A 52,565-nucleotide genomic window follows, 5' to 3' on the forward strand; every position below is an offset into this window, starting at 1 on the left:
GTCTAAATTAGGTCATAGGCTCTGTAAGCTGTTGGCGTAACTCATGTATATCTCTACTTACCATTAAATATTTTGCAATTGATTTTTTCATTTTCACAATTTCAACAATTTTCGGTTATTTATTTTTTAGGGGAGCTTGAGAAATAATATTAAAAACAAAGAAGATATGACATAAGAAATGAAGTATAATATAATATTGAAATTTAAGTTCTCGTATTTTTCTTACAAATGGTATTATTTTATTAGTTGAGCTGTATTGAAGAAGATATTATAATAACACTCATCGTGTCTCTTCCACTTTCTTCCTCCCCTCATTTCTCTTTTTCCCTTTTTTTTCTTTTGTCTTCATCTGTCTGCGGTTAACTAAATACGTTTCGTGGTCAGCAAGCACATATTTTGGTACATTGAGGAGAAAACAGTAGTCTTCGGGCGAAAAATAACAGAAGCAATGAACAAAGGAATGGTATAGATAATCTGAATACTTCTAGAAGACATTTTGTTGCATATTGCTCACCCCTCCTTGTTCTTTATAGGTGTTTGTTATTACACTGGAGATTTTCTTTATTGCAAAATTCATGTACTTTCAATTGATGGATTAAAATTGACAACCTCAACAATATCTGAACAATAAATTGGATGGAATTCCACACTAACTAGAAAGCAAGAAGGTACGAAAGGTGCATTTAGCTAATATTATAATTTTATTCTCTGAACAATAAATTTATATCACTAATTGACAACCTCGTCATGTATTTATTTAGCTGGCTGGGTTTACGTCTGTATAGGAGGGACTTTGTGTTTGTTTATGTTATACTCATGCCCAACTTTTGGTTTTTTGTTTTCGTGTAGTTCAGACTAGATTTTTGTTTTATATTTTCCATCTTTCATTTTTGTGTTTGACTTATTGTAGTGTTTGAACATGTTGCAAGTGTTCATTTGCAATTTTTTATTGCCTTTTCCCCTTGTTTTTTAAAGTTCATTATTAATAGTTTTCTTTTGTGAATTTTTAATATAAATAATATATCTATATTTTTTTAATATGTGAATAGTACATCTGGTTGAACCAATGACTCAGTATCCTGACCGAGTTGATGGCCAGAATAAATTTTAAAACATTGATAAAAATTAAAAATGGATATTGAATAAATCTCACTGAAGTGTATAAGAGATTTTTAATTTGAAAATATAATAGTAAATATTTACATCTTATATTTCTTTAAAGAATTGATGGGTATTATAAATTTAGTTTCATTTTTTTGTTAAATTATTGAATATTAAATATAATATACACTATATAAATAAAAAATATTATTTAATATCAAAACATGTGCTAACGTATCGAAATTTAATATTTTTTAAAATTAATAAGAGAAAGTATCATATCGAATGTGTCCGGTATCGCTATCACTATCAATGCAACATAGATGAGGAGCGTCTTCGAAGACTTCAGGATTTATATATACTTATTTTAAGTTGGAACTTGGGTAATATTGATGTGATGATTGTCCTCTTCGATATTATGTTGTTATCTTGACATTGCCGCTAATTGCCGCGCTTGGTAGATGCGCTTTCAAAATATAAAATGAGAATAAAGCTTCGAAACAAAAAAATTTATTAGAAACCATGTGCTTTTGTTCGCTTTGCACATGAGCCTATAAGAAACGGAAAGAAATAGAAACGGGGAAGAACATAATTGCAACGTCTCCCCGCTTCAAGAATTGCAACGTCTCCCCGCTTCAAGAATTACTTACTCCCGGCTGTTTCAAAAATCAGTCACCCATCATAAGATTATTGCAAGTCAGTCACCCATAACAGGATTATTGCAAGTCAAGCACGCTTAACTATGAAGTTCTTCGTTTCAGGCTACCGAAAAGTAGATGCATCTTGTTAGTATAGATAGTATCAATTAATTCTTATAAGCTATCATAAACTGTGCAGTCTCATACTTACACAATCTTTAAAATTCCTCTCTTTCGGAAGTCGATTCGATTCATTCACGTAACTCCCCACTGGAAGCCCGTCAAGAGCATCTCCTTGTCCATACTCTTTCACACCGGCAATCACTCCCCACCCTCATCAGCGCTTGAGATGTTATAATAATAAAAGATAATTAAGATTGTCTAAAATTATCCTTTTGTGAGATAATTAATAATTCCAATCATGACATCCAAAAAAAAAAATTATTTGCTCTTTTTAAAAAAAAAAAAAAAAAACCCTAGTTATTGTACATTGTTAGTTTATTTGGATTCTATGGATCAATCTAAATAATTCATTAATGTGTGGCCTATGCTAATTGTTTATGAACCAAAAGTGTACTCAACAAAACTCCTACAAGTGTTACTTTTTGATGAAAATATATAATTCTTGGTGAAAAGATATTACTTTGTTATATTAATATCTCTAATATTTTATTCCAACATTTACTTCTAATATTATGTTCTTTAATATTTTCTCAAGAACGCAAAAAACATTATATTCATCATAATGTTTGTAGATTATTAAAGATTTGAAGTAAATTAATTGTTAAAAATCAATACTCAACATCTTATCATTTTCACATTGAGATGTCTGAACTTTTTTTTTTTGGATAGAAGAGATGTCTGAACTTTAAATCTATATAATTCATTATATTTATTATTTTATATAAATTTAGGAAGTTATATAATAATCTGATCTTATATTATTAAAGATCTTATTTTCTATCATACATACGTTATATTTGATTGGTGGGGAACTTTGTCTTAGTAGAAAAGTCATAATTTCCTATACAACTATGTTTGTCAAACAAACATAAAATAATAATCATCAAAAGTATCAGCAGACAATGGTTTGGTTGTTGTATCAAATATATATCAACATCATCTTACTTGAATTTCTGGGGGAACGTTATCTAAGACCATAGATCCTAAACAAGTTCATATTCGGCTGGAGAAATGGACAATTTGGCCGGAATTTTATATATGTGATTTCAATGGTCTTTTTTCTTCACTATTAGCAGACAGTGCAATTGGTTGTTGTATCAAATATATATATATCAACATCGTGTTAATTGAATTTCTTGGGAACGTTGTCTAGGACCAGAGAGAAAATGTACAATATTGGCCGATATTTTAATATGATTTCAATTGTCTTTTTTCTCCTTTGTTTCGTCATGATTAATTTGAAGATTTAAAATGCAACTATTTGTGGAATAGATAAAAGAAAAAGTGAGATTTTATTTTTATTTTTGGTGAAATAAAGTGGTTAAATGTCAATATTACCTTTAAAAAACTCTATTAACATTTTTTTTAATGTTGTGATGATTTTTGCAAGAATGTTTTGCCCCGTGATTATCCATGCGTTACCTTCGTACTTGTCATTAGGGGTGTTCACGATCAGGATTGAATTGGTTTTGAAACAAAAATCATATGATACAATTTCTTCAGTTTGATCATTTAATCATCCTTTCGGTTTAGATTTTTTTAAATCCAATCCAATTCAATTTTATTCGGTTTGGATTGGATCTGTTTTTGATTTTTCAAAAAGTCTAAAATTTCAGTCATATAAATCACTAGCTATTTTGAAATAAAATCATTCGAAGTTACAAATCACTGAAAAATTCAAGTCTTAAAACTCGTAAAGAGTTAAAATAGATTATTATTTACAAAAAAAAAATAAAAATAGATTAACAAACAATAAAAAAAAAAACTAAAACAAGATAATTTGCTATCAATAACATTCAAAATTTCAAGTCTGCAAAATAACAAGCTTCCAACTCACCATCTTTCAAAAATAATCAATACATAATACAATGGATCTATTTGGATTGGATCGATTTTCACCAATCAAACCAAAAACCGATCAAATTCAATTAAAATATGCAAGTTTTTTTCGATTTTTAATTTCTGAATTTTGGTTTATTCGGTTATCAATTTTTTGGTTTGGTCATCGCGGTTTGAATAGGTGGATGAACACTCTTACTTGTCGTCATCTTTCTTTTACATATTTTTCCTTTTATACTAAGTGTGTGTTTACTAAACAAGTTTTGACAAAATATAGCATTTGAATTATATCTTGTGGGAGAGGTTATAGTTACTACCTCTTTTTCTTACTATTTCGTATAACCAAATATTAACCGTTGATTTACGTCAATCTAAGGGTTATAATTTATTAGAAATTAATAATTAATTAATAAGTATGACCTAATAAATTACAACCGTTATATTGACGGAAATCAACAGTTAAGATTTAATAGTAAGAGGTAGTAATAAAAATAGGCAGTAACTATAACATCTTCATATTTTATATTCGATATGTTATAAAATAAAATAAAATTAGAGATAGAATTGTAAAAATAATACATCTTAATTTCACTAAAAAAATAGAATTAAGAAAACAAAAATTTACTTTTTATTGACAAAAATAACACCATATCTCTATTTATCAATTAACCGAAGAGAACCAAACTCTTTTTTTTTTTTTTTTTTGGGATTCTCTATCTGGTCGACCACTACTTCTCTGGCCCCGACGACAAGGTTCGGCGAATTTATCATCCACATCTCACCTATATCTCATCTCTTCATTTATTTGTTCACGGTTTTGCGTCTGAATCTCGCATGAATCTGCAATCTTAAGCCTGAAGGAGTGGCACGGGAACAACTCTACCTTGAGTTTTATTGTCACGGCCCACGGGATCATCATCTTGATTCTTGAACCAACAGGACTTCCCACTAGGCCTCAAACACATCAGTGTTGAAGGAACCGAACCATGGAACTATAAAATCTATTCACGTTACCTCATTAATTTATTATTCAATTTTATCAAAAAAAATTTATAAAATATATTCTCTTTTTGTTCGCTGCAGCATCTTAATTTTATCAAATGTTTAATCATTTTGTATGAGCTAAAATATATTATTATTTTAATAATTAAAATTATTACATGATGATCATCAAAAAATGGCACAATAAAAAAATCTTATTTAATTTTTAAATAAATATATCGTTCCATTCTTCTATAATATGTACTAAAAAAAGGGAATAAGGTCCTATTTGATTTTATAGAAATAAAGTATACAATAAATTTGTGTTTTTTTATGTATAAGATGTTATATAAGCATAAAAATAAAAAATCTTATACTCGATTTTAATCGTTAATCGGATTGTAATTTATTGAAAATTAATAATTAATTAATAAATAAAATTCAATAAATTATAGCTGTGATTGCACAAAAATAAATTAAAAAACTCAATTATTGTATTAATTTTGCCAGAGTTCATTTCTCAATTCAATTAGGTTTTTTATAAATTCAATTAAATTCATATTAATTAAAAAACATAGGCCTAGACTAACAGTTATATAGAATTAGAATTCGAAATTGTCACGGCCAGCCCACTACAATTGTTATTGAACTCAATTCTCCAATGTCGAATCGGACTTTAAAGAGCTCCAAAGTCCACCAAATGATACTACACAGTCTTTACAGCAATATGTTAGATATATAATAATTAGTGGAATTTAATAGAATGGGATTAAATTTAAAAAAAAAAACTATTTTATTGTTTAGATATTTTACGGTGAAGAAAAAAACATTTTATTATTTAAGAAGTGAATACAAAAATAAATTAATTCATAAATAATAAGATGAATTTATTTTATATCCTTAAATTAAAAAAATTAAAATATTTAATAAAAATAAAAGAGAATAAATTCTATTATTTTCATTTCGTTTTATTTTATTTTAAATAATTGAAACAGTAATAACTAATATTATTCCATTCTCCTTATTTTTATTATTCAAATCGCCATCAATCATAACATGTCTTGTTGCAATTCTGTTCGCAGCTCTGTTTTTTAGGGGGCCTATGCTCCACCCCTTGCTGTGTGAATGTCATCAACTCCACAAGCAAACTGGCAGCTTGGAGAAAAGCTTTGAAGATAAAAATAACTTGAAAAACTAGTAACAAGATCTCATGTGGAATAAGACTAAATATTGATAGAGTTATATAAAATTATTAATATAATTTCATCCAACAACTTAAGCTTTTATGTTGAATTGGTTCTTTACATAGTATCAGATGGTATTTTTTCCAGTTGTTCAATCTCTGTAATTCTTCACAATCTGTTATCTCCACTACTGATGGGGGTACCTCAAAAATTATTGGTCAAGGATCTGTATCCCTCTTTGATACTTTATCTCTATACTCTGTGTTGGTTATACTCTCTCTTAAATATAACTTACTCTCTATCAGCCAATTAACTTCGAAACTTAACTGTTCAGTAACTTTCTTCCTTCTATCTGTGTTTTTCAAGGCATCCTCACCCAGATAACTCTTGGTTATGGTGTTGAAGTGACCAGCTTTAATTCTTGGAGGTCTCTAATCCTAGCTATCATTCTTTGGCTACTACCTATGCAGCAAATAGTCCAGAACAATCTCGTTCTACCATCTGGCTTTGGCATCGAAGGCTTGGTCAAATTTCTTGTAGTTATCCGAAAAAGTTGTTTTCTCATTTGTTTTCCCATTTTAATAATGCTGACTTAAAATGCAACACTTGTGAATTGGCCAAGAGCCACAAAATTTCTTATTTTCCTAGTATCAATAAAAGTTCTATTTAATTTCAAGTTGTTCATTCCAATGTTTGGGCCCCCGCAAAAGGTGCCTTCTTTCTCAAAAGCTTGCTATTATGTAACTTATTGATGAATGTACCCGGATGACTTGGTTATCACTGTTAAAAAGCAAAAGTAATGTATTTGCTGCCTTCAAAAAAAATCAAAATGGTCCAAATACAATATCAGTCTAAAGTTCAAATTCTACAATCTAATAATGGCATGGAATATTTAGATGTCCGCTTTACTAATTTCTTGAGTACACAAGGGATTCGCCACCAAACCTCTTGCCCTTATACATCCCAACAAAATGGCCTCGCCGAACAAAAAACAAACAACTACTAGAAGTGGTTTGGGCCTTTCTTTTCTGTATGAATATGCCAAAACCTATTCGGGTGAAGCTGTTATTTTTGCTGTCTATCTCATCAATTGTACTCTTTCTAGCGCCATTCACTTTAAAACTCCACAACAGACACTGTAATCTTATTTCTCCATCCCTCATATTCCCAATGTTGAACCCCGTGTTTTTGGGTGCACTATGTATATCTATGTCCTTAAGGTGTTGCGAAACAAATTGGATCCTTGTGCTTTTAAATGTGCATTTGTGGGTTACTCTGATGTACAAAAAAGTTACAAGTGATATGATCCTATTCTCCACAAAATGCATGTCACCATGAAAATGTCTTTTCGGGAATTGGAACCATATTATTCACGGGGAGATTCTATTACTTCTTCTCAGGGGGAGATCCCTACTATTGGAGAAGAAGTGTCCACCTCTGTTTTGTTCAATAATCAAACTCCAACTGATTCTCCTCCTTTTCACCACCCTATAGCTCATCAACACACTCCTGAGATGGATGCCACCCCTCTTATGGATGATTTTGCTACACTTTTAACACCTATAATCGAGGCATCGTCCATGGATGTTCCTGAATCCATACCTGAGGTAAACACTAGTCTTACTCTTATTTCTTCAAATAAACATTCTATACCTGTCACAGATGGTCCCACCTTACCTGTTAGAGTGTCATAAAGACCAAAAAAAGGCGTACCAAAACATCCATATGAACCATATCTAAAAGCTAAAGTCAAATACTCTATAGTAACCATTCCAATCATAGGTTGTCCAACTCATATATTGCATATGTTAATCAATTGTTTAGTGTATCTGTTCCTAAAAATGTGCAGGATGCTTTGGATGATCCAAACTGGAAGGAAGCCATGAATGGAGAAATTGAGGCCTTACAAACAAAAAACTCAACTTGGGACTTGGTTCCTTTACCAACCGAGAAGAAAATCATTGGACGCAAATGGGAGTATATTGTGAAGCTTAAAGCATATGGCAGCCTTGACAGATATAAAGCCAGATTAGTTGCTAAGGATACACATACAAATATGGGGTTGATTACCAAGATACATTTGCACAATAGCAAAACTCAACATAATTCGTATTCTAATTTCTATTGCAGCTAACAAGGACTGACCACTCAAGCAAATTGATGTAAATAACACATTTTTAAACGGAGACTTAGAAGAAGTCTATATGGAAATTCCACTAGGCATCAAACAAACCAACTTCAAGGGAAATGAAGTGTGCAGATTGAAAAAAATACTATACAGCCTCAATCAATCACCTATAGCCTAGTTTGGCAGGTTCTCTCTAGCCATGAAGAAGTTTGGATACAAGCAAAGTAATGCAGACCACACCCTTTTCATAAAACACAAAGGAGGAAAGGTAACGGTTTAATAGTGTATGTTGATGATATGGTTTTGACTGATGATGATTTATGTGAAATGGAGTTATTGGAGAAACATTTAGCAAATGAATTTAAAATGAAAGATCTCGAACCACTAAAGTAATTTCTTGGAATTGAAATTGCTTGATCAAATCAGGGAATTTTTCTGTCACAAAAAAAGTACATCGCAGATCTTCTTGCGGAAATAGGAATGACAATGTGTAAACCAGTAGAAACACCAATCAAAATGAATCATGTGTTGGGCTTATACCCATATCAAGTACATACTGATGTTGGTAGATATCAAAGGCTAATTTATTTATCACACACTAGGCCAGACATTGCTTATGCAATTAGTGTTGTGAGCATATTTATTCACAACCCAAGTGAGGATCACATGGGTCCTGTGAATCGAATCCCGAGGTATTTAAAAGGGTGTCCAAGGAAAGGTATACTTTTTCCAAAAAATAATAATCCTGAATTTAAAGGTTACACAAATTCGAATTGGGTTGGAGATAAAACTACTAGACAGTCAACTTTAGGTTACTTTACTTTTTTTGAAGGTAATCTATTTACTTGGAAGAGTAAAAAGTAAAAAGTTGTGGTTAGACCAAGTGCAGAAGCAGACTTTAGAGGAATGACATATTAGTCTGTGAATTGTTGTGAATTAAGAGCGTCCTACAAGACTTAGGAATTTACTACAATCAGCCTATGGAGTTACATTGTGATAATGACGAGTCTCCAATTTATTATGTATTAAGGGTTAATATGAGCATGAAATTGAATTAAAAATAATTTTCAGCTCAATAAAAAGATAAATTGGTGAGCTCAAGTGGATTTGTTTTGAATTTCTGAATCATATAATTGATTGAAGATCTTATTGAAGATTCTCTTGAATATTCTTAAGAAAATTATTTCCTTTAAATATAAAAGAGAAGATTTTAAAGATTTGATTAAAGATATGATTGGAAATTATAGTGAAAATTCCATTGAAGATATTATAGGAAATTAAAAAGTATGATTTCATCACTATAAAAAGGTGGCACATTCGGAAAGAAGGGGATTTTGAACAATTGAGAAGAGCAAATCCTATTTTGGAGAGAGAAGCGCGTCTTTCGTGCTTTGTAGCATCGAGAGCGGTTTGAATTCAAGAACAAGCTAGGGTTTTTGAAGATTCTTCATGCCATCACACTAATGGAGTTTGGGAAATTTTCTTTACTTTCTCTTGTCTTTGATTTCGCTATGTTAGGCTAAATTTTTATGTAGTAAAGGGTAGATGGAACCCAATTGAATTATTATGTTTATGGATTAAATTGTCTCTGTAATTTTCCTTTTTATAATTGAATGAATTTATCTATGTTTAATGCTTTCTATGAGTTTGCTCCTTGTAGATTGATTTAGGGGAATTGTATGATAATAAGGATGTTGGTGTATGAACCCTGATTTGATAAACTCATCATAATTCTTGTGATCTAGGGATAGATATAGGGTAATTATTTAATCTTTAGATTCTTGTTGTTAATGCATGTTTTCTTGGGGACGTCATTACACTTGGTCGATTGACATTATATAAGGGCAGTTATTTTGATTTTTTAATCCATAACATAAGAAGGATATTGAGAGAAATCGAAACCTAACTACACTCCTTCTTGATTTTTAAAACTTTCATCTTTTTACTTTCTTGTTTTTAATTCTGAAATTGAATGATATTGCTTGTTTTCAATTTCAATTCTTTTCATCTCAAATTCGGTTGTCCAACTAAATCGTTGTTAGCGAACTAGTGCTTAAAAACCAATCTTCGTGGGAATGATTTCGTCAGTACACTTTTATTGCTTTTACGACCGGTGCACTTGCCGAAGTCGCAACAGATAATAAAGCTGCCATTGAAATTGCCTATAATCCAGTTCAACATGATAGAACCAAGCACGTAGAAGTGGATAGACGCTTTATCAAGGAAAAACTAGATTAAAAATTTATTCAGTTTCCCTACATCAAATCTGAAGATCAGTTAGCCGACATCTTGACAAAAGCTGTATCAAGAAAAGTGTTTGAAGAAGCAATTAGCAAGTTGGGCATGATTGATATCTACGCAACAACTTGAGGGGGAGTATTAAAATGAAGTTTGAATTCAAAAGTTTTATCTTGCTTAACAGAATATTTTCAAAGTTGCTGTGAATAGATTTTATAGGAATTAGTTGTTCTATTAATCAGAATATTTTCAAAGTTGTTGTAAGTAAATTGTATAGGAATTAGTTGTTCTGGTTCCTTGATCCTTGTTGATTGTATAACTAATTTAGGAACAAAACTCTGTATATATGATGACCTCAATTAAGGATGAAACTAATGAAGACACACTTCCTAGTATGCGTATTTGAATTTCTGACATAGTATCAGAGCTTCATGTCACGAGTTTGATTCTCACCGTCTTCCATTTAATTAATAATTAATTCAGTATTGTGGAGTTTCTTAGCATAGGTAGGTGGACCTATGCATTTTCCATCCTTTAAGCTCAATGCGCTCTCGTGTGAGGGGGCGTGTTAGAGTTATATAAAACCATTAATGTAGCCTCACCCAACAACTTAAGCTTTTGGGTTAAATTGATTATTTATTGTCCACCCTTCAAGTCCAATAAGCTCTTGTGTGAGAGGGTGTGTTAGAATTATATAAAACTATTAATATAGCCTCACCTAGAGGTGAAAGTGGGTTGGGTTGGGTTGTGCCAAGCTTTGCCCCGAAAAGCCCAAGCCTATGCCAAAAAATTTCAATTTGGCCTGGCTCAAGCCTAGTACAAGTATAATTGTTAGTCTGGCTTGGCCCGTTTATAAAAAAATAAATGGTCTGGCCTAACCTGTTAGCCTGTTAATTTTTAACTTCCAAACAGAACCATGAATCAACTTTACAAAATACTCAAATTCTGTTGTTAAACCAAAAATCATAATTTCAACATCCAAACAGAATCATGAATCACAACAAAACTCATACAATCTGCATTTAAGTCACTTTCAAAAGAAAAATGCTCAAACTGAATAACATATATTTCATTAGGTCTAATAAACAAATCCATACTATGTAAATTAAAATAATTACATGAATCCAACAAACACATCATGATGCTTGTAGTAAGTATAACCTCTCCGAAAAATCTTTTAATATATTCATATACATAATCTAACATGCAGAAATGTTGGTTCCCGCTACATTACAAATAAATTCAGATTTCTATTAAAATATAATCGAATATAATTAAGTTATAAATAATTGTAATTGATTAAATTTATATCTTTTAATTTTTCTTCAAGACATACTTATTCTATTCTATTTTATTTTATTTAAAATAAATAAGACAATATAGACCCGACCCAGTTTAACCCCTAACCCTCACCTAATAACTTAAGCTTTTGAGTTAAATTAATTATTTACATATACTTTTATGTTCTTCATTTTTTTTATGATCACAGGAACACCCAATATTCAGAAACCAAAAAGACATATCACTTATAATGAGTTGATTTCCCTGCAACATTTCTAGCTTTTTGGGTACACCAACCCTGATATCTTCACGTGAACCGGCCACGAGACTATTTCTAAGATGGGGTTTAATCATCTAGCCATATATGATGATATTAGATATTAATAAGTAAGCTAATTCTGGATTCTGGTTCTTTTTTCTTTATTACAATATCTATATCTGTTTGAAAAATATTTTACCTGTTGGGGAGCAAGTATGCATAATTTGTCACGCTAAGTTTGGCATTTTGTTGATTTCAAAAGATACTTCTTTAAATTTATCTTTTTAAAAAAAATTAAAAAAAAATGAATGAACTGGCATGTAATGGTACGAGATAGTTATAACAGAATAATAAGTGCAATTAATTTGCTTACAAAGTATGTTACGAAACAGTGATTATTTTGTCACGTTTGGACAAAAAAATTATCAGACTGTTACGTTAACAGTAAATTTTATCAAAATGTCACGCGGCATAATTCGTTACACAGTGTAGCGAATTATGCATGCAAGTAATTCGCTACATAGTGTAGCGAATTTTTCAAAATTTGACAAGTGGCATTTTTGGTTCTGACATGACATATTTTGCTACACTGTGTAGCGAATTACTTGCATGCATAATTCGCTACACTGTGTAGCGAATTATTCCGCGTAGTATTTTGACAAAATTTACTGTTAACATGACAGTCTAGTAATTTTTTTATCCAAGCGTAATACTTTGGTCACTGTTTCTTATGTTACCAGGCCAAAACTTTTCTGTACTACTTCAATTTATCGTCAATTGCAACGGAACCCATTACTTGTTTCCACCAAGGCAACAACTAATCACATTATTGTTAGGTCAATAGCCGCCAGACGTTGTTCTCGTAAACCAGAAAGCAACACAGATTCACCAAAATAAAAAATAAAAAATCTGAATCCTTGACTCCATGTGCTGAATTGGTGGCCACCTATAAAGGCATCAAATAAAACACTGTGAAAACAAATACCCACCAATCCTTTGAATGAGACAGTTTGATTGAGCTTTGGAATCAATGTTTCATATTATTTATAGAAGTAAACTGTTGAATATCATAGATACGAGAGGAAATGATAGTAATTCTTGTTGTATTAAACTACATAATATTGGTGCTATTATATAGCAAACCAATTGAAGAATACAAAGAGATACACTCAATATGAGACTTCTACACTATTAACACTAACACTCTTAACACTCCCCCTCAAGCTGTAGCATATAGATCATATGCTACAAGCTTGATACATAAATAATACTCTCATTAGGAACCAAAAACAACAATGCTACATCAAAGAAATGAAATGACTAAGTACAACAAATCAACTGGAATGACCATCAGTCTGAAGAGCTGATAAAGAGACAGTGCTGGAATGGACATCAGAGCATGGATGGTGCCAGAATTATCATCGGCAAAGACAACTGAGCTGACCAGGACATCAGCATCAAGATCCCTATCAGACATTTCATTTAACAGTTGGTGAGCAGCCGTGGTTTCCCCTTGACTATGCTACAAGCTTATTACAAGAAAGACCAAGTAACATAACATCAAAATAAATCTCCTAAATGAGAAACCAAAAATCAACAATGTGCTAAAAATGGCGTCGAAATGAACATCAACATGGAACATCGGCAAAGACAATTTTGCTGGAATGACCATCAGCAACATGGACGGTGCTCCCCCTCAAGAGGAACTTCTAAACAGTGCCGGAATTATCATCAGCAAAGACAATTTGTGCTGGAATGACCATCAGCAACATGGACAGGGCTCCCCCTCAAGAGGAACTTCTAAACAGTGCCGGAATTATCATCGGCAAAGACAATTGTGCTGGAATGACCATCAGCAACATGGACAGTGCTCCCCCTCAAGAGGAACTTCTAAACAGTGCCGAAATTATCATCGGCAAAGACAATTGTGCTGGAATGACCATCAGCAACATGGACAGTGCTCCCCCTCAAGATGGATGATGAATAGTATAAATACTCCATCTTGGGAAGAAAGAAGATTAAAGAAAAACAAAGCTTCGCGGAATCGAAAAAGTCGCCGGAGACGGCGGTGGGTCGTCGAAAAAGTCGTCAGAGACGGTGGTGGATCGTCGAAAAAGTCGCCTGGAAAGTCATCGGAAAAGTCACCAGAAAAGTCGCTGGAGACGGCTGTCAACGGTGGACGACGCGGTCAACGGTGGTCGGTCAACGACAACGGTGGTCAACCCAACAACTTCCCAAGGATCATTCTTTTCTGATGTGACAGATCAGTCTAAGCTGCAGTCACAAAGCATACTAAGAAAAATCCGAAAAAGAAATAGCAACGGGAATCCCTCAAGGAGGGTGATATCTCTTTATAACCATATTGAAATTATGGAAAATAGAACTAAGTTAAACAGATTAAGATTCCTCTTGTTAGGCTCTGATACCATGTTGAATATCATAGATACAAGAGGAAATGATAGTAATCCTTGCTGTATTAAACTACACAACATTGGTGCTATTATACAGCAAACCAATTGAAGAATACAAAGAGATACACTCAATATGAGACTTCTACACTATTAACACTAATACTCTTAACATAAACAATCAACAAGAATATGAATTTTTTTTAAAAAAAAGTAAAAGAAGAAGAAGAAAGAAAAGGAACAATTGTTGGAATCAAATATTTTAGAAGTTATTTATTTTATTATATTTTTAGCTCTACATAAATAATAAATGGCTCAAATTAAATTTGATTTTAATTTTGACTGGTAAATTAATTAAAACATCATTTTTTTAATGAGTTTTAAATATGAAAATTGATTTCTATATCAAATTAAAACAATCTAATTAAGATCAAATTGAATTAAATCATTTATAAATCTTTTATATATGATTCTAAACACGATCATACCATCCAATTGATGCAAAATAATGTCTTTTCAGAAGCACCCGTCGAACATGCATCTGTAGCAAAACTGCAACGATTTGCAAATACAAACAAATTAAAATCAGTGCGGAGGCTATAAAAAAAAAATCAGTGCGGAACACAGTATGACATTTTAGTGGGAAAAAAAAGAAAGAAAAGAAAACAATGTCATAAAGATATGAAGTTTCTGTGTACTGTCTAACACATTGGACTAAAAAGTCAACAAATACTTAGTCATTTCGTATTAATGACCAACAACAAATTTGACCTTTCTTAACTTTTTTTAGGGTACATGAACCCCCTTTTTTTTAAAAAAAACTTCATTGAGATATTTACTATGTCAAATTAGAAAGTTACAAAAAGTATGGTATACAATGAATTAATAAAATTGATTTTAATAATTTCAGTTTGTTATACACATATTTGTATTTTACCATAATTATAGTCATTAATTTTTTAATCAATGGCTTATACTTTTGCATTTTAGTTTCTAAAATATATATTTTTTTACAAATTTTTTCTATAAATAATAGTACTGTGATTTAAATTTATAACTTGATGCAAGTTATTTAAATCTCTTGCTACTAAATTAATTTTAATTAAATTTTTAGATACCAACCAGTATTTAAAATCCTAACAAAGATGACTAATCTAATATCGGATTTAAATCTCTTTAACTTTTTTTAGGAGTTACCAAAAAAACTCACAAATCTTTAATCATGTCAAATTATGAAACTTAACTGAAACTTAACCAACAACTCTTCGTTCAATTATTTTTTTTTAGAGTCAAATGAATGTTCTCTAATTGGTTGGTATTCTTAAGAATTAATTAACATCTGTGACTCTGTGAGTGATCGAGATTATTTGGTGGAAGGGAAAAAGCATTTGCGTTGTGAAACGGTTGAGAATCATGCCATAACGTCAGGGTGTGCAAAGAAGAAGCGGGACCAGTAGTGCAGCAAGGTTATATTTATAATTTTTTTTTTATAATTTCTTACAACTATATCTTAATATTGTTGATTTCCGTCAATTAACGGTTATAATTTTCACAAATTAAACTCATTAGCTAATTATTAATTCACAATAAATGATAACCGTTGATTGACGAAAATCAATAATATTAAAATATAGTTGTAAGAAGTTGTAAAAAAAATGTTGTAACTATAACGGACAATAAAGCACTGGTGCCAAAATGAAATTGGAAAATGGAAACAATAAGCCTCGTTTCTGTTCATGTGTTTTGATGGGAATGTTGTGATTGTGGGAGGCGCGAGGTTGCAGAATATGAGGATATGACGAAAGAAAAATGGTTTTAAGAAAATAGTTACACAATCAGAGATTTTTTTTGGCTTCTTAGGCTAAATAGATTCTTATAAAACCTCTTCTAATAAAAACCTATGTGGATTTTTTTTAAACTAAAAACTACTTTTAAGCTAAAGCTAAAAATAAAAACTTGAAAAAAATAGGTAAAAGTTATTTGGTGATTATATAAATTTTTTAGCTTATATGTTATTTAAAAGCTCAAATTTCAAATCTCATTTTAAGAAAAGTTTATAAGAGCTTAAAAAAAGTTCTTACTAGTAGTTTTTGGCTTTTGACTTTTTTTTTCATTATAATATTTTTTTATTATAAGAGCTTTTGTAAAAACTTGTTTGATATAGCTTCTGCTTATAAAAAGAAGAAAAGTTAAACCACACAAAAAAAAAAAACGAAGTTAAAAAAAATCCAAATAGACACTAAAAATAATTTTTTTTTATAACGAAGAAAAAATCCAAAAGTCAAAAGGTCATAAGAAAAAAAAAAATTAAGTTTGATCAAATTTTTTTTGGAAATGTGTGCATTTTTTTGAAATCTTTTAATTAACTTTTAAACTAAATTTTTTATATAATCATTAAACAACTTATAGCTTTATTTTTAAAACTTTATTTTTTAGCTTTAATTTAAAAGCAGCTTTTATCTTAAAAAAAAGGTTACGAAGTTGGGAGGTCTTTTTTTAACTTATTTTCTCCTTATAAGTAGAAAGTAGGCCAAACAGATTTTTATAAAAGTTTTTTTTATAATGAAAAAATGGTCAAAAGCTTTTAGGAGAAGCTTTTTTTAAGTTGTATTAACTTTTTTTGAAATGTTTTTTTTTTTTTTATGAATAGTTTTTAAGTTAAATTTTTTATATAATTATCAAACTTGTAGCTTTATTTTTAAAGCTATTCTTTTAACTTAAAAAAGAGAAGTGTCAAAGAGGCTCAAATGTCTCTTTGGTTTTTTTTTTTTTTTAGATTCTATTCTCCTTAAAAGCATAAATTTAACCAAATACATTTTTATAAAAGCTCTTATTATGAAAAGAGTTTTTTTATATATAATGAAGAAAAAAGCTAAAAAGCATCAAAAGATTTTTTTTTAAGATATACACAACTTTTTCGACTCGTCATATTTATTTTACAGTTTTACCTTTATTCTAAACTTGTGTTTATAAATTTTATCTTTAACCCTAACAATAAATTATTTTATCTTTCCTCCTTCAAAACTATCATAACAACTTTACATAATCATTAAATAATTTTTAGCTTTATTTATTAATCTTCTTTTTTTAACTTTAACTTAAAAATAGCTTTTAGCTTAAAAAAGGTGTGTCTCTAATCGAGAAATGCTTAGCTTAAAAAGAAATACATTATATATTTATTTTACATTTTAGTTATTTATTTCTTAATATAAAAAATTGGAATTATCGTTTATTCCTGTCATAGAAGATAAAATTATTTACTGCAACCTCAAAATAACGTTATTTTTGGGTTGGAGAATATAACTTTGTCTCTCGTAACAAGATAAATATTTTTCAATTAAAAAAATATATAACCTCAAATAGATTGGGTCCCAGTGCTAACATAAACACACACACACACACAAAATATTATTGTCATGTCATGGTAAACTTATTTTATTTATTAATATGTGATCATGCACAAGCGCTATCTTATCTGTTGCCTTTACTTTAATAAAAATAATAATATCAAACACAAGATTGTTTACGTGAATTAAAACAAATTAAAACATCATTTTCTTTGTATTGAGTTTTAAATACAAAACTTGATTTCTATATCAAATTAAAACAATCTAACATGCAGCTGTAGCAAAACTGCAACGATTTGCAAATACAAACAAATTAAAATTAGTGCGGAATGACATTTTAGTGAGAAAAAAAAAATAATGTCATAAAGAAACTTCGTTTCTGTGTACTAAAGTCTAAAATATTGGACTGAAAAGTCAACAAATACTTAGTAATTTCGTATTAATGACCAACCACAAATTTGACATTTCTTTACATTTTTTAGGGTACATGAACCCTTTTTGTTTTAAGAAAAAAAAAAAAAAATATATATATATATAGGAGAAGGAACTGTTTACAAATTTTTTTGGAAATTTTTTACAAATTACACTATGTTCTCCCGGGAGAACATAGTGTAACCAGTGTTCTCACGGGAGAAAATAGTGTCGTTTGTAAGAGTTTGTAAACAAAAAAGTTTATAAATATAACATGCCCCATATATATATATGTGTGTATGTGTGTGTGTAAAATAATAAGAGACGAGAGGAGCATTGTAATAAATCTGTATATTAAATTGATTCAGGAGAGTACAATATATAAAGAAATGCTAATGGGCTTAGCCCATACCTAACCTAAATCATAATGAAATAAGAAAATATATCTTTATAAGTAATGAAGATATTCTAAAGATATTATTTCCAAATATATTCTAAAGATATTCTTTCCAACACTTCCCCTCAAGCTGGAGGGTATAGATCATAAGCAACAAGCTTTAACAAAAAAGACTAAGAAACATAACATGAAAATAAACGAGTGGGGGTTGTAACAATTCCAGAACTCACCCTAAAGAAAAATAACAAATATTATAAACTAAAATAAAATATTATGTATATCTCAAATACTCCACCTCAAAGATGGAGGGACACTGCATCTTGGGAAAAAATAAAACTAAAAGGATGCTTCACGGAATATAAGTCGAAGAAATCGACAGCAAATCAACTGGCCGAAATGACCATAAGTTTGAAGAGCTGGTAAAGACATCAGCCTAAAGGGCTGGGAAAGACATTATTACAACTGAGATACGAGTCGACAGAGCCACTTTAATTGGAAAAATTTGCGGACCAGGCAACAACGAAGAAAGACATCAGCCAAAAGGGCTGGAAAAGACATTGCTGCAACTGGGATACAAACCAACAGAGCCCGTGTAACTGGAATAATCCGTGGACCAGGCAATGAAGGAGATAAATGAAAGACATTGCTGCAACTGGGATACAAGCCGATGGAGCCAGTGTAACTGGAATAAACTGCGGACCAGGCAACAACGTAGATAAATGCTCCCCCTAAATGGGAGGCCAAAGTAAAGCCAAACAATGGCAAAAATAATACAAGCCAAATCAGACCAAAGAAGAAGAAAACACAGCCGGAAGAAACAAGATTCGGCCGGAGAAGAAAAGATTATGCGGCCGGAGGAAAGAGACGCGACTTGAAAGACGGTGAGCGGATGGGGAAAACGTTCCGAATGGTGGTGGTTGGTGGCCATAAAGTCGTTAGACAAAATTCCGGCGGTGGACCGTTGGTGACCGGATGAACAGGGACGACAAGAATTGCTGTTGTGCAGAGGCAGAGATGGTTGTGGCCGGTGCTAGTTGTTTATGGTGGTTGGGTCTTTGATGGAAGACGGGAACGAGAAGAGGAAACTAAGAGAAGCAAAGAGAAAAAGGGAACAAACAGGAAAATCAATCCCTCATGGAGGGTGATATCTCTTTACTACCATATTAAACTTATGAAAAAGATTAAGGAAAGATGGACAAGTATTCCTCTCGTTAAGCTCTAGATACCATGTAAAATAACAAGAATAAGGAAAGGCGGACAAGGATTCATCTCGTTAGGCTCTGATACCATGTAAAATAATAAGAGACGAGAGAAATATTGTAATAAATCTGTATATTGAATTGATTCAGGGGAGTACAATATATAAAGAAATACTAATGGGCTTAGCCCATACCTAACCTGAATCCTAATAAAATAAGGAAATAGATCTTTATAAATAATAAAGATATCCTAAAGATATTCTTTCCAGCAATCAACCCAAAAGCTTAAGCTGTTGGGTGAGACTACATTAATGATTTTATATATCTCAACACGCTCCCTCACACGAGAGCCCATTGGTCTTGAAGGGTGGACGATGCACAGGCTCACCTACCTGTGCGAAAAAAATATTCACTAGAAAGAAAGTGGAATTACTTCAACCCAAAAACTTAAGCGGTTGGGTGTGACCGCATTAACGATTGTATATATCTCAACTATATATATATATATATATATATATATATATATATATATATATTTGCTTGGTAAACCATTATTGAGATATTTACTATGTCAACGATAGTCAAATTAGAAAGTTACAAAAAGTATGGTATACACTGAATTAATAGAATTGATTTTAATATTTCAGTTTGCTATACACATTTTAATCAATGGGTTATAATTTTGCATTTTACTTTCTAACATATATTTTTTTTACAAATTTTTTCTATAGATAATAGTACTGGGATTTAAATTTATAACTTGATGCAAGTTATTTAAATCTCTCGCTACTAAATTATTATTTTTAGATAAAATTCTAACAAACATGACTAATCTAATCTCGAATTTAAGTCTCTTTAACTTTTTTTGGAATTACGAGAAAACTCACAAATCTTTAACCATGTCAAATTATGAAATTGTGATAGGTTATTCTGCCTATTATTAGTTTACCTACCTTTGTCTACCTCTTTCAACAATGTTAGATTATAATTTCATTTAACGGTGGAGATTTATGTGATAAAATAAATCCTTTAACCCATTTTTTCTCATTGCCTCCCACCCTTTCTCTCTCTTCCAAAGGTTTATTTGGGAAGTTCTAGAACAAATGTAAAACCTTGTTGTGAATTTCAATTCATCCTCTAGTTGGAAGACAAGAAAGGTCATTTTTTAAATTATTCACACAAAAATAAAAATCAATGCTATGATCATAAATGTAGTTGATGCCCAGATCTCATTGTATTGTAGAATTGTAGAAATTGAATCAACAAAACAAAAAAATCGATGAATGAATTTGTGTCTGCAACTCATTGTAGTGTAGACAAATCAATCAACATTTCTCATCTTTATTTAATTTGCTTTACATTTTGAAAGTTGCGGAATTGTCTGATGCTATGATCAGTAGTGATAATGTAATTGATTCTGACAAATCATCTATCCAAGCAAGCTCCCAGTAAGTGATTTTCTCCATCGCTCTTCAGAGAGAGAGAGAGAGAGAGAGAGAGAGAGAGAGAGAGAGAGAGAGAGAGAGAGAGGGGGGGAGAGGGGGGGAGGGGATAAAACAAGATTATAATCTAATGGAGTTGAGAGGGGTATGCAAAGGTAGGTAAACTAATAGTATTTTTTTAATGTTATTTTTAATGTTATTTAGTGTTATTTTTAATAGAAAGGGGTCTGCAAATAACCTATCCTTATGAAATTTAATGTTATTTTTTTATAACCAAATTTAATGTTATTAGATCAATAACTCTTCGTTCAATTATTTTTTTTAGAGTCAAATGAATGTTCTCTAATTGGTTATGAAATTTAATGTTATTAAATCAATAACTCTTCGTTCAATTATTATTTTTTAGAGTCAAATGAATGTTCTCTAATTGGTTGGTATTCTTAAGAATTAATTAACATCTGTGACTGTGAGTGATCCAGATTATTTGTTGTTAAGGGAAAAAGCATTTGTGTTGTGAAACGGTGGAGAATCGTGCATGCCATAACGTCAGTGTGTGCAATGAAGAAGTGGGGACCAGCGGTGCGGATAACAGACAATAAAGCACTGATGCCAAAATGAAATTGGAAAATGGAAACAATGAGCCTCGTTCCTGTTCATGTGTGTTGATGAGAATGCTTTGATTGTGAGAGCTGCGACTTGCGAGTTGCGAGGTTGGAGAATATGAGTTTATAACGAAAGAAAAATGGTTTTCAGAAAATAGTTACATAAGGTTTTTTTTTTTTAAGTTACTTCTCTGAATTAGACTAAGTGTTTGTTTGGTATTTTTATTTTTAACTTCTCCTCTCCTTAAAAATAAAAACTTTAGTTAAATATGTTTTTATAAAAAAATTCTTATTATATAAAAAAAAATTATAACGAAAAAAAAAGCTAAAAGCTTCGTAGAATTTTTTTTTTGAAGATGTATTTCAATTTTTTTAACTCCTCATAATTATTTTATAATTTTACCTTTTATTCTAAACTTATATTTATAAATTTTCTTTCACTCTAATAATTCACCCTAATAATAAATTATTTTATTTTTACTACTTCAAACTATCAGAACAACTTCATATAATTACTAAACAACTTTTAATTTTATTTTTTAAGCTTTTTTTTTAATTTTAACTTAAAAGTAGCTTTTATCTTTAAAAAAAAGGTATCAAATAAGCTCCAAACGAGAAATGCTTAGCGGGTCTTTTTTGTAAAAAAAAAATACATTATATATTTATTTTATATTTTAATTATTCATTTCTTTATATCAAAAAAGTATAATATTTTTCCGGTCAATGGAGATAAATTATCTCCGGTGAACTCAAAACAACGTCATTTTTGAGCGGAAATCAAAGTATTTTTGTACTTCTAATATATTATAGAGTTATATTAATTTTTATTATTATAATTTTTTAATCTTATAACCTAAAACGACGCCATTTTGTAATCACCGGAGATAACTTTATCTCGAGTGACTGGAGAAATACTTTATCTCCAATGACTGGAGAAATACTTTATCCCAAGTGACCTAAAGAAATAATTTTTCCATTATAAAATGAGATTAACACGCTTCTTCTGTAACAGGAGGTAAAATTGTCATTTCGGGATTCAAAATAAAAAATAAAAGGTATTTTAAAAATTTTATTTTTTTATTAAAATACCTATTATTTTTTATTTTAAATCTCAAAATAACATTGTTTTAAGGTTATAGGAAATAAAATTATTTCCTGAAAAGAAATATTTTTCGCTTACAAAATATATATAACCTCAAATAGATTGGGTGCCAGTGCTAACATACACAAAAAAAATAAAATATTGTCATTTCATGGTCAGCTTATTTTATTTATTAACATGGGATCATACACAAGCGCTATCTTCTCTGTTGCCTTTACTTTAATAAAAAAATGAACACAAGATTGTTTATGTGACTTAATCCCACAAAAGACGCTTCATTTTTATCAATGTCACTCCCTTTCTTATAAATACCCCCATTTCCTTTATTAGTTTACACTCTTATCCTCAGTTATTTTCTCGCTCATTCAGTTGTCTCAAATTTCATATCCACTTCCCTTCCTTCAAAATAGGTTCATTTATTATATGGTCAAAAATACCACTATCTCCATGTTAAAATCTAGGGTAATGTTTTTGTTATGTCATTGGAGAAAGCTTACCTCATGTCATAGACCCTTCGAAATTTGAGCCATTAATTTTTTTAATTTTTTTTTTGTTATAGGGTAGGATCCACTTGAAGATGTTTTTATAGGAGATAGTCCTGTCTCCAATGATATAAGAAGAAGCAATCTCTAAAATCTAATATAGATGAAGATGAAATCTAGGGGTATATTTTGTCTTTAAAAAGGTATTTTTGATTCAACACCCATACAATAGAGGCATTACTAATTAAAAAAAGGCTTAGGAATATTTTTTTATTCGAAAGCAAATTTAGAAGTTATTGTCTATGGGCAATATAGTTGAATATACAATACTGAACTGTCCTAACTCCTATTAATCGTAAAATCCCATCTCTTTCTTTTTCTTTTATTTTTTTTGGGTGCACCCGGTCTCTTCTAACATGAATTTTTTTTTTATCTCCTTATATTACAATAGAAGAGAAAACTGTCAACTTAATACGTTGCGACTAATCCACATATATGGCTATTCGTGTTTTTAAGCTAAAGTTGAAAAACTAGAGGAGAGTTATAGACAAGGAATATATGTCTTAAGATTTGCAATTTCTTCTTTTAAAGGAAAGCTTTAATGAAAATGCCAAAGTGTTATATAAAAACTATTTTTTAAAATAAATTATAAAAATGTAAATATTTTATGAGAAAAGTGTTTGTCATTTTAAATGACATAACGTTATGTCATTTTAAGAGAGATATAGACACAAAATCTCATTTTTTTATTTAAGATTTAAATTAAAAAAAACCATCAACTCTCTCCTCTATGATTTTCGTTCCTTGTGTCTATCTCTCTCTTAAAATGACATAACTTATATAGTTTAAAATGACAAATACCAAACTTATATTTTATATAATATTTTCATTGTCAAAATAAATGAACTTGGAAGAAGGAATTTTAGAACATATTTCTTTCAACAAAAAGGCAGTAGAACCCCCTTTTTTTTCATTAAGTTGAAGTGGTATAGCTTTATCCAAGGGAAACGCAATGCCTTGATTAAGAAGAGATTACAACCTCTAACGAAAGATTTTGAAATTCCGACATCATGCAAAAGGTGGTGAACAATTGAAACTAGAATATCAATAATCCATGTTTGGTATTCCAACATTTGACCCCTAGGAATATGGTAGTACAAATTATGTAGCAACCATAAACAAAGCAAAAAGATGCAAAACCATAACGTTGTAGGAGCAGTAGTAAGCTAAGCTACCGTTACCAACCACAACAAACCAATTACTGTGACCTCATAACCATAACACTCTTTGTTGAAAAGTGCACCTCGCAAGCAAGAGTCACAACGTCGCTGCCTACTCCTCTTCACTCTCACTCATCATTCCCATTCTCTCTCTCAGCGTTTCGTATCAGACAAAAGTACTCACCTGTTTTCTTTATTCTTTGCACTATAAGAAACACAAACAGAGAAAACAGAGACAGAGTGAGCGAACAAGAGAGAGAGAAAGAATGACAAAGGTTGATGAGTTCCATCCTCATCCAGTGAAGGATCAACTTCCCGATGTTGATTACTGTGTTAACAGCTCTCCCCCATGGCGTACATGCCAACCCCTTTTCTTTTCCTCTCTTAACATTTATAGTTAATACCCTTTTTTTGTTAAGGCTAAAGTTTTTACCTTGCGTTGAATGGTTTGATTGCAGATGAAGGGATTTTACTTGGGTTTCAGCACTACCTGGTTATGCTTGGGACCATCGTCATTGTTTCCACCATACTTGTCCCTTTGATGGGTGGTGGCAATGTAATAATAAAAAGTCTTGGAGTTTTTAAAACATTTTCATGTGTTTCTTTAATTATTTATTTTGTTTGAACCAAATTTCTTCTTCTTTTGGTACAAAAAAATATATAGGTGGAGAAGGCTGAAATGATACAGACTTTACTTTTTGTTGCTGCCATAAACACATTGTTGCAGACGTGGTTTGGAACACGGCTTCCAGTGGTTATGGGGGCATCCTATGCTTTCCTCATTCCTGCTATTTCCGTTGCTTTTTCTACCAGGATGACTATATTTCTAGATCCACATCAGGTTAGTGGGTTCATGTTTTTGTGCAATAGCTCTCTCTAATTACTACTTGGTGTGGATATAACTAATGAGTAGTATTGAAATGCTAAGTTTCTTTTCATGGGAAAAAGAGAAAGAAGCAAACGTGTTTACTTGGAAATGGATGAGTTTTTATTAGCCCGTTTTGGAGAAAGGTGTTAGTGGGCGTCATTGATGTTAATTGATTCTTGATTGAATTTTTCAGAGATTTAAACAATCCGTGAGAGCCATACAAGGAGCACTTATTGTTGCATCATTTGTTCAAATCATTATTGGCTTTTTTGGATTCTGGAGGATTTTTGCCAGGTAGAATAACAACCACATGCTCATTTGGCTCCTATGAAATATCGGTAATATTTTGGTACAGAATAACTCAAATATATTAACCATTGATGCCGCAGGTATCTCAGCCCCCTCAGTGCGGTTCCCCTTGTCACTCTGACTGGCCTAGGACTTTTTGTATTGGGGTTTCCAAAAGTACATACATTGCTCTTTTTGTTATGTATATTTGTGCTAAATCTCGTCCATCTTATTATCAGTTGTTTAACAAACATAATCTTTGGTTTTCTTTTGATTCCTGTAGTTGGCAAATTGTGTTGAAATTGGTCTCCCTGCATTGGTTATTTTGGTCATCCTGTCCCAGGCATGTTACTTTACCATTCTCTCCCTCATCTCAGCCATTTCAATTTAATCCTTTTGAATTATTGCAAAGCAACACTATAATAAGGCAGAAAATAGAAGCTCTAATCTTTTAATATATTATCCAAATTCCTGCTTACTACTGGTGGGTTACTTAGATATACATAGGACTTGCTTCTATTTGACATTTCTATCTACATAATTTCACCTGACTTGGCTTACTCTTGAATAAAATTCAAGTTGGAAAGTTGAGATAGTGGTAATGTAAGAAGTGAGCGCCCTTATTATTGTGAACCTTATATATCAAAATAGCTCAACATTTTAAATTGCACTTTATAGTTATGTTAAATCAATGTCCTTGCAGTACATTCCCCAAACTTTGAAATCAAGAGGAGCTGATCGATATGCAATCTTAGTCTCAGTCGGAATTGTATGGGCATTTGCTGAGATTTTGACAGCAGCCGGTGCTTACAATAAAAGATCACCAAATACTCAAATCAGCTGCCGCACTGATCGATCTGGGTTAATTAGTGCTGCTCCTTGGTCAGTTCTACGTAGCTTGCTTGGTTTTTAAGAATCATATAGTGTGATCTATAATAATACTTTATGACATAATATATATGTTATGCACACCTCTTACTCTTTTGACAAATACATATGTTTACTATCTACATGAATACCTGGTAATTTGCTATTGGTAAATTCATTCATGTGAATGAGATCATATTAGATTTCACTCCATTTGTGCAGGATAAGAGTTCCATATCCATTTCAGTGGGGACGCCCTTCTTTCAATGCTGGTGATGCTTTTGCAATGATTGCTGCTTGTCTTGTTGCAATTGTAGAGGTTTGCTTCCATTTTTATTTTTTTTATTATATGTGTGGGGATGGTTGGTATATTTTTCGATAGAATGATCATAAAGGCTAACGCTAGAAATATTTTGCACATGACAAGGTGTACCTTGATCAGTGTGACTTTGTGGACTAAACATTTTGACTAGCGAAAATTCTCTGTGAACTACCTTTTGTTCCTTATTCTGTTTTGTCCTTTTCATTTTCTGGGGACAGTCGTCTGGGACGTTCATTGCAGCGTCGAGATTTGGGAGTGCAACCCATATTCCACCCTCTATCCTTAGCCGTGGTGTTGGCTGGCTGGTATTATGTGATTCTTTGATATTACATCTGCATGTGCATGTACTTCTACAAAATTATATATATATATATATATATATATATATATATATATATATATATGTTAAAGTTTGATGATTTCAGGGCATAGGTACTCTTCTGAATGGCTTTTTCGGCGCAGTAACTGGATCCACTGCATCAGTGTACATTTTGTTACCTTTAAAAATTATCTCACTAGCTACTGTCAAAGAATTCTTAGGCTATGGGTCTAAGCTTTTCTGACTCTTAAGTCTCTAACCATAAGATGAACAGCTAATATTGTATCAATCAATGTTAATTTCCTTGCTTCTTTCTTCATCTGGAAGTTTATAAATTAGCTTTCTGTTGAGATCAACATGTTATCATATAAGAAAATCTTGAGGTTAGCAGGAAGCAACTGATTTATACTGCCTATAGGTGCTAGGCTTTGGGATCACATCTTGCTAGCCAATGGTTGAAGTAGGACATTTTTATTTTTATTTTTCTGAAAAATGATACTCAAGATGTCGTATATTGACCCAATATATGAATAATGTGGCTGCCTACTTGCCTTCTACTAATTGTCTTTTCTTTTATTTCCTTGGCATTAAGTGAAAATGCAGGACTATTGGGTTTAACGCGAGTTGGAAGTCGGAGAGTCGTTCAAATATCAGCTGGGTTCATGTTTTTCTTCTCTATATTAGGTGTTGCATCCCATTCTGCAAATTTCTAAGCATTCAGATGCATTGGTGAAAGCAAAACATGTGTCATGCTTTATGTTTGTTTTGGACTATTTGTTCATTCCTAAGGCTTTGTTTGGATATCTAACCACAAGTGGAGTGGAATGGGATAAAATGGAATAAGATTATCATATCATTGTTTAGTTCTTTTATGAGGAATGGGAGAAAGTTTCCATTCCATAAGTTAATTTCATCCCATACCTCCCGAATTCCGGGAAAAAATATAGAGATAATGAAATGAGACTGAATAGACTCCATCCGTTTCCATTCCACTTCATCCTATTTTAAACAATCTAAATATTAGAAATTAATATCATTCTCTTCCATTCTATCCCTTTGTACATCAATCCAGACATAAAAGTGACTAAACTTCAAACTAACTTCGCTTTACATGTGTCATTTTGTTCGCCTAATGTTTTTTTATTGACAACATCCATGTTTGTGCTTCTCTGGCAGGTAAATTTGGAGCAGTTCTTGCTTCAATACCATTACCAATTATAGCAGCACTGTACTGCGTCCTCTTTGCTTATGTGGGTATGTGTGACTTACTGATACATTGAAACTAATTTTATGTCAATTAGGGAGAATAATTCAACCATCTTTATGTGTATGACATTATGTGAGAGCTAAGAAGTTAATTATATAGAAACCAAAAACAAATGAGTAATTAATTGCCATGATCCATTTGGATCATGCTAATTTCATTCTTTTAAAACGAGGAATTCTGATTTGATTTTAATGTTTCTTCTGTGATGAACAGCATCAGCAGGCCTTGGCTTTCTTCAGTTCTGCAATTTAAACAGCTTCAGGTCAATGTTCATCCTGGGTTTTTCTCTCTTCATGGGTCTATCTGTTCCACAATATTTCAATGAATATCTGTTGCTATCCGGGCAGGGCCCCGTTCATACTGGCTCCACTGCGGTATATATTATATTATCTTACCAGCAAAATCAACTTTTAATATTTATGGTTCATTGTATACTACTTACTGTATTGGCTCTCTTTTTGCAGTTCAACAATATAGTGCAAGTGATTTTCTCGTCCCCAGCAACTGTGGCAATTATAGTTGCTTATTTGTTGGATTTTACTCTCAGTCGTGGGCACAGCTCAACTCGCCGAGACAGTGGGAGGCATTGGTGGGGAAAATTCAGGAACTTCAATCAGGATATCAGAAGTGAAGAGTTCTATTCACTGCCTATGAACCTGAACAGATTTTTCCCTTCATTCTGAATGCACTTCCATTTCAAAAAAGAACAAGAGGAAATATGGCATTCTCTTAACAACTTATTGGCTCAAAGTGTCTAATATCTTACACATATAGGACAAGTGTCTACAAAATTATTCGAGCAGAAGAATACCAGATTATAGCAATACTGGGTAGCATGTGAGTTATTTGTCTCACACATCAATGATAATACTTAAAGTAGAATCTCCTCTTTCTTGTATTAGGAATCTTTACAGGACCATAATTCGCTAATTTGACTCTCTTCAACTATTTCAATTGGGCCTGATATTTTACTATACAACCCTGCTTGGACAGTGAGGATGTGAATCTAGTGTCTTTGTAGGCTTCAAGCTTGCAAATTGAGTTCAAGCCCAAAATGGCATACACAAGGGAATTTCTGTTTCCTGTGTGCTCACTTGAGTAGATTATAATGATGTTGGAGAAAAGAAGGAAAAAAAATTAAAATAAAATAAAAAAAGGCTTCAAAGGAATGTGCTAATTGAAGTATTGACATATGAATGCAGCAACTGTCTTTAAAATTATGGCCTTCTATTAGGCTTATTTAGGCATAGTCAAGACTAAGAGGACCCATATGGCTGCCCTTGTCATGCGGGAATCACGTTCCCGTGTTGTCGTGTGTACTAATATATGCCAAAAACAACAATAATTTAACTTTTTTTTTAGAACAAACAATAATTTAACTTTGGAGTAAGGGTATTCGCGGTCTGGATTGGATCGGTTTTGGAAGCAAAAATCATCCGATCCAATCCCTTCGGTTTGTTCATGTGATCATCCATTCGGTTTGAATTTTTTTTTAAATCTGATCCGATCCAATCATATTTTTTTGGGTTTGGATTTGATCGTTTTTTCGATTTTTTAAAAATTTTAAAATTTGTTTCATGATTATTGCGCAAATAACATCTTTTGTATATATTGATTTTATAAATTTAATTTTTTGAAATACAAAAACATCCATAGACGATAATATACTTTTTTTTTTGGACAATGAAATATGAAACTCTACGCAGATGAAATTTTGTTGATGAGATGTGACTAAGTTTTTTTTTGCTTAAAAATTTTTAGGCTATGATGGGGGAAATGCCCAAGTAGGTAGAGAGGAATTAATATGTTGGATCGGTTTGGATTGGATCGATTTTCATCAACCCATTCGAAAATCGATCTAATCCAATTAAAATTTGCATTTTTTTTGTGTTTTCGATTTTTCGGTTCGGTCACCGTTGATTCGGTTTGTATCGGTTGATGAACACCTCTACTTTGATGTACTGGTAGTGTGTAAAAGTTAAATACTTCTATTTAGAACCTGTTTGGAACCTTTCTTCTTTTTTTGTTTTAAATTAAAAACTATTTTTTAAGCTAAAACTAAAAAATAAAGTTAAAAGTTGTTTAATTATTATATAAAATTTTTAGATTGAAATTTATTTAAAAGCTCTTCATTTCAAAAAAAAAAATTGATGCGACTTAAATAAAAGCTCTTTCTATGAGCTTTTGGCTTTTGGCTTTTTTTATTATAAAAAAAAAAACTTTTTCTTTTTAATAAAAGCTCTTTTTATGTTTACCAAAAAAAAAAAAAAGCTCTTTTTATTATAAGAGTTTTTGTAAAAATTTATTTGGCTTAACTTCTTCTTATAAGGAGAAGAGAAGGTAAAAAAACCTTTCAAACATACACTTAATGATGTAGCACCACATAATTATTAACATAGTTAAATTTAATAAATAAAATATTAACACAAAATTAAATAATAGTATGAAATGATTTTATGTTAATAGAGCATCAAAATTAAACTCAATGAAGTCAAGAATCAAATGAAGAAAATTTTGATATTAAAAAAAAGGCATTGAATAATTTATACTAATTATTAGTAAATATCGAATCTAATTGAGAGAAACAACCTTTGACGAGAATTTTATGTAGAACGTCTCTTGAACTGACGCTGATATCAAAATAGAATGAATTGTACTCGAATCATACAGATATACTAGAAATTCATATTCTTGTGGGTTCCATATTAACATTTAACTATCAAATTGAATTTTACAACGGATTTCACTTCAAGCAAAATGTTTCAACCGTCAAATATTAATGACGAAAAATAAGTATTATGCACGCACAGCCATTTATACTAAAATAACTTGTCCTTTTATTTATCTCAGAAGATGAAGATTATTGACATCTAAAATAAGTGATAAGTAAAATTTTTCTTTGATAACCTTTTTTTGGATTTTAAGATTGCATCCAAAACATATTTTAAAGGGAAATCATTTTCTCATATAATAATAAGAGATATTTTTCTTATGGTGTGAGACATTATTTTTTTTAACAAGTGATGGGCTCCACCACTTGTTGTATCTATGATACGAGAGATGTTTTAAAAAATGCTTATTAAAATAAATTCAATCTAAACGGGCTCCGGTCGGATCAGCTGAAAGAGCAAAGACATAGCCAAAAGCCCACAATGTGAAGTTGGCCCAGAAATCGGCCCATCAACCGGTCTAATTCTTGCAACGGACCGGATATGTTATTGAACCGGTATTGACCCAGAGAACCAGTCGTGAACCGCGTTTCAACCGGTGGACCGGTTTTGGAAAAATAATTCCAAAGAAGCAGCTAATTCAAATTCGAGTCTCATGAAAATGCCCAACACAACTTACCACTAGACTGAGTTTGTTTGTTGGTTAATATGCACCATTTAATATATACATATATCATATCATTTAATAGAATTATTTAAAAATTGCATCTAGTGGGAATTGAACACTTGTTGTGAAGATATACATTGTAGTATTTATCACTAAGCTACATTTTGTTCTTGGTTTACTTGCACCATTTAAAATATTTATTATATAAATTAAGTATAAAATATAAATTTATATACATATTCGGTTCATGCGGTTGAACCAGTGACCCACTGGTTGAACCAATGACTCACTGACCCGGTATCCCAATCGGGTCGATCACAGGTTCAGACTCTAAAATCAAAAGCTCGGCCTTAGAGCATTTCAGGCTGGCCTAATATATTATTTTTTATTTTTTATACTACTTGTAATAGCTTTCTCTTTCTCCTGAATCCATTTTACTCCATTTTATTGGTTAAACATAGTTTTTGAATGATTTTGTTCTATATTATGCTGTTTGAATATACATTGAATTTATGAATATTTATGAAATTACTAGTGTTATTGATTGTTTATTCTGTTTGGATAAATTTTTGTTCTCTTATTTTTTTAAACAGGCTAAACTAGGCTTTTATTTTTTGTAAATAAGTCAGGCCACAAGCCAATAATTATATTTATAACAGGTAACAGGCTTGGTCAGGCTGACACATTTAAACACAGGCTTAGCCTTTTAAGACTAAAGTTCGGCTTGACTCGACTCGTTAATACCTTTACTTGTGAGGGTCTACTATGGTTAATCCTTCTTATTTGAACTCAAAGCAGCCATAAAATTATAGTTTTATGTTTATTATTTTTATTGAATTATTTTTTAAATATAAAAACACATGAAGACATAAAATGGTGACATTTAAAGGTAGCAAAAACACATTTTTCTCCTTCTTATATTTACTGTCTAACAAATCCGTCTTTATGTGGTTAAGTGTTTGTTAGAATATTAAACGTAATAACTCAAATATTTGCCAACTCTTCATCTAATATATATGTCACAAATACATACACTTCAGAAAAAGTTAATTTAGAGACAACTCTTCGTTTATTATATGTTGATATAAAATACTGACAGTTAAAGGTGACAAAAAGGATTCGGCCCAGAGGACCGGCCCACCCCACCTTCCAAACGGGCGGGTTCACTCGCCCACACTTTTTTTATATTATATTTACTGTCTAACAAATCATGTTGATATAAAATGTTGACAGTTAGATATGACAAAATGGACTCGATCCGGAGGGCTGTTACTGTCTAACCAACACTATAAGGTACATAATTCCAACTTTTGTAATGTAGAGTTAACAAATATTTGAGTTAGTACATTTAATATTTCAGTAAACACTGCATAGTTGAAGTTAAATGTGATAATTCAAAAGACTATTCATTATCTTAATTTTATAAAATGCAACGATATACTTTTACTATTTACGTTAATTTTTATGAGACAAACACTTGAAAGAAAAGGGTATTTGAAATATTATTGAATTGTGTATTAATCTGATACAAAGAGGTCTCTATTTATAGAGACTAAAAAACTTAATTCTTGACCTAATGGGCTTGGCCCAATACAACAAATACTAATAATAATAAAAGACCTAATATTTACAACACTCCCCCTCAAGCTGAGGAATAGATATTTATCATTCCCAGCTTGCTAGTAAGTTCTTGAAATCTGTCTGAAGGAAGTCTCTTTGTCAATAGATCAGCTAATTGACGCCCAGTGAGAATGTATGGAGTGGTAATCAACCCGCTATTAAGTTTCTCTTTGATGAAATGGTGGTCGACCTCAATATGTTTAGTCCGATCATGTTGAACTGGATTATGAGCTATATAAATAGCGGACTTATTATCACATAGCAGCTTCATAGGTCCCTCACATTTTATTTTGAGATCATCAAGTACAATTTTCAGCCACAGTAACTCACAAATGCCTTGAGCCATAACTCGAAATTCAGCTTCTGCACTTGATCTGGCAACCACATCTTGTTTCTTACTTCTCCATGTCACCAAGTTACCGCAAAGAAACATGCAATAACCAGTGGTAGAACGACGGTCAGTCATGGATCCAACATAATCAGCATCAGTGTAGACTTCTAAAGAGAGATTACCATCACGTCGGAATCATAATCCTTTACCAGGAGTAGCTTTAAGATACTGAAGAATTCTCTCTACTGCCTGCATGTGTTTCTCCTTTGGATCATGCATAAACTGACTGACAACACTAACAGCATAAGCTAGGTCTGGCCTAGTATGAGCCAGATATATCAATTTTCCAACTAGCCGTTGATATTGTCCTTTATCAACTGGAGGACTCTCCTCTTCAAAGCCTATCTTGTGATTCTGCTCAATAGGAGTATTAGAGGGTTTACACCCGAGCTTCCCTGCTTCTTTGAGAAGATCCAAAACATATTTCCTCTGACTGATAAAAATTCCTTTGCTTGAATGAGCTACTTCTATCCCTAGGAAATATCTTAGTTTCCCAAGGTCTTTGACTTCGAACTCAGAGGCAAGTCGTGTCTGCAGAATCTGTCTCTCCGAAAAATTCATCACCTGTGATAATAATATCATCAACATATACAAGGAGCACAATAAGCTTCCCTTTTTGAGAGTGCTTGAAGAAAAGAGTGTGATCTCCTTGACTCTGTCTATATCCTAAGCTCATCATAACCTTAGTAAACCTTCCAAACCAAGCACGAGGTGACTGTTTCAATCCATACAAGGCCTTTTTAATCGACAAACTTTATTTTTCCCCTTCACAGAATCAAAACCAGGCGGGATTTCCATGTAGACTTCTTCTTCTAACTCACCATTGAGGAAAGCATTTTTCACATCAAATTGATTTATATCCCAATTGTAATGGGCAGCAAGGGACAATAAGATTCTCACTGTATTCATCTTTACAACTGAAGCAAAGGTTTCTTCATAATCAATACCATAGGTTTGAGTGTAACCTTTGGCGAATAATCGAGCCTTGTATCTCTCAAGAGTGCCATCAGAATTATATTTCAGGGCATAACCCATCTGCACCCTACTTCTTTCTTTCCGTTGGGTCTATCAATAACCTCCCATGTTTTATTTTTCTCCAACGCATTCATCTCCTCTTGCATGACTTGAGCCTAATTCCCATCTTTCAAAGCTTCATGTACTGATTTTGGGATTGAAGTAGAATCTAGTGTTGAAACAAAGATTTTGTACTCCACAGAAAGATTAGCAGAGGAAACAAAATGGGAGATAGGGTATTGAGTACAAGAGGGACGGGAAGAACAAGTTTTCTTGGAACAAGATCTTTTTTCTTTTCTTAAAGCAATGGGTAAATCATCAGAAGCAGTAGTAATGAGTAAGTCATCAGAAGTATTAACATCATGATCAGAAATATGAGATTCAGGATTTACCGGTGGTTCAGACGATTGAGGTTGCTGTTGAGGCAATATGGGCTGTTCAGACGATTCAGGTGTTACAATCTTCCGTATCTCTGGTGTACTTGATGTATCAGTCATAGGAGGATCAGTCACAGGAGGATCAGAAATAGACACATTAGGAACGGGAACAAGAGGAAGAGACACTGACACAGGTGAAGGAGTAGACACTGAAGATTCAAAGAAGGAAGGTGATGAGTCTTCTGGTGAATTATTCTCCCCCTGAAGATGAGGACCTTGGAAAAAGGACTCAGATTCCTTAAATGTAACATCCATAGAAACAAAAAATTTCCGACTTCCAAGGTGATAGCACTTTGTAGCCCTTCTTACCAGGAGCATATCCAAGGAAGACACATTTAAGAGCCCTAGGATCCAACTTACTGCGATGTTGTTTATGAATATAAACAAAGACAACACACCCAAACACTCGAGGAGGAAGACTTTGCAAAGTTGGAACAGAAGGAAAAAAGAAGTCATGGAGTGAATAAGACTTACATGATCGAGAACCCGAGTGGGTAGACGATTGATCAAGAACGCTGCAGTAAGAATGGCATCTCCCAAATAGCATTTGGGTACATGTGTTTGAAACAGTAAGGCACGAGCAACTTCAAGAAGGTGACGATTTTTCTTTTCAGCAACCCCATTTTGTTGAGGGGTGTCTACACAAGTAAGTTCATGAATCATACCTTGATTTTGTATAAATTGGGAAAAAGTGTTGTTGACATATTCAGTACCATTATCTATCATTAGTCTTTTGATTTTTTTACAAAATTGAGTCTCAATCATTTTATAAAATTGAAAGAACAGTTCTGGTACCTCAGCCTTTTCACGCATTAAGTAAACCCAAGTTACACGAGTGCAATCATCAATAAAAGAAACAAACCATTTATTTTCAGAAGAATAAGGGACCTTAGAAGGACCCCAAACATCAGAATGAATAAGATCAAAAGGTTCAACACTCTTAGAAATACTAGAAGGAAAAGACACACGATGATGCTTAGCAAATTCACAAACATCACAATGAAAAGACTCAACAGATTTAGACAAAAACAATGACGGAAATAAAGATTTGAGTAAACTAAATGGAGGATGACCCAAACGCTTATGATGCAGCCAAATTAAAGAATCAGCAGTTGATTGACCATGAGACATGAGGGTGTGATCTGTTACTTTATTTGCGGGAGATTGTGACACCAGATAGTACAGCCCACCTTGCTCTTTAGCACTACCAATCGTCTTCCCCGTGGCGAGATCCTGAAAAACACAATGGGTAGGGAAGAAGGTTACAGTACAATTCAAATCTTTTGTAATTTTGTGAATAAAAAGAAGATTCGTGGAGAGTTTAGGAACATGAAGAACATCCTTAAGATGTAAGGACTGCTGTAAGTTTATGTCACCAGAACCCGCAACTGATGTATGTGAGCCATCAGCTATGGATATTGTATGAGTTCCACTGGTAGGACGATAAGAAATAAATGAGTCAGCACAACAAGCCATATGATCAGTAGCACCAGAATCAACAACCCAAGAATGTTTAAAACCATTACATGAAGAAATGAAAGAATGAGTTTTGGAGCTCATACCAGTCATAGCCAAAGCACTAGTATCAGATGGCTTACTCAGATAATCAAGAATGGTTCGGAGTCGTTCCAACTCATCTGGATGAAATGCAGATTGGGTGTCATTAGGTGCAGGGGTTATTTCAAAAGAAGTAAAATGCGCTTGACCACGCATCCTTGCCATATTTTCTACGACAATTTGCTTTCCATAAAGGCGAAAGCATAAATCCTTGATATGACCTGTTCTTTTACAATAAGAACACCATCGATCATCTCTCTTAGGTCTAGAAGAGGTACCATCATAAAATTTAGAAAAAGAACTCTTTTGAGAAGAGGCCATACTGCACAGAAAATGGTTAAAGAAAAGCTCCAAGTAGCCAAAAAATCACAAATAAATATCAAACGATGTCTGATCAAAGAGAGGAGCACAGATCCAGAAAGAAGATGAAGGGACGATCAAGATCGCGGTGGTCCGATCCGGAAAAATGGTCTCATGCGCCGCCACGCGCCGGTGAGATTGGCTGCGCGTGGGCTTTACTCGCGGTGGAAGGGGCGGCGCGTGTGGGCGCGTGCGGTTGCCGTCCGGTCTGAAATTTCTCGAGCAACGTCGTCCGATGAGCGCGGTTCTTTCTGGGTCTGTTCGGAGTTGAAAAACCACCGGGAAAGGGTCCAATCGTGATGAACAGATGCTGTCTTGTGATGAAGAATAATGAAGACGATGAACAGTAACAGAGATCCAGTATAACAGAGATCCAGTATAACAGAGATCTTCTCGGTCCAAGAGGTCCCCGGAAAAAATCCGGTGGCGGCTGATGGCAGCGAGAGACAAAAAGAATAAAAGGTTCTTGTTCTAAAGACAATAGGCGCGGAAGCAGAGCCCTCAGGATCGAGAGCTCTGATACCAACTTGAAAGAAAATGGTATTTGAAATATTATTGAATTGTGTATTAATCTGATACAAAGATGTCTCTATTTATAGAGACTAAAAAACCTAATTCTTGACCTAATGAGCTTGGCCCAATACAACAAATACTAATAATAATAAAAGACCTAATATTTACAACACAAACAAATTGATTTCTTTTTTCCTGTATATCGCACGAGTAATACACTAATATATATATATATATATATATATATATATATATAGAGGGAGGGAGAGAGAAATAGTGATACATTATTTCTTTTAGAAATTAATTAACGACGATCGCCAATAAATTTTTTGATCTTTTTACTCCGTGCATCGTACGAGTAATGAACTAGTATTCTTAAAATTTCAAAAGATATTCTAAATCTTAAGTTGTTTGCATCACCTTGTGAGGGTCTACTATGGTTAATCCTTCTTATTTGAACTCAAAACAGCCATAAAATTAGTGTTATGTTTATTATTTTTATTGAATTATTTGTTAAATCTTGAATTAAAAGCAATTGTTGTTATAATGTCCAAAGGATTAATTTCATAATGACATGTGAGAAGTTTTTTTTTTTTTTTTTGGTAAGCAAGTTTTTTATTGTAAAGAGGAAATGAATAATTATTTAATTTTAATTATTTATACCAAACTAAAACTAGTTATTTATTCTTCATCATAACTACTGTAATACAAAAAAGTTATTTAGATTTAGCTGACACCAGGAAAATCTTAAAATTAACATATATCATTTAGAAGAAGTCATAATTTGTTTTAACTTAGATACAAGAAGTGAAAAGATGAATGAACAAATAGAGTAAATACAGTTCTGAAAAAGCAAATGATTTGTGGCGATAAACCAGTATGTAGCGACAGGAAAATCATGCTTCAAATGTCACTTGCCATTAAGCCATTCACACCCCTCCAATCACCCACTGCTGATTACTCTCTCTCCTCTGTCTCTTCTAATGTCTATGCTTGACAACTCCTAGTTTATGCAATAGAAAATCCACAAAACAAATAAGTGAGACTGTTTCTCACTCTCTCACTCTCTCTGCAAATTCACACGCACAAACCAAAAAAGAAAATAGAGGGCAACCAAAACAAAAACAGACAAAAAAGAAAACTTCAGAGAGACAGAAACAAAGAGAAAGAGAGAGAAACACAGACACGGACCAACAAAGAGAGCACTTTAAGATGTCAAACACAAATCCCTAAGAGCCAACCATGACCCAACACCACACTCTCACCACTACACTCACAATCCTCCGTTACCCTCCCGTTACAGATGCCGTGACCGCCGTTATCCCCTCCTCAACCAACACCCTCCCCCTACGACGCCGCCGCAGCAATGTCTCTGTCGCCGGACCATTCCGCCGCTAGTAGCTTGTTGTGCGGCGAAGACGTAGGCGATGTGATCACCGACAACCTGTCGCCACCTCTTCCGGCATCACTTCCTCCGGCGTTCGATGAAGCGGAGATCGCCGGACTCATGCACGCAGAGACCCACCACATACCGGAAAAAGATTATCTCCGGCGCTGCCGCGACCGATTCATAGACATCACTGCACGCTTAGACGCCATCAACTGGATCTTAAAGGTACGCGCTTTATCACGCACAGGTTGGATGCATGAATCAATCTTTGACTATGGGTTTGATCTATTGGGGCAATGCAGGTGCACGCATTCTATCAGTTCCGGCCAGTAACGGCGTTTCTCTCCGTTAACTACTTGGACCGTTTCCTGTCATGCTCTTCTCTTCCGGTACCCCCGTTTATTTCTTGTCTTTTCTTTTCTTTTTCTTATTTTCCGGGAAAATATGACACTTCGAAGGGAAAAAAGTCAGACACAATTAATGTTGATTATTTGGCGTTAGTATGGTACCCTTTTTGATTTATTATTTGAATTTATGGCAGCGACCAAGTGGGTGGGCGTTTCAGCTGCTTTCAGTGGCTTGTTTGTCTCTAGCGGCGAAAATGGAGGAGCCTCAAGTGCCGCTATTGCTCGACCTGCAATTGTTCCAACCCCGGTTCGTTTTCGAACCAAAGACGGTTCAGAGAATGGAGCTTCGAGTCATGGCCAATCTCAAATGGAGACTGCGTTCTGTCACCCCCTTCGATTACCTTGATTATTTCATCTCCAAGCTCCCTTCTTCTTCTTCTTCTTCTTCTGATTCTGAATCCATGAACTGGTTCATTTCCACAGCCTCAGACCTCATTCTCAGCACCACTCGAGGTAACCTCCTAGTACTCCTAAACGACACAACTTTCAGTTTTTTCTTTTTCTTTTTCTTGGAACGCATTTATTTGATGTCGTTTTGATTATGGCATTTCTATCAGTGATTGACTTCTTGGGGTTTGCGCCGTCCACCGTGGCAGCCGCCGCCGTGCTCTGCTCAGCTGGCCACACCCATGAAGCCAACGGCCAATTGCCACTGTCTTTTCACGACAGAGTAAACAAAGTACACTCCATATTTTATTCTTTTGTGCTTCAGAATATAAAATTTGATTTTAATGGGCTTGGTTGGTTCATTTTGAATGAAAAAAAGACGAAGTTATTATTATTTTTTCGAATAATTTGAAGATTTGAGAAGCATTGATTATTGTGTGCTCCAGTCTTTGGCGATTGCAAGTTCTACATTTTTTTTTTTTTTATTTTGTTGGGTTTGTTTGTTTATTATTATATTGGCAATGAATCTTTGTTCTTCGGGGACAGGAAATGGTGAGATGCTGTCACCAACTAATGGAGGAGTACGTGGTGGACACGTGTCCCGCATCTCGTCCTAAAGGTAGGAGAGCCGAGCCGGCGCCGCCATCAAGCCCCGTCGGCGTGCTCGACGCCGCCACCTGTGGGAGCTGCGACACTCGTTCCGAGAGAAACGAAAATGGCTCAAGAGTAGGCCAAGCTGAGCCGCCAAACAGCAAGCGGCTGCGATCCTCTGCTCCGGATGTACAGCAGCGGTAGATAAGACCAGAAGTTTTCATCCATATTCATATTCATATAAATATAATATATGTTTCTCCTTTTTTTTTTTGGTATCTTTTGTCAGAGGGAAAGAGGCTACTTAACTTTTTGGTTTTTTTATTTTATATTATTTATCATCCTATATATTTATATCATGATGACAAGACCGAGGTCAAGATTTGGTAGAGTCTTGGTTCGTCTAAAGGAAACTTTATTTTACCAACTGTTTACTACAATATTTAATTTATTATTATAGCATCATTTTAACCTTGTTATATATTTTCGTAATGATTGCGGTTCTAGTGAGTTGTGTTCGGTTCAACACTGCAACGGTGTTTCAATCATTCCCTGCTCTTGGAAGCACAGCACGAGCACGAGCACGAGCACGGAACAGAAAAACTGAAGAAGACTTAAAGTTTACGTTGCCCAAAATGCTTGTGTTGTATTTGGTGTAATTCTGAAGACATTGGGCTCGAAAGGACATGGTAGTTATTTAGGAAATGAAATGGGTGTGCGATTGGGCCGGGTGATTGTGAATGGGCCAGCGGGGCTGAGCCACGTATCCGACAAGTGGGCCCATAGTTGGAGGTTGAAAAAACTGTTTTCGTAGTTGAGGGATATTATTGTAAAATGGTGTTGGGGGGGGAAAACGTGCATGTCGTGGCAAATGAGCTTTTAAGAGGGTGGCGTGGGAATGACGAGTTAGTGCCACGTCATGGATACGAAAAGAGGAATTTTGGAGGGAAAAGATGTGAGTGGAGTTGGGAGGTGGTGGGGTCAAAGAAAGATATGATTTGACGAATGGGAAGGGAAAGGGGAAACGGTGTTGGAGGGTCACATAGATCACATCACGTAGCAGTAGTAGGAATAGGAACAGAAGTAGGAGGACAATGGTCTATGGGCTATAAATATAGGCATTAGAATCATAGGTAAGGACAAAACGATGATAGTCAATTGGTGCATGAGTGAAATTGATGAAATTGACGAGAGTAAGAGTATGTATTTAATTTTGTTTAATATTATTATTTAGAGAGAAATTTAAAATTTTAATTTTAGATTTGTCCTGAACAAAATTATTTATAGTGAAAGATACCCGTAATTTATTAAAATAAAATAAAATTTGTAGGTAAGGGAACAAGCACGAAACCAAAAAGAAGGTGTTGAGAATAACGAGACCCTTTGGACTTCGGACTAAAGTTACCCACCCTCATAATTATTACCCAATACACCACGGGGACGGGTAGAGACGACTGTCCCAGGTAAAGACAAAGAATTTCGTTATCGTTGACCTGAATTTTTTTACTAATTATTGGATGTTAATGCCATTCTGTAATTACTTTTCTCGTTTTTCAAATATGTTCACTCTGAATGTTAGAAGTGCGAAGTTAAAAAATTGCACTTATTTGTATGTTTTCGTATAAATAATAATAATAATCTGGTAGTAATAATTTGAACATTCGTAAGTCAGGTGATCTTGTTGCATTAGGGAATAATGACTCCATTGAGCAATGAGGCTTCCAAAGAGGCACAAATGAGACGATTCATAAGATTCCCACAATCCAATTGATATTTGATTATTGAACTGTCTTCGAATTTATTTTCGGAGACTTGTGGATATATTTACATTGAGGTTGATCTATCCTAGAACTCCTAAGAATGTGGGGGTATTTAGTTTGCAAATGGAATTCTCTTTTCCTTTTCCTATCTACAATTTCGGACTACATGATTGGACGAAAAGTATTCATCATTTGTTAGAATTTCTAGGCTCATCTACGTATTGTTGGTGAAACTCCTTTGAGGTCGTTGATGTTGCTTCTCCTTGGGTTTTCTATGGAATGTGGTTTGTTTGTATTTATAGCGTATGACAGAATTACTTGGAAGATTGTGCGGCCACCCCTTTACAATTGGATATTAGAATCTTTATGGCAAAGGTCTTTTAAGGTGGCAGCTGATGATCTATACTTGGGGAAAGTGATCCCTTACTGCTCAAAAATTATTATCTAAATGCCATGCGTTTGAAAATATTTTTTCAGTGTGTCACGCGTTCAAATTTTGCTACAACACATAATGAGTTTGGTGTGGCCACATGTCACATTTTTTCAGACTACCTAACTCGCTCCAAATCATAGCAGGTTAGATGGTCAAAATTATGAACCTGCTCTAAGAAAAAGGGACACGTGGCAATCAACCACAAAATCATTACGAGTCATGGCGAGAAATGTCCAAACGGTACAAAAAGAAATAGTCGTTGAATATATATCAGACAAACACATACTTGCAGTGGGACATAACACGTATGGTACCAACGGTAAAAATAAAAAATAAAAAATAAAAAATAATTGTTGCGCAAGACTACTTAATACCCCCGACATCCCTCCCTCTCTACTTCCACTTTTCTCTCTCTCTCTCTCAAAATTCATTTCTCTCCATTTCAAGTTTTTTAAAACCATCTCTCACATGGTTAGTTCTTTTAATTTTTTTTTTATTTATACATCATTAATAGAGGTTAGTATATGAAACCTAAAATAGATTACATGTGTTAATTTGTTATATTAATTTGTATAGACATTAAACTCTAGGATAGTTGATATAATATTTTATATTTAAAATTATAATTATAATTAGTATTTTAACATTTATTTAATTATTTATTTTTTAAATATTTTATTTTAATATTATTTATTTTAGGACTCGAAACCTTAGGGAGATGTTTGGTTTGGGGATTTTGTTCAGATAGATAGACAAATTAGAAGTGGGTATGTAAGATAACCATGTTTGGTTGGAACGTTTCTCAATTTGCCTACATAAGGCATTATGCCAGCAAACCATGTTTGCACCGCTTTTGGATGGAAATAGCCGGCTATCATTTTCCCTCTTTACATGTGGTATTGTGTAGAATCTACCTAAATGGTAATAGTGTAATAACCAGATGACCATCGTACCCCAGCCTTACGCTGTCAAGATCGATGTATGTGGCTGAGTGTGGGGAAAAAGATGGCTGGGCAGTGGTGTAGGAGAGGTGTGGTGAGAGGGGGTTTTCCACGGTGTGTGGTTGTGGAGGGGTGAACTTGATCGGTGGTGGGCTGAGGACGGCGGTTGGTTGATGGTGTGGCTGTGTGGCTATGGTTTGTGATGGTGAGGAAGAGGAGAACGAGTATAAGGGCTGTGGGTGTGGTCGGTTGTTGATGTGGTGGTCAGGCAGCTATGGTGCTGTCCGGTTTGGGTGTCGGTTAACCGGTTAAGAGATGGAGGAAGGAGGTTGGGGTTTCCAGCGGTGGAGTGATGATGGGGAGTGGGGCGGTTGTGATTTGGGGCTGGGTTTGTTTGTTCTTGGAAGGCTGGTTCGGTTGGAGATGATGAGGAAAGATGGTGGTTGTGGGCGGTGGAGTTTGTCGGTGGGTGGCGGTCTGACACGGTGGGAGGAAAGTTTTGGCTGGATTTGTGGAATAAAAATATAAAAAAATAATAATATAAGGAAGAAGTGGCTTGATTAAAAAAATTGGGGTTATTTTCGTAATTGTAACTTTTTTTCCCATCTATATTTTGTCTACACCCAAACATATACTTTATAAAAGTTACCTAATTTTTCCATCCAAACAATTTTTTTACATTTTTCTACCTAACATAATCCTCCAACCATTTGTCTATACATATCATTTCCCTATCATTCATAAAATTTCTCCTCAACCAAACGCCCCCTAGGAGAAATTAGAGGAATTTTATAAAGCAAGCATACAGATGCATGAAATGTGGGAAATGGGGGAGGATTTTTATATGACTAATCTTGCTGGAGATACTGGCGATTATATTACATGTGGCTAACACGCCCATGCTTGCTGTCAGGGGTAGCAAGTATGTTTGTGACATGTCAGACCATACTCATTGCACAAAATAGCGAGTTTTTGGTTAATTGCCATGTGTCTCATTTTTGCTCACCGTAATTGCTGTAGCATGCAGGGCATAACGAGTTTTGGGGTGATTGTCATGTGTCCCACTTTAACTCAGAGCATACTGACAATTTGACTATCAAATTTACTATGGTCTGCCGTAAGTTAGGTGACCTTAAAAAATGTGACACATGGCCACACAAAACTCGCTTCATGTTGTAATGAGTTTAAACACGTGACAATTTAGAAAAATATTTTCAATGCGTGGCAATTTAGTATATAATTTTTGAATATGTGAAAGTAAGGTCACTGTACCTTATACTTATTGTAGCCCTTAGATACGACGCAATACTTGAGTGATTATTGAGCAATCGTGTCATTGGTTGGTTGGTTGGAGTCGTGACAGGGTGTCTTGAACCTCGACCTTAATGGGTTGGGACTGGAAAATTTGTACTCATAATATTGGTCCAAAACAAATATTTTTAAGTTTAACTCTTATTTTAAACTTTTGCATGCATGGCTTAACTTTTAATGGAAAAAGGAAAAACTTTTTGTATTTTGAAGAGAAAAAGCTATGCATAAGCTTAGATATTATTTTCCATTCAACTTAATTTTACTAATATTTTTAGGCATAATAAAATGTTTTGATTTTCTTATAAATAATGTTCATATGAGAATTTCAAATACCATTTAATAGGAAGCTGGGGGATTTACTTTTCTTATGTTAAGACATTCCAACCTGTTAGATGCAAGTTTTGTTCATTTAATCCCCTGCAATCTGCATGACCGTACACTTATTCAATTATTGCTTGTGTATCATGCAAGTGGGACTACTGAGCCCACAAATATTTGGCTTCGTGGCTAGGAGTTTCTGTATAAGTTGGTCAATTCAGGTCCCATTCCAGCCTGGAAATGGAACCCTTGCGGCTTGCCCTCCGCCATATTTCCACCACTGCAGGCATGTACGTGTTTCGACAAAACACTTTTCAGAGAGTACTAATATTTGGTTACGAGACCCCTGTATTTGGTGAAATTCAAAGGAGAATATTCTTTTAAAAGATTAAACTAGAGCTTTTGATAGAGGAATTTTTTTTTTCATTTTTGGAAATCATGAATTTTAGGAATATGCTGAAAAAATAAATTTATCAAAAATATTACAAAAAAATTATTTGATAGGGCAAAATATTTCCAAAAATATTGGCTCAAGTTTTCTGATTTTATGTTTACTTAATTATCAATAATTTCGAAAAATGTAAGCTGATTTTACAATACTACCATTTGATGGATTTTTGAAAAAGAATTTCTGATATGTTACAAAAGAGTCAAAACGCGACGTTGGGATCACTGGAGTGAAGCGAAAATGAAGTAGAGTAAGCTAGGACTTTAATAAGAGAGAGCATTTTAGTCACGAAAATATTAAAATAAGATTATTTATATCTTATAAATTATGTAAAAAAATTCATCAAGTGAGAATTCAAGAATATCACTACCTGATGATACTATTGTTGGGTTTGCTCTTTTACTAAAGCCCAAATGTGTTATTAGTATGAGAAGAGCCCAAGGAACCTAGAGCCCAATGAGCTAGGGTTTCTTGGAACCCATATAAATAGTACCTCTTAAGTCATCAGCCTCCAAGGTCTTTTTTGTGAGAAAGAGGCAAGCTCTGAATCTAATCAGTGCCCACACACTTCCCCTTCCTCCTCGAGAGATAGTTTGGAAGATCTGCCACAGTCCAGCTTCAAGGAGGTTGTTCGTGCTGCGGCGCTGAGGTGAGCTGTTCGTGAAGAGGAATCTTACAAGGGAAGATTCTACACGAGACCTGCGCACCGAGAGGTAATTGTGAAACAAGGATGATTCGGTAAGCATACCAATGTACTAGGTCCTAAACCGCTTCCGCATAAATCTAAGATTGCCTTCAATTGGTATCAGAGCCTTGGCTGTACATTGGTATGTGAATCTAGTTTCACTATTCATGTAATTAGTTTTGCTTCTTGAAATGTGGCACCTAGGGTTCTAGGATTATGGTATGAATCTAGCATGTGCATTTTATAATTCATTTTCATAAAAGTTTAAATTTTAATCGATAAAAATGCTTTAATCCATGGTTAGGGTCTCTCGTGTATTTCTCGATTTGTAACAAGGAGGCTAATCCCATATGATTAGGTTTCCTCCTTGCTGTTTTTATTTATTTTCGGAATTTCTGTGTATTTTTCCAATATTTTGTAAAAGTTCAAGATCGAGAAACCGCGAGTAAGATGCGCAGTCAGTACTGTCGGAGACTTTTCGAGGACTTCCCGATCTCGGAATGAGACGATCTATATATGGTTGGAAAGAGGACGGAAAGACGAACACAACGGTGGGTGGATAGTCGCCATCGGATTCCTAACGCTCCTCCACGCGCCTCCACAAGCTTCTGAGAGTGGCCGCCACTCTCCGGCAAAGAATGGGAGAGTGAGAGAGCGTCCGGCCACCTTTTTGGGTGGTTCCGGCGACGGTGCACTCGTCTCTATGTGGCGGTCCTTCCCCTGGAGTTTCAGCCTGATTTGAGTTCGGGTGACGGCGCGGCAGACCTGACGGCTAGGGTTCCTCTTTCGCGTCCTAGGGTTTCTCGCCAAAGGATTGGGTCTTTGGGCTTTTGGGCCCATGAAACCCTAAAGGGGCTTGAGACAGATACTATGGGCTAGGCGAAAGTTGAATTCCAAAGTTGTATTATTTTATTTTATTTTATTTTATTTTCTTTAAAATAGGAAGGCCATGGATTAAAGTAATTATGATTTATTATTTAATGCTTTTATTGATTGGTATAAATTATATGATAGATAACATGCTTTATTGCGATAACATGCCATATAGAATAGGTGGTGCCATATTGTTGCATAACTTGTATGATTGCATGAGCATAATAGCTATTATGTCTTCAGCGACTAGTATGATAGTTATTATAGGATTATTTTGATTTTAAATTATCCTAAGAAATTAATTAATAATTATTATGATTTTTATTAAAATCTAGATTAATAATTGAATTAATTAATTTTGGATTATTAACATCAAGACAAATAATCGTTATGGAAATTATTTTGATTTCAAATTATCCTCATAAATGATAATTATTATGATTGTTGCAATCTAGATTAATAATTAAGTCAGCTATTTGGATGATTTAAATCTAGAAAAATAATTAGAGAAAATTTCCTGAGAGAATTCTTTTATTTTGCGAGTAATTTGTGGGTTTTTCTGAAATGGTCATGGAATAACACACGCTGCATACAACATTCATGTATCATGATTGTTTGGAGCACACGCTGACGTAAAGTGACCGGATTTCATGACCTTAATGCTTTCAAAATTATGTTAAGCTTAGTGCACGTTTATCGGCGCTCTTACTTATATAGTTTTTGAAATCAAACAAATGATACTCTCAATTAAATAATTCTTGGAAATTAGAAAATGTTGCTTATGTTGAATGGAAGGAGATTTAAATTAAGAGATTAATTTAACCTTCAAGCGCATTATAGGACCATTAATAAAATAATCATATGAAGTCTCATCGAATAAGCATGATTGGATTTTATTAGATTGGACTTAAATATCTATGGGAGGAGATTTAAATTAAGAAATTAATTTAACCTCGAGGCGCATTGTGGGCCTATCAATAAAATAATCATGTGAGGCCCCAACGGATAAGCATAATTGGATTTTATTGGGCCTTAATAATTTCAAAATTTTAATAAAGTATTGTACGTCCCATCGTCGATAATACTAAGTTATTAAAGATAATTTTGAAATTAAACAATGAATTCGACTGGGCTTATGAAAATTCTCAAACAAAAATGTTGAATGGGTGAAGGTTTTAAAAATTAATTAATTTTAAAACCTGCGGGCTCCATTTGTGGGTTTATTAGTGAAATGGTTATCGCTGAAGCCCCATCGGATAAGGATAATCAGATTTCACTAGATTAAATCTTAATAATTTCAAAATTTTAGTAAAGTATTGTACGGCCCATCGTCGGCAATGCTTAGACACTAAGGATAATTTTGAAATTAAACAATGGTTAATTACATTCAACTTTGGTAAAATTGTTAACCCTCCCATCGAGGCTCTGGCAATGGCACTGAAGGCCCAAATAACAATTTTGGTTTTTACAAGTGACTTGCCCATCGTAAGCCTTGTAAAGATAAACTGAAGGATTATTAACAATAAACAAGAGTAGTTATGAGAATCTACTTGCACTTTGTTTGTTTATTGCATTATTTGTTTGTAATTGTGTGCTTTATATGTTTTTCAGAAAATATCTTAGAAATGATTTTGAGTCGAAAACCTCTAGCTGGTACCAACTATGAATAAGTGAAAAGCAAATTTTTTGATATTGTTCTAAAACATGGAAGCTAAAATTTGTTCTGACAATGCGAGGGCCATAGCAACCTGCAGAGGATGCGTCTTAGGAAACTAAGATGCATTTCTCAGATTGGGAAATGGCAGATATGGTAGTTCGCTGCCATGTTCTTGTCAGTCTTTCCAAATACTTGCAGAAGCAAGTCTACATGATTAAGAGTGGAGTAGAAATGCTTCAGACTCTTAATGACATGTTTGCTGCGTCTAGCAGTTCTGCTAGACAGAATGCAGTCGGTGCAGGCTTTGCTAAGAGTCTTGTTAAATCCAAAGGGAAACCCAAGGGTGGTAACAAGAACAAAATAACTTGGTTATCAGTTGTCAAACCAGTTGCTATGAAGAAGCCGCAAGGCAAGTTCTTCAAGTGCAGACTGAAGGTACACTGAAAGAAAAATTGCCTAGAGGTGATGAAAAGAACCAGACATGGGCATATCAAGGCCTGATCAGTGAATGAATTATTGATTCAGGAATCACTGATTATGTTTGTTACTCTTTGTAGTAGTTCAAACATGGCATACCTGTCAGCAATGGACATAGATATTTTAAGCTTGAAAATGGGAACTTGTGTCTGCATTTGCAGTAGGACAAGTTATTTATAAGACTATGGTTTTGGGTGACTGTTTATTTGTTCCAGATTTCAAGAGAAATTCAATTTTTGTTAGTTGTTTTGGTTAAAACACGGTTTGACAATGCAATTGATTCCTCAGTTACATTTCGAAGTTCATCTTCGTCTTGTTTTGTTCTGGTACATTGTTTAAATAGTCTTTATTACCTTTGTCCTATACCCCCTAAATTTTTGTGTTGAATGGAAAGGATGATGAACAAGGATTTTCACCAAAGAAATAAAAGTTTCAAATGAAACAACTTTGGCCTTTGTGATTGAGTCACATGATCTCAAGTAGCAAACATGTTTTAGTTAAAAGAAGGACTGAAAGTTCAAGAATCTTTTAACTAACAGCTACATGTTAGTCCTATTTGGAAGGTAAAATGGCCAAGCAATCCTACAAGGGTCAAAAAGGTTTTGCGCAACTATTCAACTGGAACTGGTACATACTAAAGTATGTGGACCACTTAGCGTTCAGACCAGAAGAGGTGATGAGTACTTCATTATATGAAAGTTTACCTTGGATTTGGACAAATGAACCAAGTGCGCTATAAGTCTAAAGTTTTTGGAAATTTCCAAGAGGTTTAAGTCTGAGGCAGAAAAGCATGTAGGTGTTCAAATCAAAAACACTTTGGTCTGACTAAAGTGTTGGCTACCTGTCTGGTAAGTTCAGGTCTTACCTGATTTAAGAGGGGATAGTTTTTGTAACTGTCAACTCTAAGAATGCATTAGTTGAATGAAGTTGCAGTATGCAAAAATCAAACATTTCTAGACTTGGTGAAGATCATGTTCAATTATTCATCTTTGTCAATGTTGTTCAAGGGAGATGCCTAAGAGAAGGAAATGTACCTTCTTAACTTGATTCCATCAAAAGTTTGTTGTAAAGACACCTAAAGAATTATGGAAAGGGTGCAAGCCCAGATCAAACCATATTCGGATTTAGGGTGCTACGACACACGTCTTACAACAACAGTCAAATGGGATGGAATCTTGTATGGAAGAGTGCATATATTTTGGCTACCCTAAGAGAACTAGGGATGATTTCTTATTTAGTCTTAAGGACAAGATAATCTAATTGAGCACTTACATGATTTTCTTAAAGGAGGACTAGATAAGAAATTATAAGCTCTTAAGTTAAGTTATTCTTGATGAGATTTATCTCAGATCAAGAATTTCAAGAATCTCTAGAAGCTTCATCCACTGTTCCCTTGATTGTTCAAGAGGGGATATATATATCTCTAAGTGAACAAACAAGAGAACCATGATTGGAAATTCAACATGATAATATATAAGTGAAACTAGTAGAAATATTAGTATCACATGTAAAGGAACAATATCAAGGATAATCGGATCCTCAAGAAATTGAAGATCCATCATTTGACCCACTATTTGTTTTACCTATAAATACACAAGGTCTAGTGCAGTACATTCGTAGTAGGAGAGAACCTTATTAACTCTCAAGTTGTCTCTTGTTGAGTGATATTGATCCTACTAGTTACGATAATACACTAGAAGATGTTGTTGATCAAGTGTTGCTCACGCTATGAACAATGAGATGAAATACTTGTATTTCAACTCCGTTCGGTCCTAGTAAATACACCAAGAGGGGTAAAACCCACAAGGTGCATGTGGACATAAAAGGAAAAGAGAGGATTGACAGAAAGGTGAAAACCTTCAAAGCTAGCTTGGAGGCATTTTTTGCCAGACGCCATGCTTGAGTCTATCCAGATTCTCTTAGTTGCTATAAGTCTCAATTATGAGATTTCATTTTGGGAGTTGGATGTCAGGATATCTACATACAACAACCAAAAGTGTTTATAGCAAATGAGTAGGAACACACGGTATGCAAGTTGTGAAAGTCTATTTCATAGACTTAAGCAAGCATCCAGGTCTTGAAACATCAGTTTTGATCAGGTTATCAAAATTTTGATTTTGAGAGAACCTTGATGAATGATGTGTATTTGTATGTAAAGGATACAACGGAAGACAGTAGCTTTTCTGGTACTTTATGTAGATGATATGCTCCTTATTAGAAACAATGTGGAGGTAATATCAAGCATAAAGAGTTGGCTAAGTTAGTGTTTTGGTATGGAAGTACCGGGGAAGCCAATTATATTCTTGGTATAAAACTCTTATGAAGCCGGAAGAATAAGTTGTTGGCATCACCCCTGGCTACTTACATTGACAAAACCCAAAATTCAACATGAGAATTCTAAGAGAAGAATTATAATTCTCAGATGTGGAATTCATCTTCCTAAGGAGTGACCAAAGACTTCTAAGAAGGATGAATGCATGAGCAAGATATCTTATGCTTTAGCAAAGGTAGACTCACGCATATCATGTTGGGCGTTAAACCAGACATCTGTCACGCAGTGGGAGTAGTGAGATAGTACCATTTTGAACCTAGAGGAATACTAGATTATTGTTAAGCATGTACTCAAGTATCTTTGGAGAACGAGAGATTATATGCTGGTATATTCTAGTGGGAGTCTTGAAAAGCTGAGTTTTCAAATATTCAGTTATTTCAAGTCGATATTGACTCAAGAAAATCAACCTCGAGCTATGAGTTTTTCACTAAACTCAGATAGCATTAGAGGTGGATCTTGCAGACCCAGTTACTAAGAGTTTGCCTGAACTTGTGTTCGAGAGGCATGTTACTTCTTTGGGTCTTAAGAGGATCCCAGACTTGCATTAAGCAAGTGGGAGTTATTGGTTTCATTGTGCTCTTGGAGTAAGACTATCAAACAATAAAATAATTTTCTGAATTTCATAAATAAGGTTTTATTTATTTATTTTGCGCACTATTTACAAACATAAAGGTCCGGATCAAATTGTGGAGTATATGATCATATGGATACGTTCATGGAGGACATGATCATAGGTTCTCACAATTGATGAATGGATTCACAGCTGTTAAATAAAGTTGGGCACTTTATTTAGGCTGCAATATTTTATGAAATGGTTTTGTCTGAATCATTGTAAAATATTGGTGTGAATTAACATTCACATTGAAAGGATCAAGGAGAGATTTGATTAAGGTTGTTCTTTCTGTCATAAGGAATCAAATTTCCAGTTAACTATAGTTATGTGATTGCTCTTAA

General features: G+C 33.6%; 2 protein-coding genes across 2 annotated transcripts; both read left to right on the forward strand.

The window, feature by feature from the left end:
• Nucleotides 1-24,695: 24,695 nt before the first annotated feature.
• LOC133316169 (nucleobase-ascorbate transporter 4) lies at nucleotides 24,696-29,056 on the forward strand. Its single transcript, XM_061517892.1, has 14 exons — nucleotides 24,696-24,796; nucleotides 24,901-24,998; nucleotides 25,107-25,283; nucleotides 25,504-25,604; nucleotides 25,700-25,775; nucleotides 25,882-25,941; nucleotides 26,302-26,480; nucleotides 26,688-26,784; nucleotides 27,006-27,092; nucleotides 27,213-27,271; nucleotides 27,699-27,790; nucleotides 28,283-28,360; nucleotides 28,587-28,747; nucleotides 28,838-29,056. The coding sequence occupies exons 1-14, from the start codon at nucleotides 24,709-24,711 to the stop codon at nucleotides 29,054-29,056; spliced, it is 1,572 nt and encodes a 523-aa protein (XP_061373876.1). The 5' UTR covers nucleotides 24,696-24,708.
• A 9,911-nt stretch (nucleotides 29,057-38,967) lies between these two features.
• On the forward strand, nucleotides 38,968-40,580 carry LOC133316218 (cyclin-D4-1-like). The gene is made up of 5 exons (XM_061517945.1): nucleotides 38,968-39,216; nucleotides 39,294-39,380; nucleotides 39,533-39,851; nucleotides 39,956-40,077; nucleotides 40,332-40,580. The coding sequence occupies exons 1-5, from the start codon at nucleotides 38,968-38,970 to the stop codon at nucleotides 40,578-40,580; spliced, it is 1,026 nt and encodes a 341-aa protein (XP_061373929.1).
• Nucleotides 40,581-52,565: the final 11,985 nt, after the last annotated feature.

Source organism: Gastrolobium bilobum, unplaced genomic scaffold (assembly GCF_033153095.1).
Source record: "Gastrolobium bilobum isolate Gb01-03AN ecotype WA unplaced genomic scaffold, APGP_CSIRO_Gbil_v1 utg25868, whole genome shotgun sequence".
In the NCBI taxonomy this organism is placed as follows: domain Eukaryota; kingdom Viridiplantae; phylum Streptophyta; class Magnoliopsida; order Fabales; family Fabaceae; genus Gastrolobium; species Gastrolobium bilobum.

Bases quoted from the DNA above. Each gene is read 5' to 3' on its own strand.
- LOC133316218 (XM_061517945.1), top strand. From the start codon at position 38,968: ATGTCTCTGTCGCCGGACCATTCCGCCGCTAGTAGCTTGTTGTGCGGC. The intron at 39,217-39,293 runs GTACGCGCTTTA...GGGGCAATGCAG, and splicing joins CCATCAACTGGATCTTAAAG to GTGCACGCATTCTATCAGTT. The intron at 39,381-39,532 runs GTACCCCCGTTT...AATTTATGGCAG, and splicing joins TGTCATGCTCTTCTCTTCCG to CGACCAAGTGGGTGGGCGTT.
- LOC133316169 (XM_061517892.1), top strand. From the start codon at position 24,709: ATGACAAAGGTTGATGAGTTCCATCCTCATCCAGTGAAGGATCAACTT. The intron at 25,776-25,881 runs GTACATACATTG...TGATTCCTGTAG, and splicing joins TTGTATTGGGGTTTCCAAAA to TTGGCAAATTGTGTTGAAAT. The intron at 26,785-27,005 runs GTTTGCTTCCAT...TTCTGGGGACAG, and splicing joins GTCTTGTTGCAATTGTAGAG to TCGTCTGGGACGTTCATTGC.